We start from the raw sequence: 72,089 nt of genomic DNA, 5'->3' as shown, positions 1-72,089 counted from the left end.
GATCATCTCATGTCTTTTCAGATCTCCTGACTGAACGAATCTGTTGTCGCAGTGCGAACACTTGTACGGTTTCTCTCCAGTGTGAATTCTCTCATGCGCTTTCAGATGTCCCAACTGAACGAATCTCTGGTCGCAGTGTGAACACTTGTACGGTTTCTCTCCAGTGTGAATCCTCTGGTGCTGTTTCAAGTCTGCAATTCTAACAAAAGTCTTCTCACACTCAAAGCACACGAACTCTCTCACGCCGGTGTGGATCTTCTGATGTTTTCTTAAAAGGTTTTGATGTATAAAGCTCTTTCCACACACAGTACACGAATACGGCTTCTCGTTTGTATGAACGCTAAGATGGTTCTTCAGCTCTGAAGTCCTCAAAAATGTTTTGCCGCATTGTTCACACCTCTGTGTTTTCTCTCCAGTGTGGATCAGCATGTGTTGATTAAGGGATGATGACTGTCTGAAACTCTTCCCACACTCAGTGCATGCGAATGGTTTCTCTCCAGTGTGGATCCTCGTATGAACCTTGAGATTCCGCTTGGATGCAAATGTCTTTCCACACTCAGTGCAGGTCAAACATTTCTTGACATGATGAAGTTTCTCCTCGTTCTCCATTATCAGGTCTGAAAGCAAAATTAAATTTAATATAAGAAATTAGGGAGAAAGGTTTGAAGCTGGAAAATGATCTGAAGGATAACATGAAAAATCTGCTATTTGTCCGACTCCATTAAAATGGTTATCACTGACAAAGTTAAGGAATATTAAAGCCTTAAAGCATGCAAAGTAATTTAAGCTACTGGTTTAAAATACACAGATTAGGGATGAACACAATTAATTGAAGGTTGATTAATATCAGATAACCCTTGTAATTAATAAATCTTCTCAATGACATAATTTATGTTCTGCTAAGTTCTTTGTGACTCCCCTTATTATGCCTTCAAGCCAGGGGTGTCCACACTCGGTCCTGGAGGGCCGGTGTCCTAGAGAGTTTAGCTCCAACCCTAATCAAACACACCTGAACCAGCTAATCAAACTCTTAATACATATACGAGATACTTTCTGGCAGGCGTTGAAGCAAGTTGGAACTAAACTCACCAGGACACTGGCCCTCCAGGACCGAGCATAGACTCCCCTGCCTTAAGCCATAGGTCTCAAACTTAATTCCTGGAGGGCCGCAGCTCTGCACAGTTTTGCTCCAACCCTAATCAAACACAGCTGATCCACTTAATCGAGGTGTTCAAATAAGACTTGAACACCATGGCTGTTTCTCAATATGCGTTCTTCAGCGATCTTGCGCCCTCGTGTAACGCCATCATCATCCGCCAAAGTTCAGTTCCAATACTCAAGACTGCAAGTACCGAGGACACGTGAAAGATCACGACTGTGATCTTGATATCAAGGATGCACCGATGCAGCGAACTCGCTCTATAAGTCCCCAAATCATTGCGACAGGAGGTAATCACCGTCCTAAATGAAATTTAAATCCTAAATTAAAGGCATAAACACATTAAGGGTGTTTATTTGTTGAAATTCGTATTAAAATCTGTTTTATTTGTGATGTGCAACGTATATTTGTAAAGTCTTCTTTCTACCCAAGATGGACGTGGCACAGTGGCTCAGTAGTTAGCATTGTCGCCTCACAGCTAGAAGGTCACTGATTTGAGTCCCAGCTGGACCAGTTTGCATTTGTGTGTGAAGTTTGCATGTCGGCGTGGTTTCCACCACAGTCGAAACACATGTGGTATAGGTAAATTATATGAAGTAAATTGGCCGTAGTGTGTGTGTGAATGAGTAGGTATGGGTGTTGTGGCTGGAAGGGCACTGGTTCATTCCACTGTGGCGCCTGCTAATAAGGGACTAAGCCGAAAGAAATGGAATGAATGAATATGTGACACAATTAACAACCTTCTGTTAGGGTATAATGGCTGTGAATTGTTTTGACTGTAAGGCAGAGAACAGCCTACAAACTCTGTTGAAGCTGGCTTCTGCATATGAAACTGCAATGTATTGTCTGCAGTAATCTTTTCTTTATTTAAGTCTATCTCTGACTCTGGTTTTTGATCATCTTGCCGGGTTGTTGGACGTAATAGTACACTCCACTACAATACAAACTCCTAGCGTAACCACCACCAACCACTGTTGTTATTGTGCTTAGCAGAAAATACTTTGTTCTTTGGACCCTTACAGAAAACACAATTACAACTATTTAAAGCATAACATCTTTAATTTAACATTAAGGAAACATATTTTAATAGCCATCTGTCACATCCTCTTAGAGACTATAAAACGTAAGATCAAATTCTTAAACTTATTAGTAATGCAAAAGATTACACAGCAACTTTTCAACATTAAAACAAGTACAAATATATCATAATAACTGCAAGTAATCAAGATCAAGTGGCCAACAAAGTATATGCAAATTCACTCTAAGGGCTTGTTTTCCCCATGACAGGGATCTACGCAGGACTTTTATTCTGCACCTAACCGTTTTCGCTATATATAAATTTTGCTTCCACAATCTCACATTCACATTGTCACCAGTCAAAAATGTAGGTTGTCTAAAAAAGTATACATTTTTTATACTTCCCAAAAGACATTATAATTTGAACGGCATCCATGTCTGTTTTTCATTATCCAGAGGTCTCCATAATCCTGGACCAGGCCGTATCCTGAGCAGATGCTTTGGCAGTCATGAAGGAGTGGAGACTATGAGACTGATTCCTGAAAGACCCCAGTGACATACAAGTCTCTGCATTGATCCTGTGGGCCAGCCTGTACACCCGCCAGTGACCTACTCACACCTGCATTTCTCCACGATGGATAACCAGCGTTCTCTTGTCTTGGGTGTCCAGAGTGCAGCTCTTGCACAGGAAGTTTGGCCAGGGGAGGAACGGTCGTGCCCAATTCAGCCTGGTTTCTCTCAAGGTTTTTTTCCTTCTCTTTCGTCAACTGGTGAAGTTTGTTCCTCCACTGTCGCCACTGGCTTGCTTGCTTGGTTTGAGACTTGTGGTGCTGCGCATTGATGGATTTGCTCTTGAGTGTTTGGACTTTCAGCAGTGAACATTAAACCACACTGAACTGAACTAAACTGAACTTCAATTGTGAAATGGACTGACACAGTTTAATTTACTAGAACTTCTGTGTTAAGCTGCTTTGACACAATCTACATTGTAAAAGTGCTATAGACATGAAGATGAATTGAACTGAGTTACTTTTTACATTTCTTTGCCAACACAATAAGAAAAAAAATCAGAGAACTAAAAAAATTAATACGACATCGGTCATTTGAAATTCCAAGTTGAGCATCCTTCAAGGACTGCACATCCACGTTTTGCTCTGTAATTGTTCTGCTCGGTCACTCATCAATGACCTGTTCTGTCTGTTATGCAAATGCTGCACAAACAGACCATGAAATGCATAAAGCAGAAAACTCTGAACCATCCGTGCAGCATGTGTATACTACGGATGCACCAATACCATTGTTTTGCAACCGATCCCATCTCTAAACTAAAATTCTGAGTATCGACCGATACAGATCTGATCCTGATACTGATCCCCTTTTTTTTAAAACATAATAGAGTTTCTATAGTTCTGGTGATAAACTCAAATAATATATCTTCTGTGGTAAAACTAACAGACCAATAGGCCTTCTGTATACGACAGACAACACAATCTAACAAAAAATATGATGCTTGCTGTAAACTACATTATTTGAGCATTCATTATGACACTGATATGATCAGTTGTGGTCCATCTTATGTTTCCTTTTTTAAAATTAGGATTGTTCTTTGAAATCTGTAATAGGTTACCACTATTGACTCTAATTGTTGGTAAAATAACTAGCCTTTTAGCAAAGCCTGACATTTTCCTGCAGGTTTGATGCAGATTAAAGTGTCTGAGGCAACTTTTACTTAATAAACATTCCCTTGCATAAACTCGCCGTGAGGGAGATGGAGAAAATGAAAGCACATCAGCACTGAGGAAAAATCTGATGCTCAAGACAGAATCTTTAAAATAATGACTTATATTAAACATAATGCAAATATATGACAGGCATATATATATATATATATATATATATATATATATATATATATATATATATATATATATATATATATATATATGTTGAGGTACGTACAGTGTAGCATTGAGTCTTTTCAAATTTATAATTTTAGGTCGGCCTACTTTGTGTGTGAAGAGCAGGTAATAACCCTCTCTACTCTAGTGCGATCTACTGATCTTAAAGACACAGCGCAACATGATTAAGAAACAGCAATGAACTCCTTTTTGCATGTCAAAATGAAATGGAAAACACTAAATGCCTTTCTCCTCTGATTATTTAAACTAATACGAACAAATAGTCTTGGAGGAAGTTTCTCGTGTTGTCATGAACGCGACACACTGTTTGAATTGTGAATGAATGGAGAATGAGAGAACTGAACATGAATTTAAGCACTTCACATTCACATTAAACTATAGAGTGGCTTCAGGACATTTGGGATATAGTAGGTCTACATGACAACTTGCTAGGCTACCTAATAATATGCTACCTTCATGGCTTTTGTTGGCTTATAAATTACACCAAATATAGCGCGCGTGCAAGATCGGATTCTGATCGGTACCAGCTGGCCGATACCCAATCCAGCAAAAATATGCAGTACCGAACCGAAATCCAATCCAAGTATCGGGATCGGTGCATTCCTAGTGTATACAGTACTGAGTACAAGCTAACTGTGGTGGATATGCAAGTAATGAAAGCTTCCACAACTCACGGCTGTATGCTCTCAATCAGGCCAGGCTAGTATAGCCAGAAAGTATAAATCCAGTTTGTAGTGCAGATATGCTTTTGTGAAAGGATGTTGGTGATGGGATAGTCTACTGTTTGATCTTCCACTCCCATTTAAATTACACCAGAGTTCCACCCTTTAAGTAAAATGAATTCTGCATTACAAGAAACCTGCTCAGGTCCCTTGGTTCCCCCAGAAGAGCCTCTAGAATGCAGACTTCTACCCCACATCATAGACGTATGTGTCATTTAATGTGGGTGTTAACTGTAATGCCAACCAAGTACAGTTTCTCTCTAGTGCAGTTCCTCTCATGTCTATTCATTCCTAAGTGATTGAATCAGTTGTCTCAGTGTGAACACTTGTAACGTTCTTTCCAGTGTGAATTCTGTCGTGTCTTTTCAGGCTTCCTAAATGACGGAATCTTTTGTCGCAGTGTGAACACTTGTAGGGTTTCTCTCCAGTGTGAATCCTCTCATGCCTTTTAAGATCTGCTGATGAACTGAATCTGCTGTCGCAGCGCGAACACATGTACGGTTTCTCTCCAGTGTGAATCCTCTCGTGTCTTTTCAGATGTCCTACCTGGATGAATCTGTTGTCGCAGTGTGAACACTTGTACGGTTTCTCTCCGGTGTGAATCATCTCATGTGTTTTCAGATATCCTAACTGAATGAATCTTTGGTTGCAGTGTGAACACTTGAACGGTTTCTCGCCAGTGTGAATCCTTTGATGTGATTTCATGGATTCTGAACGATTGAATCTCTGGTCGCAGTGTGAACACTTGTACGGTTTCTCTCCACTGTGAATCCTCTGGTGCCGTTTCAAATCTGCAACTCTAAAAAAAGTCTTCTCACACTCAAAGCACACGAACTCTCTCACGCCACTGTGGATCTTCTGATGTTTTCTTAAAAGATTTTGATGTATAAAGCTCTTTCCACATACAGTACATAAATAAGGCCTCTCGTTTGTATGAAGACTAAGATGGTTCTTCAGCTTTGAAGCCATTAAAAATGCTTTGCCGCATTGATCACATTTGTGCGTTTTCTCTCCAATGTGGATCATGATGTGTTCATTAAGATGTGAAGATTTTCTGAAACTCTTCCCACACCGAGTACACGTGAACGGCTTTTCTCCAGTGTGGATCATCGTGTGAAACTTGAGATTGCGTTTGGATGTGAAACTCTTTCCACACTGAGTGCAGGTGAAAGATTTCCTGACATGAAGTTTCTCCTCATTCTCCATCATCAGTTCTGAAATCAAAATTAAATTTAATATAAGAAATCATTTTGAACCGCGAAGCTTATGTGTAGAATAACATGAAAACTCAATATGTTTCCTGACTCCATTATCACTGATAAAGTTATGGCCCGTTTCCACTGAGAGGTACAGTATGGGTCACCTTTATCAAGCTTGCATTTCCACTGCCAAAAAGGTACCCTTTTGATGGCAGTGGTGTACGACAGAAAGTTTCAGTCGACGTCATTTTTACTTGAGGAAATGTCACAGTCAAGCCGAACGGATTGTTCACATTTCCGGTGGAAGGAAGGAAGGATCGTACTGGAAATTCGATTGTAACGAGTGCTTATTTGAGTTACTGTTGCCTTTCTATCAGCTGGAACCAGTCTGGCCATTCTCCTCTGGCATCAACAAGGCATTTGTTCCCACAGAACTGCCGCTCACTGGATATTTCCTCTTTGTCGAACCATTCTCTGTAAACCCTAGAGATGGTTGTGCGTGAAAATCCCAGTAGATCAGCAGTTTCTGAAATACTCAGAGCAGCCCGTCTGGCACCAACAACCACGCCACGTTCAAAGTCACTTAAATCCCCTTTCTTCCCCATTCTGATGCTCGCTCTGAACTGCAGCAGATCGTCTTGACCATGTCTACATACCTCTACAGCATTGAGTTGCTGCCATTGCCTGATTAGATATTTGCATCAATGAACAGTTGGACAGGTGTACCTAATAAAGTGGCCAGTGAGTGTATATTAACTATTAAAAAAGTGAATTTACAGAAATAGTACCATGATATATTTCATTATTAGGATATAAAATGACTTATATGGTGATATAAAATGTTTGTCTTATTCCAGCATATCTGTCATAACCCTGTTCTGTTTTGATTTGTAATGAGATAGTAGCTGTAGCAGAGTGTAAATATCTCAGTCACCATTAAACAAAAGTTTAAGCAGCTGATGGAGTAGCCAGTCCCCTTCCACACATTAGACTGCTCTGTATTCTGCACTGTTACCTTTGACCAGCCTGTTTTAAAGTTTTATTATAACCTATATTTCTGGATGTTTGACATTTATGAAAATTCAGATTTGGACCATTGGTTTAAAACCTGATCTAAGATCTATTTAGTTTTTTGGGTTATTTATTGGTCTACCTATAGGGATTTTTTTTGAGCATTACTGAGGAATCATGAATAAACACCAACCTATGTGTTCTTCAGCCTCTTCCTCTTTTATTCTGCAGGGATCTGGATCACTCATCTTCTCACTGTCTTTCAGATTTCACTTCTTCCTGATGCTCTGATGCTCGTCTTCACTTGTAGACTGATGGGAATACTCCAGTATTTATAGCTGAACTGAAGGAGGAGGGGCTTCATTAAAAGAGGAGGAGCTTCAGTGTATGAGAAGGTGCAGATCTGTAAAAATGTCAAATGAAACTGTTACTGATTTTGCTTTTTATATTAGTGAACATGATATATTCTCCTATTTATTTATATTAAGCTATGTAGAAATGTTGCTTTTAAGTGCACTAATAAAAAAAAGTGTTGACAGGAAAAATTAAACAATTAAAAGTTCAAAAATAAAAATAGTAAAAAATAAACTTTGAACATAAATTGACAAATTTGCAAATAGTAAACAACTAACTACATTTAAAAATATATAATTGTCTGTTTGTTCAAACTACTTATTTAAATTGAGCTGAACCAACACGATTCTTAAGTTTTTTTAGGGGAGAAAACGTAATTTATATGAAGCTGTTTTGACACAATCTATATTGTAAAAGTGCTTTACAAATAAAGGTGAATTGAATTGAATAAATTTTTATGTTAAATCCACTTAAATTTGTAAAAACACTTATGCTAACTTAATCAACTTGTGTTGGGGCAACAAGAAGGAATTGAGTGGAACCCTTCATTTTTTACAGTGTAACTTAGTTTTCAACTTAGTTTATATATATATATATATATATATATATATATATATATATATATATATATATATATATATTATTATTATTTTTTTTTAAGGGTTTTCACCTTTATTTTGACAGGAAAGTAGAGATGATTGACAGGAAAGTGTGGGGAGCAGAGAGAGGGGAAGGATCGGCATAGGACCTTGAGGCGGGATTCGAACTCAGGTCGCCGTGAACACCGGAGTGCATGTGTCGGTGCACTTTCACTACGCCATAGGCACCAACAACTTAGTTTAGTAGGGTTTTTAAACCTTGTTTCATCAGACTTACAAATGCTGCATTGACAATAATATTTACATTTAGTCATGTAGCAGATGCTTTTGCTACCTACAACTGAGGAGGTTACTGCTGTTAGTGCTCAGAGAATTAGGTGCTAGAATTAGGAGAAGTGAATGTAATCTTTACAATCACAGTTTTTCATATAATAGTATTTTATGGTCCGTTTCCACTGAGTGGTGCGGTATGGGTCATCTTTATCAGGCTTGCGTTTCCACTGCCAAAGGATACTAATGGTACCCTTTTAATGGGTGTGGTGTACGACAAAGATTCAGTCGACATCATTCTCGCTCGAGGAAAAGTAAAGCCGTACGGGTCGTTCACATATCATGAGCAGCACTTCTCACAAAACAAGATGCTTTATACACATAAATACTTGTGTATAAATGTTCATGAACAACCATGATTTGATTATAACTGCAGATCAATGACCCTGAAGATGAAATAGCCCACTGTAACGTCTGCAAATATATAACATAAATAAATATATGAACACATACAGCCCCTTAATCATTGTGCTACCTGTGAAAATAATGACTCTAGAGTTCTGTCTGAGACTGAAAGCTAATGGAAATGGGTTGAAAACAAGACTACACTGATTTGACTGTCTGGCTTTTAGTCAAAAGAATGAATTAATTCGCTACTCAAAGAGTCTGGAGAGAAAAGGTAAACAAATCCATTACTCAATTAGTCTTGAAAGTTAAGCATTACTTAACAACAACATTGTAAATATAGTTAGTTACTGTAGTAGAATAACTAACTAAAACAGTTTTATGGTCGGTTAAAGCATATTTGGCTATTAAATTTTTCATTAGCAGGTTTGTAAACAGCTCGTTTAGGCCCTGGATTTACACAAGAGCAGTTTCAGCATTATAGATGTGACATTTCCAGTAAAAACTTCACAGAGAATGCATATGTAAACATTATAGAGTTAAACGTTCAGAAAAAATATCAATCTGTAAACGTGTTTCATAATTTAAACAAGATAAATCAACTTTATGGACGTGGATGTTATGGATGTGCATTAAAAGTATGTGAATTTACAGTAAACAACATAATTTGTAGAATATCTGTTAATTAAACTGCACAACCCACAAGAGATAATGCTAATCAAAAGGATAATAGAAACTCTATAGATATTCATTATGGATTTATGAGCAAGATTTAGCGATAACACTTATTGACATACTCTTAAGCCAAAATTAAAGGCTGGACATATTATTTTTAAAGATTTCCTCAAGTTAGGAGCTACAATTAGCCTTGAGATATGTCAATATGGGCTCTGCTTGGTTTATTCTGAGTGTGACAGATGACACTATTATTTATCAATGTCCTGCAACAATCACCAACTAACTACAATCATATAATCTCACTAAATATGGATTTTCAGAAATAACTACATTCCTAACAATATGGTATTAGCTCGCTAACGTTATGTGAAATGTGAAGAACGTTGAGAAACGGACAGAATTAAGCGCGGACGCTAAAACTTAGTAGATAAAAACATTCAGAAATGACTCTGTTAATGACTGCTTTAATAAAATGAGCTTAATATTATGGTAAATATGCGAAATAGCGTAAAATGTTCAACTCACCTCGACTCGCCTCAGATGACACGGGAGCGCGCGCTGCTAATGACGTCATCACCGCGAGGCGGAACATTAAAAAAACAAAACAATTTGAGCAAAAGCTTTGCGTATTCCCAAACATCATCAAGGTGAAGAATTGCTGAGTTCGAAAATAAACTATTGGATAAAATAATTGGTCTACATAGATGAATTTAGAGATTAAAGTCAGTTAATAAATTAAGGATGCATTTCACTTGACATCTTTAAATACAAATAAAAAAACTTTAAATACAGATTAAAAACCTAACGAATTTGAAGTTGTTATGCATGCAGCTTTATACTTAAGGGTTTTTCTTAATAAATAAGATACTTATCTGGCATCTACATATACAAGTACTAATAAGTATATAACAAATATATTTAATTACTAATATACAACCCCAAATCAGAAAAAGGTGGGACTGAATGGAATACACAATTAAAAAACAAAGAAGTGATTTCTAAATTTACTTTGACTTGTATTTCATTGCAGACAATGCAACATTATTCAGTGTGTGCTTATGTTTTTTATTTTAAACACATATTCTAATGTTGATTTTTGCAACGTATTTTAAAACATTTGGCACAGTAAAGCATTTACCACTTTGTAATTCTTTTCACATTTAAAATATGTTTAGGGACTGAAAACATCAAGAGATGAAGTGTAGCCACTCAAGTACCTGTATCCTCTTTCTGTAGGACTGTGTAATGTGTGCTGAATGTGGTTTTGCATTGTCTTGTTGAAATATGCATGGGTGTCCCTGGAAAAGAAGGCAGCACATTGTGCTCCAGAATCTCTCAGTGCTTTTCAGCAATAATGGTGCATCACAGAAGAGCAGGTTACCTTTGCCAAGGACACTTACACAACCCTATACCATGACAGACCCTTGCTTTTGGACTTGTTGCTGGTAACAGTCTGGATTATCCTTTTCTTCTTTGGTCCGGAGCACACAGTGTCCATTTCTCCCAAAAAATACATGAAATACTGAGTCCTCTGACCACAGAACACGTTTCCACTGTGTGATGGTCCATCCCAGATGCTTCTGAGCCCATAGAATTCGATGGTGATTCTGGACACTGTTAACATAGGGCTTCCTTTTGGGCTTCATAGGGCTCCCTGCTTAGCTTCAGTGGGCAACTTTGTGAGAGTTGCAGAGAGCTAGCTGCCGGCTAAAAGGTTTTGCATTAAGTATGAAGTAAACTTGCATATATAAAATGAAGAAATGGAAAAGTCACTGATTTCCCCAACTGTACTAAACGCAAACCTTTTCACAAGTGTCCTGCAAAATCATCCACAACTTAATCATTCATCCATTCATTTTCGGCTTAGTCCCTCTATTAATCTGGGGTCCCCACTGCAGAATGAACCGCCAACTTATCCAGCATATGTTTTACGCAGCGGATGCCCTTCCAACTGCATCCCATCACTGGGAAACACCCATGCACACTCATTCACACTACAAACAGTTCAGCTTATTCAATTCACCTGTACTGCTTTGGACTGTGGAGGAAACCAGAGCACCCAGAGGAAACCCACGCGAACTTGAGAACATGCAAACTCCACACAGAAATGGCAACTGACTCGGCCGGGACTCAAACTAGCGATCATCTTGCTGTGAGGTGATCGTGCTTCCCACTGCGCCACTTTGACCCACACAACTTAATAATTTTAAAGTTAAATTAACTCATTTAGCAACTCCAAGTCGCTGACTTCTTCTTTACTATAATTTCATCATGACAGTTACTCGAAGTCGCCCCCTGTTGTTACAATTAATAGTGCAACAGCAACCATGTCAAGTATAAACGCCTTCACAGTTCTCAGCTGTGCGTGCACAGTCAGTGGAGGCTCGTCCTGCAGACTCAGGCTAAAGTATAAATCAGAATTTAGTTGGCTAAAACGGTTTTTGGAAACCTCTCAGTGGAAAAAATAGTCAACATTCTTCAGTCACAGAAGAGATTTATTTGCAAAATGTATTTCTAGGACAAAAACATACAAATACTCTGCTACTCTTGAGTTGATTCATACAGAACTGCTGTATTCATTTGCAGTGTTCAAGTACTTTAAAAACATCAAGTAATTATGTTATCCCAAATTACACCCAACATTGATTCTGATATGAAAAACTCCTTCCTCAGATTAAAATGTTTTGCTGCACCAGTGTCATCAGTATAGTTGAGACACTGCTCGCTGCAGAGCCACTTGAGCTCCAGCGAGGGAGAGCTTGAGCTTGAGCTCCTCCTCCTATAGCTGTTTTAATGCGTACAAACCACACCCCTAATCCCAACCCCCAGTGACATCACTCGTAGAAGACCTGCAAGGAAGGAGGAGCTGGAGCTCAAGCTCCCCCTTGCTGGAGCTCAGCTCTGCCCAGGTGGCTCTGCAGTGAGCACCACTTGGTATAGTTTCTTTCCAGTGTGAATCCTCTCATGTGATTTTACATATTCCGACCGACTGAAGAGCTTGTCGCAGTGTGAACACTTGTACGGTTTCTCTCCAGTGTGAATCCTCTCATGGATTTTTTGACGCTCTGACCGACTGAATCTCTTGTCGCAGTGTGAACACTTGTACGGTTTCTCTCCAGTGTGAATCCTCTGGTGGCGATTCAGTTTTGGACCTGTGATGAAAGCCTTGTCACACTCCAAGCACACATGCTCTTTCACTCCAGTGTGGGTCTTCTGATGCATTATTAAACTTGACTGCACTGCAAAACTCTTTCCACACTCTGAACACGGATACGGTTTCTCCTTTGTGTGAACTCTAAAATGGATCTTCAGCTTTGAAGCCTTCATAAATGTTTTGCCGCATTGTTCACATTGGTGTGGTTTCTCTCCAGTGTGGATCCGCATGTGTTGATGATAGGATGAGGGATATCTGAAACTCTTCCCGCACAGAGTGCACGTGTATGGTTTCTCTCCAGTGTGGATCATCATGTGATAATGGAGACTCTTTTTGCATGCTAAACTCTTTCCACACCATGTGCAGGTGAAACCATTCCTGGCATGGCGTTTCTCCTGATTCTCCACCATCAGGTCTGAAATCAAAAATAAACGTCATATATTTTTAGAAATCAGAAAGAAATGTGTAAGGCTGGAAGACATCTTTGCTAAATCACATTTGAGATTTCATTTCAATTAATCACTTAGACCTAGTCTGAACACGTTTGCAGACCCTTACATTCCTTTGATTAAATGAGTACTGGCCTTTGTTCAGGGCAACAATTAGTAAATTAGAAATTCCCAGAGATCAGTCAAAGCATGGTGAATCCACCTCCAGTTACACCCACACCATTACACCACAACCACCAGCCTGAACCGTTGATACAATGCAGGATGGATCCATGCTTTCATGTTGTTGATGGCAAATTCTGAGCCGAGCATCTGAATGTGGCAGCAGAAATGGAGACTCATCAGACCAGGTAACGTTTCTCTAATATTCTATTGTCCAAGGTTCTGGAAAATTGCTCAGAGAAGTAGCCATCAGAAGATGGAGACACTGTGCTCATAAAGGGATGGACATGGTCAGCAGCAATACTCAACGCTGTGGCGTTGACACCATGCTCAATTGGTACTAATGGACCCAAAGAAAAATCTCCCCCACACCATTACACCACCAGCAGCAGCCTGAACCGTTGATACAAGGCAGGATGGATCCATGCTTTCAAGTTGTTGAGGCCTAATCCTGACCCGAGCATCCGAATGTGGCAGCAGAAATGGAGACTCATCAGACCAGGCAACGTTTCTCCAATCTTCTATTGTCCAGTTTTGGTGAGCCTGTGTGAATTGTAGCCTCAGTTTCCTGTTCTTAGCTGACAGGAGCGGCACCCGGTGTGGTCTTCTGCTGCTGTAGCCCATCCGCCTCAAGGTTGGACGTGTTGTGTGTTCAGAGATGCTCTTCTGCAGACCTCGGTTGTAACGAATGCTTAATTGAGTTACTGTTGCCTTTCTATCAGCTGGAACCAGTCTGGCCATTCTCATCTCACCTCTGGCATCAACAAGGCATTTGCGCCCACAGAACTGCCGCTCACTGGATATTTCCTCTTTGTCAGACCATTCTCTGTAAACCCTAGAGATGGTTGTGCGTGAAAATCCCAGTAGATCAGCAGTTTCTGAAATACTCAGAGCAGCCCGTCTGGCACCAACAACCACGCCACGTTCAAAGTCACTTAAATCCCCTTTCTTCCCCATTCTGATGCTTGCTTTGACCTGACGCAGATCGTCTTGACCATGCCTACACGCCTAAATACATTGAGTTGCAGCCATGTGGCTGATTAGAAAATTGTGTGTACCTCATAAAGTGTCCAGTGCGTGTATGTTGTGCACTTAGTCCCTCTTCAATTGTAGTAAGTTTTAGGATCTTTGACTCTGCTTTGTCTTTCTTTCTTCAGCCTGCCACCAACTTAATGGGGGAACATTAGCATTATTGAAAGGGATCCTTTTGTCTCTGCTGGCCTGAATCAAATAAATATTCATGGCCATTAACAGTCCTGCGCATACAGCAGAGCGGACACAAAAACTTACAACATTTTGATCATTGTGTTGTTGCTTGACAATCAAGGATTTCAGAATAATTTTTAGTTTGTTTCTGTGACACTTTCCCCCTAAAACTAACTAACAATGCATAAGATGTTTAATTTAAAAACAAATCTGCAAGCATGTCCATCCATCTTGCTTACATATTATTGCAGCACAGATTGTGCTAAACGCAACGTAACCTTTTCGCCAAGAGTTATTATAAATGGAAAATAATAAGCACAAATGTAAGGGCATGTCCATCCCAAGGGCCTCAAAATTATGAATCTCCAGCGTCAGGAGGTATTACTGATGCATTAAGTAGAAAAGAGTTGCACAAATGTGAAATAAAAGGGCATAAATAGGAAATCGTAAAGTGTATTTAGACATATTGACTGTACAGAATCCGAATAAGCTATAATACAAATCATATAAAGTGCTTAGATCATGTATAGTTTGGCCTTTAGATGTTGAATGCTTATCGAATCTAACTTTACTAACCGTTTCATCTAAACAAGACACATGGTTTATTCTGTTCTGTTCACTGTCTTATTTGTTGGTCTAATTTTAAGGAAAAAATTTGAGCATTATTAAAGAATCATGAATAAACACCAACCTATGTGCTCTTCAGTCTCTTCCTCTTTAATTCTGCAGGGTTCTGGATCACCCATCTTCTCACTGTCCTTCAATAAACTCTGTCTTTCAGATTTCACTTCTTCCTGATGGTCTGATGCTCGTCTTCACTTGCAGATTGATGGGAATGCTCCAGTATTTATAGCTGAACTGAAGGAGGAGGAGCTTCGTTTGAGGAGGAGGGGCCTCACTGCAGGAGGAGGAGCAGATCTTCAAAGATAAAAAAAAATAAGTTGATAATTTTGCTTTTTATATTACTGAACACATTTTATATTCTACTTTCTATTTACATTTAAAGAGGTCACTTATGTACATTAACTGTGCATTTGATAATGTGACAAGTTAAAACACCAAGCATAGAGATGATTATATCGATGAACCTCATAGACACTTATTAAACATGTCATAACCATCAACAAATCAGGGCCATGATCTGTTGCCAAAATGTGCTATTGGAAATTCACACTGGTATTAGTTACCAATTTGCTGAAATCATGACTAAAATTGTTATATGGTGTGACAGTTCTTGAAGTTTATTTCGGATACTCTCCCCAAGTAAACAGCTTCACCATAAATCTTTATCATAACTTTAAGATATATGTAGACTCATGATTTTTAACTAAAAAGGTAACTCTGACACACCTAATGATAGTGTCACACATTATCTAATTTGACAATTAGCTATCTTCATGCTCATAATGAAACTGCCATTCTTCTTTCCACACTCGCAACTCCCAGCTCAACACAGCTGGAAACATCCCTTTTCCAAACTCTGACGTACAAAAAAAACAAAACAAATCAAACTTGATGAAACGGGGGTCTCAGGACACTTTAGTATGTGCAAGCAGGATATGAACAATCTTTGTTCAGCGTGTAAAAAGTCCTGCATTTACTTCGATACGTATACATGAACTGTTATACTGCTAGTGGCGTGTCTCCACGTATAGAGCAAGGTAAAAGAAAATTGATCTGATTTGTATGTTTGGCCAATGACAAAAAAGGCAGTCTATAACTTTAAATAATAAAACTAAAAAAAAAAAAGGTATAAATTGATTTGCATTTTCATGAGTGAAATAAGTATTTGGTCCCTATCAAGCAGCAAGATTTCTGGTTCCCAATGTCTTATATACAGGTAACAATCGGAGCATTCTCTTAAAAGGAGTGTTCCAATTCTCCGTTTGTTACCTGTATAAAAGCACCTGTCCAAAGAAGCAATCAAACCATCAAATTCCAAACTCTTCAACATGGCCAGGACTAAAGTGCTGCACAAGGATATCAGGGACAAAATTGCCGACCATGTTGTTGGGGGCCTGGTTGGGTCTCCCAAAGCAAAGAGGTCCAAGATGACTGGATAGACTAAGGGTAATTCACAAACTCCTTAGACCATAGGTACACATACTCAGTGTAGCCTGGGAGGGCAGATGCCGCACAGAGTTTAGCTCCAATTTGCCTCAACACCCCTGCCTTGAAGCTTCTAGTTCGCCTTGTAAGAGCTTGATTAGCTGGTTTAGGTGGGTCTAATTGGGGTTGAAGCTAAACTCTGCAAGACATCAGCCCTCCAGTTTGGGCACCCCTGCCTTAAATTTTCAACTCCCACCTCCAGGAGAGCTGTCTAATGTGGCTGTTAGGGGCTGTGATTTTAAGTCCTCCATTCGTCTCATTGTGGGAACCCATTAACCTTGTGTTGTACACTGATAATAAGGGATACGATCAAGCTGAAGATGGAGTCCTACCAGGCCTGGTGTGCATGTAGAACTCCTGGGGTAGTTGATCGGTACCAATAAGACAAGCATGATGCAGCCTGGACAGTCACAGAACCAAGAAAAAGGATTGTTGGCCAGTCTTAAAGAGATTCTGGCAAACTGTCTAGCACCTCAGGAAAGGGAAGCAGTTCTTTACCAACACTGCTTATAGTGGAGATGGGGAAAAGTTGAACTCGACTGGGGATGTTGTTAAACAGTGGACGAAACACTTTGAAGAATAATTTTAGGATCTTGTAATTTTCACTGACATGCGTACAGTATATATCCGGAAGAGGGGCTAAGTCACAGAGTTACATTACCAGCTTTACAGTGGCAAAATATCAGACATGGATGTGAGGTATGCCCTGACTACCTTAAGTGTCTGGATGTGATGACCAGCTCTATATCCTCACTAAAGACCTCAAAGGTTTGTAGGAGTTCACCTGATTAGTCCACATGGGCTTAGTGGACCTGGAGAAGATATTTGTGTGCCTCGGTTGTATTCTTTTCAGGGCACTCAGTTAGCACGGGGTCTATGTGTCTGTTAAGGGCTGTCCGTTCTCTGTGTGACTGTAGGAGCTTGGTTCGCAATGACCAGCATTGATGCATGTTAGACTTTGTCACTGGTTCTGTTCAATATTTTTATGGACAGAATTTCTAGGTGCAGTTTGGGCTGGAGGGGGTCTGGATTGTGGACAACATGATTTTATATCTGGTATTTGCAGATGAACTTTTAGCACGAACTGAGACAGTTTGAGAGTGTTAAGTGGCAAGGATGACAATTAGTACCTCCAAGTAGAAGGGCATGCTGCTCGACCAGAAAATGGTTACATGTCTTTTCCATGTTGGAGAAGAGTTCTTGCCCCATTTGGAGGAATTTCAAGCATATTGGGTTTTCGTTCATGAGCAAGGGAATTATGGAACATGATAGAAAGACAGACTGGCAATACTTCAATACTGTCTGTGTAGGAGCTATGACTCAAAGTTATGGCCTAACTGGTCAATCAAATCCCTAGTCTCAACCTATGGTCTTGACCGAATAGACAAGATCTTGGATAGGAGTAGATGAAATGAGATTCCTTCGCAGTGTTCTGGACCTGTCCAACCAGAAGGAGGCCCTGGGGAAGACATATGACATACTGGAAGGACTGGGTCTTCTGGCTTGCTTGAGAACACCTTGTGATCCCCCTGGAGAAGCTGGAGGAAGAGTCTAGGGAGAAGGAAGTCTGGACAAGCAAGCCATTAAAGATGGATGTTTCTAAATAAATATAACTCATATCATGTGCAAAAATAGTTTTTGCTCATGTAAGAATGATTTCTAATAGGACTATGCAGTGATTTTGAAAATTGTTGAAATTGTTCTCTAATGTTTACCATTTATACACAAATATACACATCATGAGACTGGATAATTGCATTATTTGCATCGCTTTAGAGAGAAAAGCAATTCAAATGACAAAAAACAAGCAAGTACATATGTCAAAAAATAGACTCACCACACTCAATGAATCTGTTTCTCCCCAGTGTAACCATCTGCTTCAAACGTCTATCAAATATAACGAATATATCTCATGGACTTTGGGAGCCCTATGTAATTTTAGGTATGGGGATACAGCAGTCCTAATAATTTCTGGTATTTTTCAGCATTCAGTTTTTTTTTCTGAATTAATTAAGAGTATTCTCACAATTCCAAAGCCTTACAATCTCAATAAGCATTATCTATAGTAGCTTCACAATTGACATAGTTCCATCTTGCATAAAACATGCTATAATAAAGGTGGAACAAGGTTAAAAACTCAATGTAAAGAAAGAAGCCAGGAATCGGCAAAAGTTTAATTAAAATATTTAATTAAACTGAAAACAAAATGAAAATCAGGAGCCCCTAATGAAATGACTGCAACACAAACAGAAACTAATTTCAAAGTGTCCCATGCCTGGTCCTCTCTTCATCTACTGTCATAAGTCCTCTTTTTATCCCTCCAAAGCTTCCCTGTGAGACTCGAGTCCAGTTTGGCAAATAGTTTATGCTTGTAAGCTCCTGCATCCCCATGGCTAAGTCCTGCCCCACTCACTACATACCCTTTCTTTCAACCTGCCCTCAGGTAATGTGTCACTTTCCCACTTGTGATTGAATTGACAAAAACGCATTTTATTAGCAGGTATGAACTGTTACTGCAATTACCAGAAACTGCCACAGCCATATCACCCTGCAGCCCAAGAACGGTTACTCACTGAAGCTAAGCAGGGCTGAGCCTGGATGGGAGACCATATGGGAAAACTAGGTTGCTGCTGGAAGTGGTGTTGGTGAGGCCAGGAGGAGGCACTGAACCTGTGGTCTGTGTGAGTACTAATGCCCCAGTATCGTGAAGGGGACACTATACTGTCAGTCGACGCCGTCATTCGGGTGATACGTTAAACCGAGGTTCTGACTCTCTGTGGTCATTAAAAACCCCATGGCACTTCTTATAAAGAGTACGGGTGTAACCCCTGTGTCCTGGCCAAATTCTCTTCATTTGTCCTTACCCATCAAGGCCTCTCAATCATCTTCATGCACAGAACTGGCTCTATCACTGTCTGTCCACTCCACCTAGAGCATAGGTCTCAAACTCAACTCCTGGAGGGCCACAACTCTGAACAGTTTTCCTCCAACCCTAATCAAATACAGCTGATCTAGTAGCCTTGAACAGCTTGATCATTTGGATCAGCTGTGTTTAATAAGGATTGGAGCAAAACTGTACAGAGCTGTGGCCCTCCAGGAATCGAGTTTGAGACCTATGCTCTAGAGCTAGTGTGTTGTGATTGCACTGGCGCCATTGTCCTGTGGCTGCCGGAGCATCATTCAAGTGGAGCTGCACACTAGTGGTGGTGTGGAGAGACCTCCCTCATGATTGTGAAGCACTTTGGGTGTATGGCCTTACATGATAAATGCGCAATTTAAATACACACAATACATTACATTACCTAAAAGTAAACAGTAATTTTCTACTGTAACTACTTTAAATACAGTACCTAGTTGTGTAACTATTTACACTACTATTTACAAATATTTCCTGATATAAAAGTATTTACACACATTAAAATATTTTGCTGCACCAGTGTCATTAGTAGAGTTTCTCTCCAGTGTGAGTCCTCTTGTGTACTTTGAGGTTTCCTAACTGATTGAATCTCATGTCGCAGTGTGAACATTTATAGGGTTTCTCTCCAGTGTGAATCCTCTCATGTGCTCTAACGTTTCCTAACATATTAAATCTCTTGTTGCAGTATGAACACTTGTACGGTTTCTCTCCAGTGTGAGTCCTCTGATGTATTTTCAGGCATTCTGACCGACTGAATCTCTTGTCGCAGTGTGAACACTTGTAAGGTTTCTCTCCAGTGTGGATCCTCTCATGTGTTTTCAGGTTTCCTATCTGACTAAATGTCACGTCGCAGTGTGAACACTTGTAAGGTTTCTCTCCAGTGTGAATCCTCTCATGTATCTTCATGGAATCTGGCTGGCTAAATCTCATGTAACAGAGCGAACACTTGTAAGGTTTCTCTCCAGTGTGAACCCTCTCATGTGTTCTGAGGTTACCTAACCGGCTGAACCCCTTGTTGCAGTGTGAACACTTGTAAGGTTTCTCTCCCGTGTGAGTCCTCTGATGGAGTTTCAAATGTTCAGCTGTAGTAAAAGTCTTCTCACACTCAAAGCACACAAACTCTCTCACACCAGTGTGCACCTTCTCATGTGTTTTTAAATTGTTTTGATGTGCAAAACTCTTTCCACACAAGGAACATAAATACGGCTTCTCCTTCGTATGAACTCTAAGGTGCTCATTCAGTTCAGAAGCCCTTACAAATGTTTTGCCGCATTGATCACACTTGTGTCGTTTCTCTTCAGTGTGGATGTTCATGTGAGCCCAAAGGGTTGCTTTTTGCCTGAAACTCTTCCCACACTGAGTACATGTGAACGGTTTCTCTCCAGTGTGGATCCTCATGTGTTGATTAAGGAACGATGAGAGTCTGAAACTCTTCCCACACTGAGTACATGTGAATGGTTTCTCTCCAGAGTGGATCAGCATGTGCTGATTAAAAGATGATGACCGTCTGAAACTCTTCCCACACTGATCACATGTGAATGGTTTTTCTCCAGTGTGGATGCTCATATGAAGCTTTAGATTCCGTTTGGATGTTAAACTCTTTCCACACTCAGTGCAGGGCAGACATTTTCTGACATGACGATGTTTCTCCCCATTCTCCATCATAATGTCTGAAATCAAAATTAAATTTGATATGAGAGATCAAAGAGGAATGTGAAAGGCTGGGAGTTTATGTGTTGGATAATAGCATGAAAAAGTGCTTGTGTGCAATCAGGTGATTCTGATGATTCTGAGTAATCTAGTGATTAATATCCTAATTTAAGGTATAAACTATAATGTTTTTAACTATAATTGACTATATTTTGCATTGTCATTTAGCAGAGGAGTATTTCTACATGTGGTTTGTCAAACCCACTCACCCGTGTGACGCACACACTTTATAAATGCACAGTTTGTTTGTTTTTTACACAAAAAGCAGATAAAAGCATACAAAAGCATGGATGCAAATTGCAGGCAATTATTTTTGTGTATGAGTTAACATCTATACCAAGCTCCACAACATTAGATGTCTACTTTTGCCTATATGAGTAGCATTTATTTTGTGTCCTGCCCAATTACCATTCAACAAATATTCAGCCTTCAAATCTACAATGGACGCAACAAAAAAGCTACTTTTGTGTCACATTAAACTGATTTTAACTGTAATAATGCAAGCACAATAAGCTCCTGTATTGTATTTTGAATAACTTTTACCCTATGCAACATACACTCAACCGGCCACTTTATTAGCTGTCCAACTGCTCGTTAACACAAATTTCTAATCAGCCAATCACATGGCAGCAACTCACTGCATTTAGGCATGTAGACATGGTCAAGACGATCTGCTGCAGTTCAAACTGAGCATCAGAATGGAGAAGTAAGGGGATTTAAGTGACTTTGAATGTAGCATGGTTGTTGGTGCCAGACGGGTTGATCTGAGTATTTTAGAAACTGCTGATCTACTGGGATTTTCACACGCAACCTTGTTTAGGGTTCACAGAGAATGGTCCGATAAAGAGAAAATATCCAGTGAGCGGCAGTTCTGTGGGCGCAAATGTCTTGTTGATGCCAGAGGTCAGAGGAGAATGGCCAGACTGGTTCCAGCTGATAGAAAGGCAACAGTAACTCAAATACATTTACATTTAGCAGACGCTTTTTTCCAAAGCGACTTACAAATGAGGACAAGGAAGCAATTTACACAACTATAAGAGCAATAGTGAATAAGTGCTATAGACAAGTTTCAGGTGTGTAAAGTCGAAGAAGCAAAGCATTAGTAATGTTGTTTTTGTTTTTTTCTTGAGAGAGTACAGTTAGTGGTATAGCCAGAGAGGCAGTTACAGATTAGGAAGGAAAGTGGAGACTAAATAGTTGAGTTTTTAGTCGTTTCTTGAAGACCACAAGTGACTCTGCCGTTCTGATGCAGTTAGGGAGTTCATTACACCAACTGGGCAGATTGAATGCGAGAGTTCAGGAAAGTGATTTCTTCCCTCTTAGGGATGGAACCACTAGGCAACGTTCAAATAAGCACTCATTACAACAGAGGTCTGCAGAAGAGCATCTCTGAACACACAACACGTCCAACCTTGAGGCGGATGGGCTACAGCAGCAGAAGACCATACAGGGTGCCACTCCTGTCAGCTAAGAACAGGAAACTGAGGCTACAATGAACACAGGCTCTGCCACATTTTGATGGTCGGGTCATAATTTGGCGTCAACACCATGAAAGCATGGATCCATCCTGCTTTGAATCAATGGTTCAGGCTGTTGGTGGTGGTGTAATGGTGTGGGGGATATTTTCTTGGCACACCTTGGGCCCATTTGTGACAAATTGAGCATTGTGTTAATGCCACAGCATACCTGAGTATTGTTGCTTACCATGTCCATCCCCTTATGACCACAGTGTACCCACCTTCTGATGGCTACTTCCAGCAGGATAACTGGTTTCTTGACATGACAATGAGCTAACTGTACTCAATAGGCCTCCACAATCACCAGAGCTCAATCCAATAGAGCACCTTTGGGATGTGGTGGAATGGAAGATTGGCATCATGGATGTGCAGCTGACAAATCTGCAGTAACTGCGTGATGCTATCATGTCAATATGGAGCGAAATCTCTGAGGAATATTTCCAGTACCTTGGTGAATCTATGCCATGAAGGATTAAGGCAGTTCTAAAGGCAAAAGGGGATCAATCAAGTTAAAGGAGTTCTTTCTTATCATGATATGATTATTAGCTGATACTGATCTCTGCTTGATTAAGTATTTCTAGTGTTGCCCCTAACCTACACTCTCATGCAGTGCTGAAATAATGGAATATACAGATCCCAATGGACATACAAGGGTACATACATACAAGATCCCAGCTGAGGAATAACAGAACAACCTTCTGGACACAAACTAGCCTGGATTCAAAAGCAGGAACTCCACTGAGACTGCCCTGTTCTCAATTGTAAAAAGGCCTGAGAATCGGAAGAGCTTCATCCATAACCTCAGTGCTCATCTTCCTGGACTTGTTAGCTGCTTTTGATAAGGTTAGCCAGCAGATCCTCTTGGCAACCCTCAAGATCTCAAGGAACTGAACTCCAATGATTCAGCTCTTACTTCTTAAGTAGGTCAATCAGGGCCGTTTGGACAGGCAAAGTGTCAGAGCCGCAAAATCTTGCTAATGAAGTGACTCAGGGGCCTGTTCTAGGGCTGCTTCTCTTCTACATGTACATGACACCATTTAGGTCTGTCATTCTGAAACATGGCTTTTCAAACCATTGCTGGCTGGATGAAGAACCATCATCTTCAACTCAACCTTTGCAAAACTGAACTTATCCACAAATTAACCATAAAGATGGGCACCTCTACCATCACATCTAGCCAGTAACCTAGGAGTGGTTGTTGAATACTAGTTTCAGTTTACTGACTATGTTGTTGACTCTATCTGAACATGCTGCTCAACTGCTTCTCCAAGCTCTTGTCCTGTCAAGGCTAGACTACTGTATTGCACTCTTGGCTGGCCTCCCAAACAATACCATCAAGCTTCTGCAGCTGATCCAGAATGCATCAGCAAGAGTGGCCTTCAATGAACCAAAAACAGTGCATGTCACACCTTTATTCATCAATCTACGCTGGCTGCCAATCACTGCTCACATCAAATTCAAGGCACTGTCATTTGCCTACAAAACAGCCACCAGCTCTGCACCTCTTTACTTGAAGTATACCTCTAGTTCAGGATTATGTGCCCAACAGAGCTTTGGGGTCTTCTACCAACATTGCCTTGTGGTCCCATCCCATACAGTAACAAAATTGATTACTAGGACTTTCACCTTTAACATCCCATCATGGTGGAATAACTTGCCCATTTCTACATTAAGGATGGGCAACTTCGGTCCTGGAGGGCCAGTGTCCTAGAGAGTTTAGCTCCAACCGTAATCAAAGACACCTGCCTGTAACCTTTTAGTGATCCCAAAGACACTGATAAGCTTGTTTAGGTGGGTTTGATTAATGCTGAAGCAAAACTCTGCAGGATAAAATGGCCCTTCAGGCCCGAAGTTGCCCATGCCTGCTTTACATGCAGAGCATGGGCAAGGATGTCCTGCAGAGTTTAAATATCATTGCCCTCTGGTGACCTGCAGTGCTTCTATTATTCTCATTTGTACACCAGATTGGAAACGAGCATCAGCTAGTTGACTAAATGTAAACTGCAGTTTGGAATTCAACCATTCATCCATTTGCTCAAGTGGATGCATGCATGCAACAGCTGCCAGTTTGTAGAAACAAAGATTATTTTCCTTTTGTGCCCTGCTTTTTCACATATGTGTATGTCTGGGCTTGTACACAACAGTTATAAAGATGTGTGTACAACAGTTCATTACCTCAAGCATCTCCGTCTCACCTGGGCAGATAACAAATACTCAAACAGACATGACAAAATGTGAGGAAGGTTTGAACCTTGTCTACCGATTAAGATTCAGTCATGTTAAGTTGTGTGGCAGTCATTTAAAATCCTTCTTAAAACCCTTAAACTACTGTTTCGTGTAACAATCATCATATAGTGACAGTTCCCTCTGACCAATCAGAATCGTTTCACGTCATATTTTTGTAATGGTTCAGCTGACTTGAAACCTCACCTGAAATGGTTCAGAAAAAAAGATAGAATCTACTGTACCACAGTTAAAAAACACCGCAATGCGAACTGCACCATGCAGTGAAGAACTCCCAGAACCAGTTGACAAGAAACCAAAAGGCAATTGGGCAAATAAGTGGAAAATTAGTGATGATTAAGGGGAAAACATTAAGCAATAAAAAATAAATGGCACATTCATTCATTTTCCTTCGGCATAGTCCCTTATTTTTCAGGGGTCGGCACAGCGGAATAAACCGCCAACTACTCCAGCATATGTTTTACGCAGCAGATGCACTTCCAGCTGCAACCCAGCACTGGGGAAACCCATACACTCTCGCATTCACACAAACACAATCATGCACTACGATAAATTGTAGTTTTACCCAATTCCCCTATAGCGCATGTGTTTGGACTTTGAGGGAAACCGGAGCACATGGAGGAAACCCACGCCAACACGGGGAGAACATGCAAACTCCACACAGAAATGCCAACTGACCCAGCTGGGATCAGCGACTTTCTTCCTGTGGAGCCACAGTGGTACCCCTTTTTGCACTTAGACACTGGCATTTAGACAAGAAATTTTCAAAAGTATTACATCACTTTGTAAACGTTTATTATTACCATTAATTAAGTCTCGCCATGTAGTTTGATAGAGCACTTGAACCCGGAAGCCACTTCACATGTAGTCACACTTAACAAGTGGATGGATTTATAAACTGTTATTATATTATATTATATTATTATTGTTTTTTCACTCAGGAAATCATCCGGGTTTTCAACTGTGGTTGCTGATCAACTAGAATGACGACTCCACATTATATAATTTTATATTTCACGTGAGCACATTGCGATAATGATGCTGAAACAGTGTACTGTTCTGCCCTGTTTTATTCTGTATAGGGTTATGATAACTAAAAGGTAACTTTTAGCATTATTGAAGAATCAGGAATAAACACCAACCTATTTGTTCTTCAGACTCTTCATCTTTAATTCCACAGAGTTCTTCCTTTTTAATTCCGCTGGGTTCTGGATCACTCATCATCTCTCTGTGCAACAAACTCAAATCGTGCAGATTTCACTTCTTTATGGTCCAACACTCGTCTTCACTTGTATTTGTATGGGAATATTGCAATATTTATAGTTGACCTGACGGAGGACGAACAGATCTGCAAAAGTTAAAAATAATTTGGTTATTGATTTTGCTTTTTATATTATTAAGCATTTCATATTGTATCTATTCAGATTAGAAAGGACACTTTTAGGGCATGTGTCCATCAAAGTTTTTTTATTTATTTTTTGAGCTGCTGTGAGTGATTATCCAACTTCCGAAACTTTTTTTAAAAACACGTTGCTTAAAATTTTAAACATCAAAAACAAACATAAAACTCACATTTCTGCAGTGCAAAACAAAAAAAAAAACAAGCAAAGAATTAAATAATTCACAGATTTGCAAGAAACAAACAACCCAGTAACTTAGTGTAACAAATGTTTTATGCTTTTAGTTTAGATAAACAAAAGCTGGACTAACAGTTTTTCCTGTGGAGGTTAGGAAACGGTAGTTATTGTAAGTCTGTTGACCACAATAAAATGAGCATCCAGTTTTGACAACAAGAACAACTGACATGAAATACATGAGAATTTCAACAGCTCTGATTATGATGACAGATCAGAGCCCATATTGACATACTCCTTCATTGCAGAAAAGGATTATAATCACAAACCAATAGTGTATAGTTAAAATAATTAACAATATGCATTGTTAGATACTCTTTACTGTTTACACGCCTGTTTTTTAAAATATTTTCATGTAAACCGGTGTTGTGCCGAGAAATGCACCCCTGCCGTAAAATACACCCCTTCCATAGACTTTTATCAGTATTCCCAGTCTACATTTAAAAAGCAAAACAATCAAAGGCTATAATTGATTAAAACGTAATATGAGAAGTGAAACCCATCTTAAAACGCACTAGCTCTACAAATAAATGTAACATAAAAATATTGACTGCAGTGTAATGAGCCTGTTTCTAAAATTAGGCTTTTAGGTGTTTTAAACAAACATTTACATGGAAAACATTAAATTGTTGTTTTCAACTAAACCACACATTAAACAATCAATCTATATATATATATATATATATATATAGATTGGGGGGGTGTTGATTGGGGTATTGACCCCCCAAATTAATGCTTGATCCCCCCTGAAGGAGGTCAAAACAAGATGTACGGGGGGGTCAGCTGAGAAATACTGATAAATATTTCACTCTGATCTGTATTTTAAATAAAAAAGTTAATAATTCAAGTAATAGATCCTATGAACATACATTTGACCACCCCTATAACGGTTCAAACCATTGTTAATGCATAATCAGTCTATTCGAGAAAATTGTCTGAAAGCTGCAGATCAAGAGCACCAATAGACATCGTATTCACAAGACTTTGTTTTCTCATTTAATAGGTGTTTTTATCTTTATTTAGCCTGAAAATATATTCATAATAGATGCATAGTTTGTAGTTTAACCTACAGTAACATCTGAAATAGCTAATCTGAGAATACTGTAGGTCAGAATATACTAAATATCCCTCACAACGCTGAAAACTTGAATATGTTATGTTAATAAGCTAGATGTTATTAAAAATAAATACATAAATGATTGATAAACGAAACAGTTGATTCCCCTGTTCGTCAATGTTTAATTCGCACACTGTATATGTCTTTCTATCTATCTACTGTAAGGAAAGGGCTCCATTCATGAAACTCACATCATGTTAGGAGCCACTTTGAGCCTTAAAACGCTTTGTGAATACAGGCTTTTATGAATGTGAAGGGTAACACTATTATTTCACAAACTACACTAGAATGTCAAAATCTAACAGCAACCATCATGTCTTAATTGACCTAAATACATATTTTCTAAAACAACTACATTAATAACAGCACAGTATTACGTTAGCTCGCTGTCTTATTTTGTAATCACTGCGTAAAGTATGTTGAAAAACTTACAAAACAAACCTTAAGTGCGTCGAAGAAAACCCTTCAGAGATTTATCTGTAAACGGCTGCTGCTTAAAACTGTCCAAAATGTAACGTTATATTCCGGAAAACATGCGAAACAGCGTAAAACGCTCGGCTCGTCTGGCTTCGAAAGCCTTCAGGAGATAAAGGAACGCGCGCTGCTGATGACGTCATCACCGCGAGACGAACTCGGAAAAACTTTTAAAAACAAACAAGCCTCGTTTGTGTGTGTGTGTAATCCCAGAGATCAAATAAAGTACAGAAAATACGGAATGTTTATTTATAAAATATAAAGCCAGCATTTGGAATTAACTTCCAGGCAAATGAGCGTCTTTCAGTATTAATAATGTATTTATCTGTAATGTGAATCTCATACATAAAAAATAATTATTTGATTATGAATATAATGTTATTGTTTATCCTCTAGCGTATTTTTCCCTCTGTAAACTTTGCGAACAGCTGAAAAATGCTTGAAATATTAATAGTAAAGAGTCTTAAAGTAATTACACTAAATATACCACCTAAACATGCCGGGATACTTTAAATTAAACATATTAGTAATGCATGTAACTTCTGTAAAATTAAATTAATGTTTAATTGGGAAGAATATAAACATTTATACAAATAAATTTCTGGCAACAGTTATAAATGTTATTTTTCATTACTGTGCTTTAATGTACACGTTTCCTCTGTACTGTTCTTGTCACTGCTTGATGTTTAGGCTCTATTTGCCTCATAAACACTCATTAAGGATTCACCCAAAACAAAATTTGCTGTTCATTTACTAATCCCCAGGCAATCCAAGACGTTCAAGATCCTTTTCTCCAGTTGAACATCAAAGATTATTAGCTGAATACAAAGTTCTTGTTTATCCATATAATGCAAATCAGTAGTTGAGCTTAAAATAAACTCATTCAAAACTCAGTACCTGCCTGGTAAAAAAAAAAAAAATTCATAGGCCTACCATTGACCCACAGTTCATAATGAATCTAACAATGTGTCTCAAATATTTCAAACAGTAAAACAGAGTTCAGCTAATGTATGTTTCGTTTGATGGATACGCATTCTGGCTACCCAATACAAGTGTTGCAAAGTGAAAGTGAAAGTAACAAAGTGAAAATTGTGCCACAATTCTACCCATCCAAATGCACAAAACACAGTAGTGAGAACTGAACACACACACACGGTGCACAGACCTGGAGCAGTGGACTATAATATAATAAGTGCTGTGTGTCTGACCAGTCATTCACACTGTTATTGTTTTCCAGGTTTTGACAGAAATGCATATAGAAAATATTAGCATTCATAGTCCATAGTCCACCAAAATGTATTGATAAATTCTCATCAAATCTGACCAATCAAATAGTTTTTTTTAGTATTTGACATGTCCTGCAACTTTCAAGATGCAATTGTTTTAATAGAGAATAAATGTAAATGAATGTAAATTCAATGTTATATTTGATTATATTAGTCAGTTTATTTACCGGAAAACTGCCGTTAGATATTTGAATCTGAAAAGCACTGTTCGTTTTATTAATATCTTTGCTATACTACATTCATTTGTACTTTAGCCTGTAGATTGATTGTTTCTTTATTTTTATTTGACAGTATAATAGTTTTTTTGAACTGAACATATCATTTCTCAGCAGCTCTCACATGGTCGCAGTCTGTGTGGGACGTAATGCCCCAGTATAGTGATGGGGACTCTATGATGTCAGTGAGCACCATCTTTTTAACCGAGGTCCTGACTCTCTGTAGGTATTAAAAATCACAGATGTCCTTCAAAAAAAAGTAGGGTGCGTCCCTGGTATCCTAACCTCCTAACCAACCCCATATCATAATTGGCTTCATCACTCGATCTCCTCTCCACTGATAAGCTGGTAAAAACCTGTAAAGCGCTTTAAGTGTCCAGAAAAGCAATAGATAAATGTAAGTAATTATTACTATCATATACTGAAACCATAACCCTAAAGCTGGAAATCAAACCAATACACACGAGTCCAGTGTCATTAGTACAGTTTCTCACCAGTGTGAATCCTCTCATGTGTTTTGAGATGTCCAGACTGATTGAATCTCCTGCCACAGTGTGAACACTCATACGGCTTCTCTCCGGTGTGAATCCTCTGATGCAGTTTCAAATGTCCTGCTGTAAAAAAAGGCTTCTTACACTCTAAGCACACATACTCCTTCACACCAGTGTGAATTATCTGATGCTTTCTTAAATTCTGTAGATATGTAAAACTATTTCCACACAGAGAACACGAATACGGCTTCTCCTTTGTATGAACTCTGAAATGGACCCTCAGATCTGAACCCCTCAAAAATGTTTTGCCGCATTGATCACACTTGTGCGGTTTTTCACCCGTGTGGATCATCATGTGTCGTTTAAGGTGCGGCGACTGTCTGAAACTCTTCCCACACTGATCACAGACGAACGGTTTCTGTCCATTGTGAATCCTCATGTGTTGATAAAGAGATGATGATTGTCGGAAACTCTTCCCACACTGACCACATGTGTGCGGTTTCTCTCCGGTGTGGATGTTCATGTGAACCACAAGACTCCTTTTGCATGTGAAACTCTTTCCACACTCGGTGCAAGTCAGACAGTTCCTGTCATGGTGAAGCTTCTCCTCATTGTCCAACATCAGATCTGAAATCAAAATGAAACTTTATATAAGAAATTAGAGAGAAATGTGTATGTTTTTGTGATCACAATTGAGTCTTTCAACATTACGTAATGAGGAGCACATTTAACCCCAATGTGTGAAAAATTGTGCCAGTCCACCTGTACAAAGGCAAAGTTCTAGTTAGTAAACGCATATTGGTTCTCTTGCCCTGTCTCGCTCATTTACCCATTCAGCAGAACTTCTGGCATTATAGCCAGGAGGTCACCTCAGTCTCAAGCTCCAGCAACATCTTCCCCTCTGTAGTACGTGCATGCCCTAAAGCAGGTGTCACCAAACTTGTTCCTGGAGGGCCGGTGTCCTGCAGATTTTAGCTCCAACCCTAATCAAACACACCTGAACAAGCTAATTAAGGTCTTACTAGGTATGCTAGAAACATCAATGCAGGTGTGTTGAGGCAAGTTGGAGCTAAACCCTGCAGGGACACCGGCCCTCCTGGACCGAGATTAGTGACCCCTGCCAAAAAGTTTCAATACCCATCCCCACTATTATTAGTGTGTTACGGGTTACAAAATTCTAAGGGGGGATTTTTTTGAAAGAGAGACGAGTGTCTGTTAACGTATCAGAGATGAAAGAGTGTTTTCTACAGGTGGTTTGTCCAGACCACTCACCTGTGTGAGGCACACTCAGAATTAACAATGATTTAGGGTTGACGTGATGAGGTGGGGAAGAGAAGAGGGTTCCTGGTTTTGTTCAAAGGGGTTAAAGGTGAAGATTACCTCGGAAAAGATGGGTTTTTAGTTGTCTTTTCAATGATACTCGTGAATCCGCAGTCTGTGTGGTAATGGAAAGATTATTCCACCATAGTGAAACATTGAATGAAAAGGTTTCGGAAAATGACTAAGGCAGCACTCACAGACCGGAGGCTTCTGGAGGGAATGTGGACCTTCAGGAGCAGGTGGAGGTAAAAGGGTGCAGTGCCAGTAGTTGTTCTGTAAGCAAACATCAATGATTTGAACATGATACGAGTCCGACCGGTAACCAGTGCAGAGAGATAAAGTGAGGTGTTCCATGGGTTCACTGAAGACCAGATGAGCGCAGCATTCTGGATCATCTGTAGAGGTTTACTCTACAGATTGTGTCTACTCCCACACTCTTACCCAAACCCAATTGCAGGCTCAAACCACAGATTCAGTGCAGCTTCAAACAGTTCTACACAATGGCCAAGGTCAAAACAAGGCCAACAAATGTGAATAAAATCTACATTTTTAATGTAACCGATCGTTTTGCTACCTAAGACTGTTAATCCTCAGAATTCTGTAGAAATATTTGAAGCTGCACTAAAACTGCAGTTTGAACCTGCAACTTGGTTGTGGTACAAGAGTGTGAGTAGAGGCAGGGGCATGGGAAATGTGCATGTACATGGTCTAAATTGACCTGAAGGAACAGGAAACTTGAAACCGCTAACACAATTGTAGTAATAGGGGCAGGTATTGCAACCTTAGGGGTGGGTGGGGTGGATGAAACTGCCGAAGGGATGATGTTACTGGAGATTGAGGTGGCCTCTTGGCTTATAGAAGTATGCCAAGTTCTGCTGGATGGGTAAATGGAGATCTTGTAGAGAGTAGTAAGAGCAGAGCAAATGGTGGGTGGGAATGATCCAATGTGAAACCTGATGTACACAGCTGGGCTTTTGATTGTTTGCTTATTTTGACTTGCCTTGCAAACATATTTTGTGACTAGTTTGACATTTGTGAGACTTTGTTTCTTTACCAATTTTTGTTTGTTTGGTTGCTACTTTGTTGTCAGATGACATGCACTCTGCTCTTTGATGACCTTAATCTTTACTCAAGGAGGTAAGATGGATAGAGAAGATGTCATAAGACATAGGTCTCAAACTCAATTCTTGGAGGGTCACAGCTCTGTCCAGTTTTGCTCCGACTTTAATCAAACACAGCTGATCCAATAATTAAGTTGTTCAAGACTACTAGAGACTATTAAGCAGGTGTGGGTTGGAGGTGGTTGGAGCTAACCTCTGCAGAGCTACGGCCCTCCAGGAATTGAGTTTGAGACCACTGTCATGGGACTTCCACCTTTTCAACTCTTAAGTAACTTGATGTTTAGACACCCCAGGTAAGTAGTGAACTTCATGTTTTGTATTTGACAGCTGAGAATAGCCTCAGCCTTTCAACCTTATCCTTTCACTTTTACTTTCCTTTGAACTTTCTTAATTCTTAACTCTGACAGTAAATGAGAGAAACAGAGACAAGTGTTGCAGTCCTCTTTGTTGTCTTTATTAAAGATCTTTCATTTAGATACTTTGAATCACAGTAATAAAATGAACAGTTGCTTAAATCAACCCACAGTAAATAAATGGAGACAGAGACAAGAGTTACGCTGTGTGCGAAATCACATACTCCCCCACAATACAGTATTTGCAAAACAGTATGTGAGTCAATAAGCATGTCCGAAATCATAGTTTTTATGGAAAAAAACAGTAGGCAAGAAATTCCCTACTGCTTCAGGCAAGATTCTGCAAGTGTCCATTCAATCGATTTCTTAACTATCCCATGAGGCCACACAAGAAAACTTATGAAGTGGGAGTGAAACCACAGCAACTGACTCAGGTCATGTGATAATGATAGCTGGTGGATACAGTAAATGCAAATTCCATTCATACTACTCACATTCATAATATACCGAACATTAAAAAATTTAAATGTAGTACCTACATGAGTAGTAAGCGATTTAGCGATCCTCTTTGTTGTCAAAGGATGCACCACAACTGTTAAAGTAGCTCTACGTATACTACAGGGTATATGTTTGTATTTATTTAGCACTTTGTAAATTAAATCACTATAGTCGGCAGTTTGTTGCCTTGTTTTGTCTCTTGTCTCCAACAACACCTTGACTTGAACTCCTTCCCCAAGACTACCTTATTAAAGGGGTCATTCATTTTCTACCGCTTTTCCAGTGCCGGGTCGCGGGGGCAGCAGTCTTAGGAGAGAACCACAGACTTCCCTCTCCCCAGACACTTCCTCCAGCTCCTCCGGGAATAATGGAGATGTAATGATTCACCATGAGGTGGTTGAAAACAAATTCAAATATTTGATCATTTAAATCGGTTAGGATGTTAAATGAATCAAAATGCATGTGTAGCGGAGGCCAGGTAGTGACGTAAACCTCACTCTCGTGATCTCGAAAGGTGTCTCAGAAGGTCTTTAGCTTCCTTGTTAGAGCATCTGCCTCCCATGTAAAGAATCACCAGATCGATCAGAGCTCAGAGAAAGTGTGTGACCCAGACATGAGTGAGGTTTAGGAGGGTGAGTGTAATGAAGGCCAGCTAGTGAAGTGAACATCTCACCACTGATTACAAAAGGTGGTCTATCGATAGACGCAATTGCCTGTTGCCTTTAGCCTCCTTGTTAGAGCATCCACCTACCGTTCAAAGAATCGTCAGTTTAATCCCAGCTAAGAGCAAGCAGGTGGTGTCAGACAGGTGGGTTACACATGTTTCCTGAATTTGCCCTTACAGACAATTGACAGAATTAAGAAGTCTGAGGAGAGGTCTCTACTATCCACAATATTGACCTTATTTTGGCACAAGAGAAGCTGGGGGAGTGTCTCTGTAGCATCAGATATGTGTCAGTTTGTGATCACCGAGTCAGAACATAACCTGTCCAGGAGCAGGTAAGCCTTGTAGCATAAGATACCATGGCTATATAGAGCGATTAAAGCTGATCTACCTTCATGGTACCTTAAATGCAGAATTGGTCCAAACTAAACTGAAACTCAATTGGCTAGCCAGCTTATCTGGCTTCATTTATCAAAGCTAAGATAAACAAGATACAGAAAGACAATCACCGTACAGGGGTTATTCAGTATTTATTTTTTTATTAATTAATTTATTGTTCTGACTATAGGAAATAATCAAGAATGAACACCAACCTATTTCTTCTTCAGCCTCTTCCTCTTTAATTCTGCAGGCTTCTGGATCACTCATCTTCTCACTGTCCTTCAGATTTCACTTCTTCCTGATGGTCTGATGCTCATCTTCACTTGTAGACTGATGAGAATACTCCAGCATTTATAGCTGAACTGAAGGAGGAGGAGCTTCACTGATGGAGGAGGAGCTTCACTGAAGGAGGAGGAGCAGACCTGCAAAGATTGACACTAAATCAATTACTGATTTGGATTTTTATATTAACCTGACCACATTTAATATTCTCCTATCTATTTATATTTAGCCATTTAGAGAGGTTGCTTTCGAATATATATGTATACACACAAAGGATAGTGGTTTGGTCTCAGTGATTCAGCAGTCTCTTCACAACTCATGGCTTCATTGATTTATGAGCAAGAGTTCTGTTTCATCAATACTTAATCGTTTATTTGTCCAACAACAGCACTCCCTTTTAAACTGCACCAGACACGTCCCTATAAACAGTCCATGTTTCTGGGAAAACACTGTGCATTTCTGAGTTTGCAAGCTTGATAAACCACCTGTGGGAGATGCACTATTTCCTCTCCGTATGCACCAGACACTCTTCTACAAACATTCTATTACAAAAACTCAATAAAAAGAAGATGAAATCTGCTCAGCTAAATTAAACTCGTCATGGTAGGGATGAAAATATTCCCCATGAAGGCTGATTTATACTTCTGCATCGAGCCCATGCATATGGTTTGGTGCAGCCTTCGCACGGTCGCATAGCCCTGACTGTGACCTCTCGAACAAAACGTAACTACACGTTGCAATGATGGGTGACACAAGCTCTGTGATTGGTTGGCTTGGTAACAGTGATGAGTGTGGGGGGTGCTGAGAGCCGCGAGCCTGATGGAGAGAGTGTTTACAAGTGTGGAGTCCCGTAAAGTAGCTCTAGGTAGAAACTGTTGTTTTATGTTTACCTTATGATTTAAGTTGTTGCACGTCTGCCAGTTCCCACCTCTGAATGAGCAAGTTTGACGTACTTGTGCATTAAGAGAGCGTTCAGAAAAAAAACAAAACACCAGTGAAGAAACTCGAAACAGAGGAATATAAAAACCTACTGCCAGCTAGTGGTTTAGAAGTGGTATTGCAGAGCAACACAAACAGGGTGCAGAAGTATAAATGCACAGCTACACACAAGACAGGCGCCATAGGTTACGCAGATCACTCGACGCAGAATTATAAACCAGCCTTCAGAAATTGCACAGCACATGGCATCACCAGCTCATAAGCTCATGTTACATGAGATGTTGCCTGTAGTAGTCGTTCCAGTAGCGTTAAAACCATGTCTCAAACTCAATTCCTGGAGGGCCACAGCTCTGCAGTTTTGCTCCAATCCTAATCAAACTCACCTGAGCTACTTAATCAAGGTGTTCAAGACTCTTTTTAACAACTTGATTATTTGGATCAGCTGTGTTTGATTAAGGTTGGAGCAAAACTGCAGAGCTGTGGCCCTCCAGGTATTGAGTTTGTGACCTATGGTTTAAAAGATGATTTACTCCAAAATTGTTTTTTTTAAAGTCCAAATACAGCGAAAAACAGTGTTTCCTGGGACGTCCCCATTTCATGCAGAACATAGGACTGTTGGATCATGTTGCAATAAGCACAAAACTGTACTGTGTATTTACACAGCATTCAAAGCACTCGAAACATCTATAAAATTGTGGTTAACATCTTTTTCAGTTTTTCCAACCCTGGCCTAAACAGTTCACACTACATCTTGATATTATAAAGTACTTTGATAATATTCATTCATTCATTCATTTTTCTTAGGCTTAGTCCCTTTATTTATCTGGGGTCGCCACAGAGGAATGAACCGCCAACTTATCCAGCATGTTTTACACAGTGGATGCCCTTCCAGCTGCGACCCAGTACTGGGAAACACCCATACACACTCATTCACAACGGAAATTTTTGTTCACCCAATTCCCCTATAGCGCATGTGTTTGGACTGTGAGGGAAAACGGAGCACCTGAAGGAAACCCACGGCAACACTGGGAGAACATGCAAACTCCACACAGAAATGCCAACTGACCCAGCCGGGACTCAAACCAGCGACCTTTTTGCTGTGAGGCAGCAGTGCTAACCACTGAGCTGTGTTACCACTTTAATATGTCTTTGTTAACACTTGACAAAAAGGTTGCATTATTAATTCATTTTCTTTTCGGCTTAGTCCCTTTGATAATCAGGGGTCGCACAGCGAAATGAATCGCTAGCTGTTCCGGCATGTTTTACGCAGCGGATGTGCTTTCAGCCGCAACCCAATACTGGGAAACAACCACACAAACTCATTCACACACACACTAGTACACTACAGCCAATTGAGTTCATCAATTCCCCTACAGCGCATGTGTTTGGACTGTAGGGGAAACCAAAGAAACCCACGCCAACACAGGGAGAACATGTAAACTCCACACAGAACATGCAAACTATAAAAATGCCAACTGACCCAGCCGGGACTCGAACCACTGTGCCATCAGGCGACATCGCTACCCACTGCGCACATTGTGTGTACTCTCTGTACAGAATGTTTGTACACAGAAAGTTGTAGCTCTATATATTTTTGTATAAAGAAAGAAATGATGTGGTTGTATAAACAGAAATATTGTGGTGTGTTTAGTGAATTGTCAAATAGACATGCTAAATTAAGCATTAGCATTAAGTACTTTTGAAACTTTTACGAGTAGAAAACGTGTTAATGCAATATTGATTGGATTTAAGTTGATATTTTGTTGATCAAACAATCTTAAACCAACATTGTGTCAAAGTTAGGTAGACACCCCTATTAAGTTGAGTTTAGCGTTACAGTTTCTATCGACTGGAAATAAACATCCACTCAACGTAAACAAACTGCGTCAATTTGACGTTACTTCTGAATGACATCTCGGACGTTGATTCAACATTACTCCGGTGAGCAAAACGAGTTTGAAGCGACGTCAATATTAGCCTGAAATTGGGTCAGTTTGATATCTGGACAGTCTGTAAACCGCTGCGTGTAAGCTGTAAACTTACATTTGGGTAAATATGAGGAAATTAATGTAAACTGTTCAACTCACCTCGACTCGTCCCAGAAAATAGAGACGGGAACGCGCGCTGCTGATGACGTCATCATTGCAAGACGAAGTTTTGAGTAATCCCAAATAATGTGCTGAGAGACAGAGGACTGTGAACAAGAGAGGTCACCAATCTTACCGGAATGGATATTTGGGGAAAGAAATTCAGCTATATTTAAATAAGCAGTCAAATAATTTTAAATACTTTATTTCAAACTGCACCATAACCACAATGGCTTTGATTACACAAAGATAATTACAGTTAATAAATAGGGACCATCATATTGGTCTATTGAGTAAATAAGATATGTATCTGTAAACATTATTCAAGACTAAGTATCTAACAGAGTTTATTATGTTTGTTTGTTTCTATGAGCTTTCAGAGTAGTAGAGAATTTACATTGAGAGTGACATGGTGGCTCAGTGGTTAGCTCAGTCGCCTCACAGCAAGAAGGTCGCTGGTTCGAGCCTCGGCTGGGTCAGTTGGTGTTTCTGTGTGGAGTTTGCATGTTCTCCCCGTGTTGGCGTGGGTTTCCTCCGGGTGCTCCCCACAGTCCAAACACATGTGCTATAGGGGAATTGATTAATTAAATTGTCCTTAGTGTGTGTGTGTCTGTGTGTGTGTGTGTGTGTGTGTGTGTGTGTGTGTGTGTGTGTGTGTGTGTGTGTGTGTGTGTGAGAATGAATGTGTATGGATGTTTCCCAGTACTGGGTTGCAGCTGGAAGAGCATCCGCAGTGTAAAACATATATTGGATAAGTTGGCGGTTCATTCCGCTGTGGTGACTCCCCGACTAAGCCGAAGTAAAATGGATGAATGAAATTACACTGAAGCTAAACATTCTGTGATGCTTTAAGATTGAGAGCTGCTCGATGAAATAAACAAAATAAAAGAGAAACTCTTGAGCCTCAGACTGAGAAAAACTTTACTTATAAAAGGGAGAAAAACAATATGCATTATTACATTCATTCATGAAAATAATTTGAACCAAAATATCTTGAAAAGACGATAATAGAAGCTCTTAAACCAGCAGAAAAGCAACAGTATGTAGATGCAGAGAAAAGTCTTGATTATTAAATCACCACCACACACAGAACTGCAAAAAGGTATATATATAAAGCTTTCAGCATCAGAACAATGTTATACGCTGGACCTGGCCTTGTTGTCCTAACATGTTACCCATGCCAGCAGTGAATATGCACATGCTTAAAGTGTTATGTCTGCTTAAAGTACTTACTAATTAAATAAATGATAATAAACAAGCCAGAAATTGACAGCCTCACTCTACCAATGTGGCTCACTACCTTAGCATTAGGCCTATCATGATGAGGAATTTTTGTTGTGCGATATAATGTCATGGAAATTGTTGCGATACGTGATATTAGTCATTTTGAGATAATTTTATGCCACTGATTATACAATGAACAGCATAATAATGCAAATAGCCATAAACACTCTTTCAGAGACTAAGGCTTTTCATTCTTAAGGTTATTTTGATTCTGTAATCTCATGTCAAAAAACGATGTAAATGTCCTATTATATATCCTATTAAATATACTATTAAGTAAATGTCCAATTATTATCTTTGACATCGGTGAGGTAAGATGTAAATGTTCTTGTAAAATATCTTTAACGTTATTTGTGAATTTGTAAATATATAGTTGAAGTCAGAATTATTAGCCCCCCCCCCTCATTTATTTTTCCATTTTTCCTCCCAATTCCTGATTTTTTTTCAGCACATTTCTAATCATAATAGTTTTAATAACTCATCTCTAATAACTGATTTATTTTCTCTTTGTCATGATGACAGTAAATAATATTAGACTAGATATTCTTCAAGACACTTCTATACAGCTTAAAGTGACATTTAAAGGCTTCACTAGGTTAATTAGGTTAACTAGGCAGGTTAGGGTAATTAGGCAAGTTATTGTAAAGCATTGGTTTCTGTAGACTATAAAAAATTGCTTTAAAGGGGCTAATAATATTATCCTTAAAATGGCTTTAAAAAATTTTAAACAGCTTTTATTCTAGCTGAAATAAAGCAAATAAGACTTTCTACAGAAGAAAAAATATTATCAGGCATACTGTGAAAATTTCCTTGCTCTGCTAAACATAATTTAGGAAATATAAAAAAATAATAAATAAATAAAAAAACAAAACAAAGGGGGGGGGGGGCTAATAATTCAACTTTAACTGTATATTTCAACACCAAAAATGATTGAGGTCATGTAGAAATATTGCAGTATAAATTGGTTTATTGATTATTGTGACAGGCCTACTTAGCATTTCCTGGTTTAATGCTAAAAAGTGTTAGAAACACACTATGTGCTATTTATGCATCTGTGAATTTATTTAAATAATGCTAAATTTATTTACAGTCTAGTAACTAGGGCTGCACGATAGATGGTTTCAGCATGTGTACGCAGTGTGTGCATCTGCAATAGTCACATTGCAAGATTTGCAATGGTCAGTCCGAAATATAGTTGACCAGGAGCTACAGAATTGTATTTAATCAAACACAATTTATATGATTTATCCAAAAAAAAAAACTTACATAAAATTTGTCTTGTTTCTAGTCCAAATATCCACATTTCAATGCTAAAACAAGATTATTTAGCTTGTTTTAAGGAAAAACTCTTCATGTTGACTTGATACAAAACTAAATGTTTACTTGCTCTAAGAAGTTTCGGATATTTGAATGAGACGAAGCAATTTTTGCGTTGTGATTATTCAATTTCTGTACCTGATTACCAGTGTTGGGCCCGTTCCTGAGTAATTAGTTATAGCAAAGACTATAGAATACACAAGACATGTCACTCGTATCGTTCGTAACGGTCATTATGGCGAATGAAGCCCTGCCTACTAGTACAGGAGCCAATCATCGATCGCTATATGGTGAACAAAGCCCACCTTCTAGGAACCAATCACCGATCGCTATAGACTGATGATACTCTGGGGGAGGGGCTCAGACCAGATTTTGCGTGATTTGGACGTTCAAAAATTAAACTAAAGAGTCAGATGTTGTTTAATTTTATTGATTATTCCTAATATGAAATTCAATCATAATCTTGGCAAGTATTTTCGAGAATTTGATTTCAAACAGAATGCCGAGAAGCGTTTCAAAGATGGCCTCCGAGTGAATTGACAAACTCAGCTTCCAGGCAGCACCAATAGCCTAGTGGTTAGTGTGTCGACACATAGCACTCAGGTGCTCGCGGCGACCCGAGTTCGATTCCTGGCTCAAGGTCCTTTGCCGATCCTTCCCATATCTCTGCTCCCCACACTTTCCTGTCTGTAAATCTCCACTGTCCTGTCAATAAAGGTAAAAACCCCTAAATAAAAAAAAAACTCAGTTCCTGAAGGGCCGCAGCCCTGCACAGTTTAGTTCCAGCCCTGCTTCAACACACTTGCCTGTATGTTTCAAACAAGCCTGAAGGACTCAATTAGTATGATCAGGTGTGTTTAATTAGGGTTGGAACTAAACTGTGCAGAGCTGCGGCCCTCCAGGAACGGAGTTAGACACCCTTGCCTTACACAGAGTTACATAATTATAAAAGTAACTAATGACCAGGGAAAGTAACTATTGCGTTACTCTAAAAAAAACCTAATTTGTCAAATGATTATAAAATAAATCTAAAACATTGTCCACTAATCTACACTATTTTAATGTTGTTGTGTGACAATGCGAGAGACAACGGCAGCATTTCCTGGAATATTTATATACATATTATTTAGTTTAATTCTGAGTAATGAGTGCTTGCAGTGGAGAAAAATTAAGGGTATTTGTTTTGACATCGTGGCTTTGTCTCCTCCTTTGGTAGCAGGATGTTAGATGTTGTGGCGGCATGTGTCGACGTGAGGAGATTAGATTAGAATTACTCGTCACTGACATTCCTTGGGGATGTTGTACGATTGCGCGACACATAAACATTCTTGCCTTTCACCTCAACTAGGGAGAAGTAGTGTTTATATTTCCAGTTTGCAAATGCTACCTTTGAACTTGTTGATTTGCCATTGTTCTGACTCCTGGTCGTTGGTGTATGTGAGAACTGGAAATGGAAATGTACTCTATGGGTGTACTCACACTATGTACAGTTGCCTTGAACCGGGCCGAAGCATGCTTGTTCCCCTCCCGTGTCCCTCGACGGCCCAAACTCACATTGCATTTGCGCCTGAGCACGCTTACGTCATCGATGATGCGCTGTTCAGTAAGAAGCGCTCTCGCTCAGCACAGTGGACATTTCTTTAGTTATATTGTTTTAGTCATTTGGGATGCGGTGACCCACAGTCAAATATTTCGCAGAACAGATCAGCCACCTTTGACGATCATAAACAAGTCCTCGTGCTGCAGGAATTACCGTACGTTCACACCAAAAGCCGCGAGAGCGTGAAAGTAGCCGGAAATCATTCATTTTTAATGAGAGTCGGCGGCGATAAATGGCGAGGAGCAGCGTGGCGCGTCTTCGCCAGTGTGGGCGTCGAGGAGAGTTGAAATCAAGTCAACTTTATGGCAATGAGCTATGACGCGGTTCGGTGGCAAGCAATCAGAATGAAGAAGCCCACAGCTTGAGAGGAGTTCAGAGAACACAAACCTGTGGACTTTGCTTCCGACCATAGTTGTTCCCAAGGGTTGGATTATTGCAGTCGCCGGATTTCCAATTATTTCCAATGTTTTCATAAAGGAACATGCATTAAATAAGTAACTGGCGAGTTACTAATGTGCATTAATGTTGTATATCTCATGCTACAGTACAAAACAGTATTGCTGCTTCAGGATATTTTAAACATATGGACATATTGTATAATCAAGTGGAGCAAAGCAACACCACATGCAACTTGATCTTCCATTGTTAAATGAATTTGATAAGAAGTGTGCATGTTTTCATGCTAGAGAGCATGTTTTATGCAGGAATGTAACTGATATGGTGCAACGGCCCCTTTAAATACGAGATCAATGTAGCGAATTTTGACGTTCTCGCCGCCGGAGCTGAAGGCAGACAGCGTTGTCGCCAGAGCGGCCAGAGCGACCTGTGACGCTCTCACCGCCTTCGGTGTGAACGCACAGTTAGGAGGTCTGCTGAAGGTGCAGCTGTCGTGCAGCGAGGGGTTTGCGTTTTAATAATCTTCGACAGATCGTTTTCATTGAACAGTAAGAATGATTAATAACTCGTTTCGTTTTAAGTTTCAAGCTCAGGAGCCTAAGTGAACCGCGCTCTCGCACACCTCTTCCAACCAGGCAAGAACTGGCCAACTGAACCGCGCCTGAGCCCAACTCAGAGCACCTACACTTCTAAAACGAACCGGGAAACAGGCCTAGGCACGGTTCGGACAGCATAGTGTGAGTGCACTCTAAGCCAATCATCACGTTCTCAGACAAACCATCATTGTTTGGTTATGAGTCCAGCCCCGAACACACACACACACACCTCAGATCTTGTCAAACTGTATTCATATCACAGTGTTAGTATATCAGATTGTTCCAATATGGTGCAGCCCTAATAGTAACCGTAATTAAATAAAATGAAGACTTTACTTTTTCAGCGGTTGGTTTAATTATAGTAACTAGGTGTGTAATAACTAATCACAGCGAACATGATTCTGATTTGAGAAACTCTTTTCACACATTAACATATATCATGCTGCACCAGTGTCATCAGTAGGGTTTCTCTCAAATGTGAACCCTCTCGTGTGCTTTCAGATGTCCTGACCGACTGAACCTCTTGTAGCAGTGTGAACACTCGTACGGCTTCTCTCCGGTGTGAATCCTCTGGTGCAGTTTCAAATGTTCAGCTGAAATAAAAGTCTTCTCACACTCGAAGCACACAAACTCTCTCACGCCGGTGTGCACTATCTGATGCTTCATTAAATTCTGTTTGTGTGTAAAACTCTTTACACACAGAGAACACGAATACGGCTTCTCCTTTGTATGAACTCTGAAATGGACCTTCAGCCCTGAAGCCCTCAAAAAAGTCTTACAGCATTGATCACACTTGTGCGTCTTCTCTCCTGTGTGGATCATCATGTGTCGTTTAAGGTGCGGTGACTGTCTGAAACTCATCCCACACTGATCGCAGATGAATTTTTTCTGTCCCGTGTGGATCCTCATGTGCTGATAAAGAGACGATGATTGTCGGAAACTCTTCCCACACTCAGTACACGTGTGCGGTTTCTCTCCGGTGTGGATGTTCATGTGAACCACCAGACTCCGCTTGCATGTGAAACTCTTCCCACACTCAGTGCAGGTCCAACAGCTCCTGACGGGATCGAATTTCTCCTCGTTCTCCATCGTCAGATCTGAAATCAAAATAAAGATCAACTCAATTACACAGGTGTCCGGGGACAGGCTTTCTGATAGTTTAAGTCAGACTAAACTGACTGCTAACGGTTGGTAAATATAAATGAACAACAGTCAAAAGTCAGGCCAGGAAAGTATGGAGTGCCTCAAGGATCGGTTTTAGGCCCTTTGCTATTCACAATACACATGCTGCTCCTGTCCAAATGAACACAGGTATTTTCAAAACTCAGTTTTTTCTACACGGTTTCACTGTTTGTCAACATGAAAATGGCATATCTGGTCAATGCCAATAGTGTAGTGGTTAGTGCGTCAATACATGGCACTCCAATGTTCACGGCGACCCAAGTTCGAGTCCCACTTCGAGGTCCTATGCCGATCCTTCCCCCAATTAAAGGAGAAAACCCCCCTAAAAAATAATACAAAAAAAGAAAATGGAGTATCTGTTGACTGAAACTTTTTACAAACTCCGGCTAGGGCAGGCATGGGCAAACTCGATCCTGGAGGGCCGGTGTCCCTGCAGAGTTTTGCTCCAACACTAATCAAACACACCTGAGCACCCTAATTAGTGTCTTCAAGATCACTAGAAAGCTACAAGCAGGTGTGTTTGATTAGGGTTGGAGCAAAACTATGCAGGGACACCGGCCCTCCAGGATCGAGTTTGCCCATCCCTGGACTAGCGCTGCGCGATATTGGAAATACCTGACAATATACATTTTCTCCAGATGTTTTGAATGGCTCTATTTGGACAGATTTCATTAATTTAGATTGACCAGGATGCAGTGCATCTGCATAAAATATAATTAATAGCAAGCTTACAAAAATACAACTTTAAATAAGCAGTGGAGTCTAACAGTATTCAAGTTCAGAAAATGAACCATCAGATGTGAAATAACACAGTCATCATTGTATTAATAATAATATCTTTATCTTTTAATCTTTAATAAATAATATAATCCTGCAATGTGACTATTGTCGATAAGCAACAGAGTTTTTGCCTCATGATGTCAGAGTGTGCGCCGTTTTCTCCTTTCTCATTGCCCAACATGGCTGGGTTTGCACCAAACACAGAAACACAACTGATTCCACATCTTTGCAGCAAACATGTTGTGTATTCCGCATCACAAGACAGTAGTTCGCCTCTGTTCTCATGTTTGCTTTGACTTGTATGCAGTTTACTGGCGAAAATACTTAATTCCCCATTTGGTGTGAACCCAGCATCAAAGTGTCATTATCGACACCTGATGGTTCGGCGTGCCCTTAACAAGCATATCAGCGTTTTAATGAAGATGGAGATTTTTTTTTGTTTTTTTTTTATGAAAGCGGGGTAGACTGTTTATAAAAATACCTGCGTACATGGCCTTAGAAGGCATGAGATTACCTGACATAAGTCTTGTGGCCTCTCCAAGTTTAAAGAACAACAAATACTAACTTGACTTCTAGTTGATGATTTGGTGTCAGAAGTGTCTATATGAAAGGTAAAGGCCTCTAGATGACTCTTATTTGAGCACAATAAAATCTGATCATGTCTTGATGTTGACTGATTTGATTAGGACAGTAAGGTCTGACTCTGCTTAGACTAAAGTCTGCTCACTGAACCTTCAATAATGTCCAGTATAGAATATGTGCTCATGCTGCAGTGGAAACAGAATGAATATTGTGTCTGACTCCATCATGAGCTTGGAGGACTGCATCCATACATCTCTGACATGACTCAAATCACTGATTAATAAAGTCATCTGGAATGGTGAAGAAAGCCTTCTTGCAGGACTCCCAGAGTTCATCAAGAGTCTTTGTGTTCATCTTCAACACCTCCTCCTTCATCTTACCCCAGACGTGCTCAATAACATTCATGTCTGGTGACTGGGCTGGCCAATCCTGGAGCAGCTTGACCTTCTTTGCTTTCAGGAACTCTGATGTGGAGGCTGAAGTATGAGAAGGAGCGCTATCCTGCTGGAGAATTGTCCCTCTCCTGTGGTTTGTAATGTAATGGGCAGCACAAATGTCTTGATACCTCAGGCTGTTGATGTTGATCATCCACTCTGCAGATCTCTCGCACGCCCCCATACTGAATATAACCCCAAACCATGATTTTTCCTTCACCAAACTTGACTGATTTTTATGAGAATCTTGGTCCATTCGGGTTCCAGTAGGTCTTCAGCAGTATTGGTGATGATTTGGATGCAGATCAACAGATGATTCTGCAGAAAAATCCACCTTCTGACACTTTTCCAAATGATTGATCAACTTAAAAGTCAAGTTATTACTTCTCTTACAACTGGGATTGATGACAAGACTTCTGTCAGGTAGTGTGTATATATATATATATATATATATATATATATATATATATATATATATATATATATATATATATATATATATATATATGTATGTATGAAGATTGGCCACCAGCCTGGTCAAATCTAGCAATGAAACTCTAACGCTAAATTGGACAGTGTTTCAGTTTTATATTTATATTTATATATATCTAAATATAAACATTTATTTTCTTGAATATATACATGTATGTATATGTATATATATATATATATATATATATATATATATATATATATACATAGAACACACATAAATATTATGACAAAACTAACTTTTATTTTGAATGCCTGAAACATCAAAGTAATCAATTTAATCGATGACCAAAAATAATATATTACATTTTTAGTAATCGACAGTTAATTTAATAAAAGAAAGCTATTTATTAATATATATATATATTCTGTCAGTTCAGACAATGGTTTTCATATGGATGCTTAAATACTGTGTAATTTGTAACTAGACTAATAGGATCTGTGCTCATGTCTGCGTGCACATACTCATGTTCAATAATCACAGAAGCAAGACATTTTGTTTAATTATGTATGGATAAGCTTAATCTGGACTCTGGGGGATCTTTACCTATTTGTCAAAATGTCTGCAGCTGTGTAGATTTCCCCAATAAAAAAAAACAAGTAAATTGTTCATCAACATTTATCTAGCAAAACACCAAATCTTACACAGATTTTATAACAATTAGATAGCTGACAAGACTGCAAAAACAGCTATTATTAAGTCCTAAAGCCCAGACTTCTTTAGACAATACTAGATTTCATTATATTTGACATGTTAATTTAATATGACAATGTTAAATGCACGCGCGCACACGCACGCGCGCGCACACAGACAGACAGACAGAAACATACAGAGAACACTCAAAATGGTGACTAAGCTGAAAACTCTTATACCGTAACATAACACAAGCTGTAGCTTTAATATTTCAGCCTGGTGATACTCTTCTATAATACCAGCTAACATAAATCAAGCTTTAAACAAAGCGAAACGCACTCTTCGTCTATGTTTACAACCCTTAGAAACCAAAACACTTAATAGATTATATATACACTTCCAAACTCAAGCAAACGCGTCTGAATAATGCTTTGATTACCACATGTGCAACGAAATAGAGATTTTAATGAAACACAATCTTACCTGTGAAAAACAGACAAACAATTTGCGTCTTTCCACAGCAGCAGTCCGTTTAGTCCGCCGAACAGGAAGTGGATTTCTCGAGACGTTCACATCAACTCAGCGCCATCTATTGATGTGGCGGTGTAATACCATACGAAAATAATTTTTTTTTATTGAGAAATTATAGTTACAAAGCTAAACAATTAACCTTGTCTTTGATGGAAACGTACAAATTACAGGAAAACCCTAAGCCCCTTTCCTTTTTTATTATACATATCTGCTTATTATTTTACCTACTTTTATGTTAGTATTTGTAATTTGTTCCTTATTTGCACCTTTATTTTGTTTTTCTAATGTGAAGATGTACTGATAATGCCAACTTGATGTTAATTACTGTATGTTCGATTTAAAAAAATAGATAAATAAATAAAAATTACGAAGCAAAGACAAAAACGAAAGTTTAGTGTACAAAACTGAACAGAGGCTTACAAATATAAAAATAAAAACAGGAAAATAAATGTTCAGAGCTCAATTACATGTATAATTACCCCCAAAAAATAAATAAATAAAGTCACCAATTATTAATATTATAATTTTCAAATAGATTAAAGGTTTTTATAGCTTTACAATTTTTGAGATTTTTAATTTACTTTACTAAAACAGGTAACAATGGCTTATTGCGGATATAATTAAATATATGAATAATAAACAACACATATAATAAATAACCGTAATATCCCTGAAATGTGTTCATTAATAAATTCTATACAAAGACTTTACACCACCATCTTATTTTTGTAACACTGAACCTGAAAGTCTTCGACATTTATTTTGTATTTGTAAATTGCTCAAACTACTTGCCCTATAAACATGTGTGTTCATGACCATAGATAAAAAGTAGAATACTGTCAAAAGAAAATAAGTTTAAAATCAACATAAGTGAATGAGAGTGGAAGTCTAAAAGATTCCGATGGCTGCGCCTGCTCCGATGTCAAGAATAAGGTTAACAGGATGGTGGACAGGCTGAAGAAAGAGGAGGATAATTGGCAGGTGAGGTAGGCATCACTCTTGGCTCTGTGCTTGATGAAGGGAAAAATTAGGAAGATGGAAAAAGAGGCAAAGAAGTAATCAAAGCAGATCCCGATTGTTGAGACAGCCTCACGCTAGGGGTAGCTGAGAAAGAGTAAGGAAGAAAATCAGAAGAGAGATACACAACTCTGAAGATGGTAAGAGGTGGTGCTGGGTTGCAGAAATGAGTGTGTAGGAAAAGCGCCTAATTGGTGGCCAAAATTGGCCTGTATGGAAACTTGGAATCGCTGATAAACTAGTATAAGTGGAGGTGGGTGTTTCAACGATACTGAGGTGGCCTCCAGAGGTATGCCAAGCTCTTGTAAGGATGGCTGGAGGCTTCTTGGTGAGGAGCAGAAGCTGAGGGAGTTTTGGAATCTGAGGTAATGCTTACACAGCAGTTGCTTGCAGTGGCAAGTGCATGTCAAAGTCCAGTAACTATCCATTTGGTTGGAGTTGTTTGGAGTCATGGCCTAATGTTTAGAGAGTTGGAATTGGGATCATAAGGTTCAAGTCCGGCAGGGATTGTCGGTGGTAAAAGTGTGCACTTGGATGGGTTAAGTGCAGAGCACAAATTCAGAGTATTGGTCACCATACTTAGCTATGTCATGACTTTCACCTTCTTGACAGCTTTATGACAGGAGTGCAGACTCTGCAGGATATCAGCCCTCCAGAACAGAGTTTGGGCACCACTGGTCTACAGCTCAATGATTGGCTCTTTTACTAGAAGATTCCTTCTCTAAAGCAACTATACTGATAGTTGCATTTTTCCTGATTCAAACCAATACAAGTAACACGTCTTGGGTACTCTATAATCAGTGTTCATAAGGAAAAGTAGCTGTCATGGCTGACAGCTGCCAAACTCCCTAGCAACAAAACTGAATATGTTAGAAATCAATCTGTACTATATTTTATCACTGCAACATGACTTTTTTTTACCCTGGCTAGCAAACAGGATTTCCAACATGCAGTAGCCACATGCTAACAGGGATTGGTGAAGTGTTAGAACTAGCTAAAAATCCAAACTAATTAAAACAAGTCACACATCTCACACTACAATCATCACCCTGGTTAGCATTGTCGGGTTTAATACCAAAACTTATACATTTTAGAAATGCAACTACTCTGCTTCTCTGAATTTATTCATGCATTAAATATTATTTACAATATTTAAGGTATTAAGTACATCAATATGAAAAACATTCCCCACATTAAACGGTTTTGCTACATCATTAGGGGGGTTTCTCTACAGTGTGAATCCTCTTATGCCATTTCAGGCTTCCTAAGTGACTGAATCTCATGTCGCAGTGTGAACACTTGTACGGTTTCTCTCCGGTGTGGATCCTCTCATGTGTTGTCAGATTTCCAGCGCAACTGAATCTCTTGTCGCAGTGTGAACACTTGTAAGGTTTCTCCCCAGTGTGAACCCTCAGATGTTTGATCAAATACCCTGACCGACTGAATTTCTTGTCACAGTGTGAACAACTGTACGGTTTCTCTCCAGTGTGAATCCTCTGATGTTTTTTCAGATGTCCTGACCGACTGAAGCTCTTGTCGCAGTGTGAACACTTGTACGGTTTCTCTCCGGTGTGAGTCATCTCATGTGTTTTCAGGTTTCCTAATTGACAGAATCTCTTGTCGCAGTGCGAACAACTGTACGGTTTCTCTTCACTGTGAATCCTCTCATGTGTTTTCAGGTTTCCTGAGCAAATGAATCTCTTGTCACAGTGTGAACACTTGTACGGTTTCTCTCCAGTGTGTATCATCCGGTGTGCTTTCATATGTCCTAAGTAACTGAATGTTTTGTCGCAGTGGGAACACTTGTAGGGTTTCTCTCCTGTGTGAATCCTCTCGTGTGCTTTCAGATGTCCTGAGTGACTGAAGCTCTTGTTGCAGTGTAGACACTTAAAAGGTTTCTCTCCAGTGTGAATCCTCTGGTGTTGCTCCAAATGTTTAGCTGTAATAAAAGTCTTCCCACACTCAAAGCACACATACTCTCTCACACCAGTGTGGATCTTCTGATGTTTTATCAAACTTGACTGCACTGTAAAACACTTCCCACACTCAGAACATGAGTAAGGCTTCTCCTTCGTATGAACTCTAAGATGCTCCTTCATGTTTGAAAGCTTCAAAAATGTTTTGCCGCATTGATCACATGTGTGCGGTTTCTCTCCGGTGTGGATCAGCATGTGTTGATTAAGGGAGGATGATCGTCTGAAACTCTTCCCACACTGATTACATGTGAAGGGCTTTTCTCCAGTGTGGATCATCATGTGAACTTTGAGATTCTGTTTGGATGCGAAACTCTTTCCACACTCAGCGCAGGTCAAACATTTCTTGACATGAAGATGTTTCTCCTCATTCTTCATCTTAATGTCTGAAATCAAAGAGACAATTTAAGGCTGGGGTCTTACATGGAAAATCTTTTTAAAATATTATAGTTCATAAAGTTAAATGATATTAAATGTCTTAAAGCGGGCTGCTATTTCAGTTATTAGTTTGGATACACAGACTGCAAAAGTATTAATCACCGATTGTCTATAGAGGGCATGGGCTTTATAAAGGATTAGTTCTTCTATGGGCTGTGCAATACATGTCCACGACTTCATGCATCAAGCCTGGTTTCTTCTCTTTCCGCTACTCCAGGGGTCACCAATCTCAGTTCTGGAGGTCCGGTGTCCCTGCAGGTTTTTGCTCGAACTTGCCTTAACACACCTGCCTGGATGTTTCAAGTACACCTAGTAAGACCTTGATAATCTTGTTCAGGTGTGTTTGATTAGGGTTGGAGCTAAAATCTGCAGGACACCGGCCCTCCAGGAACAAGTTTGGGGTACCTTGCACTACTCCATTAGTTTCTCAACATTACTTATGCAGGATACAAAATCCCACTCTGTGAAAAACCATGTGATTCCCAGCTTGAACAGAGTTGAAACTGTAGCAAGTGAAAGCATATTGGCTCATTCACCTCCTGCCTCCCTTACATCAGGACCTTTGATCTAGGGTTCAGACGGTGTCCTGACATTCTATCCTACCCATCAGATTACGTTACCAACACTGTATTTGAATGGTTCTGAGGTTGGGGTTAGGGATTAGGTAGGTTAGGGCGATATTACAGCTTCGTATCACACTACTCCACATTAAAATTTACACTGGTGGCAAAATCTAATGGGGTAGCATATTGCGTCATTAAAATGTGCTACCTGCTTTTTTGAATGGAAGATATGACAATCTGACAAGGTAGCACAAATCGACAGAACACCGGCATTGTGATTCCCATATATCGATTCTCAACAGGAGACCATTATTCACACTCTGACCTGTAAGTCACTTTTTATTATGGATGTATGGACTTTTATTAAGGTTTGTTTTTTGACGTTTTGCCTATGTTGAGATAGGACAGTATGTAGACAGCAAGCAAAGCTGCAAAGAGAGAAAAAGGGGGATGGAATTGTCAAAGATCCCCTAAGATTGTTAACATCACAATTAGACTAAGGCCTATCATAGGGACAATTTCTATCAATATATAGCAAACAATAAGATATCAGCGATTTCTAATATATGAATCCCATTCCATCTTGCAATTCTGCGCCACACAGGTGAGTGACCTTGTCAAACCCTCTCCTCTCCATATGCACCAGACACTTTCTTATAAACTGTCCATGTCTATGGAAAACATTTTGCAATCCAGAGCTGCATTCCAGTCCACTTTTAGCCATGCACTTGCAATCTTTTTTATTTCCTAGGGGAATCCCTAAAGTCATTTTAAAGTACATTCCACTTTGTTAAGCGAACGAGGGCAGTATACAAGGACAGAGCCTTGATCCATCAATTTTGACCGAGCATTCCAGCACCATATGTCCCAGAATGCAATGCGATTGACGTCACAACACTGTAACTCCCAAATGCTCAAGGGTTTAGGGCAGGGGTCACCAAACTTGTTCCTGGAGGGCCGGTGTCCTGCAGATTTTAGCTCCAACCCTAATCAAACACACCTGAATGAGCTAATCAAGGTCTTACTAGGTATACTTGAAACACCCAGCCAGGTTTGTTAAGGCAAGTTGGAGCTAAACGCTGCAGGGACACCGGCCCTTGAGGACCGAGATTGGTGACCCCTGGTTTAGGGCATTCCTTTTAAACCATTAAGAGTAGTGGATGCCTTTGGTGCCTAGACTGCAGCTCTGCACAAGTTGTATGGCCTGAGGAGAAATGGACGTGCTCAACTGAGCCTGGTTTCTCTCAAGGTTTTTTCCCTCTCTTTGGTCAACTAGTGAAGTTTGTTCCTCCACTGTCGCCCCTGGCTTGCTTGGTTTGGGACTTGTGTAGCTGTCCATAGATGGATTTGCTCTTCAGTGTTTGGACTTTCAGCAGTGAATAACTACAATGAACTGAACTTTAACTCAGAAAACTGGACTGAAACTGTTTCAATTTACAGCACAGTCGCCTCACAGCAAGAAGGTCACTGGTTAGAGCCTTAGCTGGGTCAGTTGGCATTTCTGTGTGGTGTTTGCATGTTCTCCCCGTGTTGGCGTGGGCTTCCTTCGGGTGCTCCGGTTTCGCCAGTCCAAACACATGTGCTATAGGGGAATTGGGTGAACTAAATTGTTCGCAGTCTATGAGTTTGTGTGTGAATGAGTATGTATGGGTGTTTTCCAGTACTGGGTTGCAGCTGGAAGGGCTGTGTAAAACATATGCTGGATAAGTTGCCGGTTCATTCCGCTGTAGCGACCCCTGATGAATAATGGGACTAAGCCGAAGGAAAATGAATGAGTGATTCTAGCCATCTACTTTGTTTGTGATTTCTTCCCCACTAAAATGACCGAACCATGCATAATCCATATTTTCTGAAACTAAAACGCAAGCATAAACATCCATCTTGTTCACTTATCATTGTAGTACAGTTTGTGCTGCATATAACATGTTAGCCATGGGTTTGTTATAAATAGAATAAGCAGAAATCTAAGAGCATGTGCAAACATCAGAAGGCATTATTGATGTATTAAAGCAGGAACGAGCTGCATAAATACTTGAATAAACACCAACCTGTTTGCTCTTCAGTCTCTTCCTCTTTAATTCTGCAGAGTTCTGGATCACTCATCTTCTCACCGTCTTTCAGACTTCACTTCTTCCTGATGGTCTGATGCTCGTCTTCACTTGTAGACTGATGGGAATGCTCCAGTATTTATAGCTGAACTGAAGGAGGAGCTTTAATGGAGGAGGAGCAGATCTGCAGAGAATAAAAACACTTTCTGATTTTGCTTTTCATTTTAAAATTGACATTTTATATTGTACTATCTACTTATATTTAGCCATTTAGAAGGTTGCTTTTAAGTACATTTAAAAAAAAAAAAAAAAGATTGAAAAAAAACCCAAAATAAATTCACACATTTACAAGCAAAATTTCACTGATCAAAGTCAATATCGAGTGTTGTAATTGCATTCTCAGTCGTGGTCCTTGATTTTAACGTTTTGTAACAAAAAGATGATCTCTCAATATGTTAATGTACATTAACATTGAAAGCAATTAGGCCAACATATTTTTGAATAGGCGGCATGGTGGCTCAGTGGTTAGCACTGTCGCCTCACAGCAAGAAGGTCTCTGGTTCGAGTCCCAGCTGGATCAGTTGGCATTTCTGTGTGGAGTTTGCATGTTATTCCCATGTTGGCGTGGGTTTCCTCCACAGTCCAAACACATGCGCTATAGGGGATTTGACGACCTAAATTGGCTGTAGTGTATGAGTGTGTGAATGAGTGGGTGTTTCCCAGTACTGGGTTGCATCCGCTGTGTAAAATATGTTGGAATAGTTGGTGGTTTATTCTGCTGTGGCAACCTCTGAAATAGAGACTAAGCCAAAGAAAAATTAATACCTTTGAATGCTTTTAATTGTTTTAATAACATGTTCAAAGACATATTTACCAAAAAGGGCCACAGAAGTATCTGCAGAACATTTATTAAATTTATATATAAATATTATAAATTTATATATATTTTTTTACATCTATCTATCTATCTCTCTCTCTCTCTCTCTCTCTCTATATATATATATATATATAAATATATATATAAAAAAAAAAAAAAAAAAAAAAAAATATATATATATATATATATATATATATATATATATATATATATATATATATATATATATATAAAATATTATATTATAATTATTATTTTAACCAAATGAGAACATTCCTCAACTTGTTAAAAGCTTATTGTTGTCAAATTATATTTTTTTTCAAGCTAAAAGTACAGGATAGTTTGTGGTTTGGTCTTTAGTCTTAATATGTTTTCTGAATATGGAGTGTGAAGGATAACTATAATAAAACCACAAACTAAAGACAGGATGAAACGTCTAAATATACATGCATAACAATAAAGCATAAACATTTACCAACAAATCAGTCTCTGCCAACAGTTACAGTTGTTCTTTTGTCTGATCTCCACTCTGTGCTTTAAAGTCTGCATGAGCCAGAATGGCCTACTGATTCTTCTTCATTAAGACCTACTTTTCTTCTCATCTTTCACTTGCACAAACTAAGATTTGGAGGGGCGTGGCTAAGCATATTTCACCCAATCAGAATGATCAGATTTTGATTAAAGACAACTTTCAGTGGATTAACTTGCATTAAGACCCACAATGTGCGCTAACAAAATAAACACAGCAAATTTAGAGTTCATGCAGAGTCTAACGTGCGTGTTTTCTTTGTATCGTTTTCATTAAAGCTTCAATAAAACTGATCAGGGCTTTTTTTTTCATATCGTTTCAGCAGATACCGCAATGCGTGCATTCGCAAGTCACATTGCATAAACTTGTAATGTTAAGTTTGACTTTGCAATGTCATTTGTACATTTACATGTATAAAACCTTAAAGCATGCACTGTTTCACTTTCATCTTTGCTTTATTGCATTTTATGCATGATTCACTCCAATCAACAATTAAAATCAACACATTTGATACCAATTCTCATTAACTAGTTACCTGCATGATCTTATTCAACATGTCTAAGCCTACCCAATACCTAAACTACCTTAATAAAAGGAGCAAATTCAATGGTTTAAAAAAAAAGTCAAAATTAATGTTTGCTAATAGTAAAAATTTAACCATAAAATAAAATGTGACCTAAAACTGATGTATAGATGCTGAGTCTGATTGTGGATTAAACTCTTTTTAGCAGCAAGAACCAGTCTAATAATAATGCACATGTACAGTTTAAAACAATACTTTAATGATGTGAAGGTTTATATGTTTATATGAGTCAAGTCTGCGTTCTTCCAAGAGCCGCTCAATCAAATAAATGCACAAGAAACTGGAGAACCTCAGAAAACTTTACTGATAAAAGAAAGAAAATAATACAATATGATAACTGAGAATACAATGATACTTGTAAGTTCTAACATGGGAGTATAATAAGCAAACAAGTCTATCAGATTAAACAGTAAAAGCAAAATATACCTTACATTTTATTCATCTGACAGATGCTCTTGTCCAAAGCTTCTCACAAAAGAGGATAATAGCACTTCAAATCAGCAGAACAGCAATAATATGTAGATGCAGAGCCAGATCTGGGTTAGTTTAGTATTGTGCACTTACAAACAAGCAGAAGCAAAGATGAAAATAAAGATAGGTGAATTAGGAAGGTTGGAGGGATCAAGTGTTGACAAATAGAGTTGTAATGTAATGTGCTCCAAAAGCGAAACTAAACATGCACGACGGTAACAAATGACTGTTTGCTGTAATGCTGTAGTAAAGGCATAATTGCTTATTAACTTTTAGTAATATTCAACTCGGCACATGCTCAGTAACGCTTGCATTATTACAACACACTCTGCCTGAAATGTAATCAATTAAAATAAATAAAAAGAAATAGCAAGAGCAAAAGATAGAGGGTGCACTTTCAAAACAAACAAAGGCATGGTTTAATGATACTGCAACTTAACGTGGAATCATGGGAGTCGTCTTCAAACAGATCTAATGGGTTCATGTTGGCTGGCTGGATGAGCTTGTGTTTTCAAGATTTAATAATATCGGAGCTATTATTACACCACAACAGACCGTTTCTGCTTCATAGAAAATTCATTTAAACATTAGTTTTCCCCAAACTGCTACACTAACAAAGTGTCATTTTACACTTACATCACAAATGTCCAGAAATTAAAAGCATACGCTAATGAAAAGTTTTGATTAATACTTGAATGCTTTGTTTTGTATTAGTTTTCAATGATGATTAATATCTGATATTTTTAATCTTGTTTCTTGCTCTGGTAAAGCACTTTGACAATTTAAACTGAAACTTTTCTCTCTCTCTGAATAGTTTTGACTGTCTAGCAGAATAATTACTCGCGTAGCAAATGTTTTAAAAAAGAGATTGAACGGAAAAGACCGAAATTGCATTTAATTTACACCTGAATCGGTCAAAATGTTTGCAGTTGAATATCGAGTAACAGGTCAAAATGAGCATTCGTAACTTGAAATAGCTTCAATCAATACGAGTGATTGATTATAAAAAGCGCTATATAAATAAATAAACATGTGTAAGAGGATGCAAGGATAAACAACTCTAGCAATCAAGGTGGCAAATCCCGAATGGAATGCCACTTTTACACACGGAGGCACAAACCAATAGGAATCAACCAGATGACCGGCCGGTTACCAGACAGGCTTTATCATACCAAAAAAATATTAGCCCAAATCCGGTCAATCAGTGCATTTCTAATGAATAAGGCAGCAAAAAATACATACAATTATAATAATGTGCTAAAGCAGACTGCATGAGCTACTACCACATATCATACCTGCTCGTTTGAAAAAATTGTGTAGCAAAGCAAAAGCCAAGATGAAAATAAAGATGGGTGAATCAGGAAGGTTGGAGGGATCAAGTGTTGACAAATAGAGTTGTAATGAAATGTGCTCCAAAAGCGAAACTAAACATGCACAACGGTCACAAATGACTGTTTGCTGTAATGCTGTAGTAAGGCATTATTGCTCTTCAACTTTTAGTAATAGGTTTCATTATTACAACATACTTTGCCTAAAATATAGTCAATAAAAAAAAATAGCAACAGTAAAAGATAAAGGGCGCACTTTCAAAACAAACAAAGGCATGGTTTAATGATACCGCAACCTAACGTGGAATCATGAGAGTCATCTTCAAACAGATCTAACGGGTTCATGTTGGCTGGCTGGATGAGCTTGTGTTGTCAAGATTTAATAATATCGGAGCTATTATTACACCACATTCGACCGTTTCTGCTTCATACAAAATTCATTTAAACATTAGTTTTCCTCAAACTGCTACACTAACAAAATCTGTCATTTTACACCTTTTTCACAAAAGTCCAGAAATTAAAAGCATACGCTAAATGAAATGTTTTGATTAATATTTGAATGCTTTGTTTGGTATTAGTTTTCAATGATGATTCATTTCTGATATTTTTAATCTTGTATCTTGCTCTGGTAAAGCACTTTAACAATTCAAACATCAACTTTTCTCCCTCTCTGAAAGCAGCTCTAAGTATGTTTCAGAATAATTACTCGTGTAGCAAATGTTTTAAAAACAGATTGAATGAAAAAAATAAAGAGAGCAAAATTCCATTTTTAATATACACCTGAATTAGTCAAAATGTTTTTAACGTATGAGGGTGATTAACGTCCTTTTTAACGAAGTAACTGTTCAAAAGGAGCATTCGTAACCTGGAACAGCTTCAATCAAGAGTGATTAAGGGGATGTAAGAGTAAACAACTCTGGCAATCAAGGCGACAAATCCCGAAAGGAGTGCCGCTTTTATAAACTATGAAACACAAACCAATAGGAATCAACCAGACGATCGGTCGTTTAACAGTCAGGTTAATCATGCAAACTAATAAAAAGAATAACAACAAAAAAGTAAAAACGGTCCGATTCTGGTCCTCAACAGGTTGATCGGTGCATCTCTAATAAGGCAGCAAAAAATAAATACAATAATAATAATATTAATTTACTACTACGACATATCATACCTGCTCTAATGCTTGATTCACACGGGGCTTCAGCATCAACGCTTGAAAGAGGGCATGTCTGAAGTTGGGGCTGATGCGATCAATGAAATTAGTCTGCTATCGGCTACTGTCTGAGCTGAAAAGTTGGTAAACTCCCAAATTCTACAGCAAACAACGCCACTGAATTCGTGCTGATGAAGCCAAAGTGAATAGGAAGCGTTGACGCTGATGACCCGCGTGAATGGGGCGTAAATTGGTAAAATTATTCCTTCAAACAGTTTCATTCTGCCACACTACAAATTAGATAAAATATGCTAGCTAGTTTTAATAGTTGGACTACTAAACAACAACAACAACCCTTTATTCAATTGAGGAACCCTATATATCGTAACATCACTGACATAGATTATAATATATGCATAGATATTTTAAGTCATTACAGTTCAAAAGACTTGTAATAAGCCCTTGTAACTCTCCTTGGATTTTCCCATGAAGTTTAAAGGGTCTTGAATTCGGCGATTGGCAGCCAGAGTAAATAGAGGAATAAATGTGAGACATGTGCTCTAGTTCATTAAAGACCACTGTCACTGCTGATTCGGGATCAGCTGCAGGGGCTTTATGGTGTTGGTTTGCAAGACCAAGAGCGTACTGCAATAGTCCAGTATAGAAGTTGAGTTGTAGGACACTATGCACTGTCATTTGTGTGCTGATCTCCACGTGAATCTTAATACTCTTTAAGATTTCCACAGGTGAAATATTTCTAGGCTCTTTTTCTGTAAAAAAAAAAAAAAAAAAAAAAAAGTTTGGTTTGTTCCCCGGTTTTCCCATTCTTCATTCTCCACCATCAGGTCTGCAATAAAAGAAAAGAGAAAAGATTTTTGATTTACCCTAACAACCCACAGAAAAATGTTAAGCAAAAAAAGGAAATAATTCATGTACAAGTAGTCAGCAGCTGCAAAAATAAACAATATTTAAGCACCTTTTAACAACTTTCATAAAACTGTTGTGTAACAGCAGGGGTGCTCAACCCGGTTCTTGGAAGGTTCCGGCAGAGTTCAGCTCCAACCCTAATCAAACTCACCTGGACAGCACTTGATAATTAAAACGCAGGTGTGTATGATATGGGTTGCAACTGAAATCTGCAGTAAGGTAGATCTCCAAGAACAGGGTTAGTCACTCATGCATTACAGCCTTACTCCAATATCAATTGAACTCATTTTCCCTAAAACTCTACAGATACCCCTTAAAATCACAACATGAAAGTTTGTTTGAAATCTTTGCAAAAAAAAAAAGCATTCACATTTCCCTGACACTCTAAACCAGTGTTTCCCAACCCTGTTCCCGAAGGCACACCAACAGTACACATTTTCAACCTCTCCCTAATCCAACACACCTGAATCAACTTATCATAACATCAGAAGAGACTCCAACACCTGAAGTTAATGGGTCAGAAAAGGGAGACATCCAAAATATGTACTGTTGGTGTGCCTCCAGGAACAGTTTTGGGAAACACTGCTCTAAACCACAGGTGTCAAACTCAATTCCTGGAGGTCGAAGCTCTGCACGGTTTAGTTCAAAACCTAATTACACCTAAACCTAATCACACCTGATAAAACTAATTGAGTCCCTCAGGTTTGTTTGAAATCTAGAGGCAAGCGTGTTGGAGCAGGATTGGAATTAAACTGTGCAAGGCTGCAGCCCTCCAGGAACTGAGTTTGACACCCCTGCTCTAAACTGTGCTCAGGTGCATCTTGTGATGTTCCTACAACGTGACTGGAGTACACCAACTTGGGAGCACAAACTGAGCCATAACGAACAGGGAATTATCTGTAGATCTCTGAGTCAAGATTGTATCAGGCACAGAAACTTGTGTAGAATGGAAGCCTGAATAAATTTAAAGTTGCACCAATAGCACTCTCCTAAAGTGGCCGCCGGCACAAACTGAACAATCAGAGAGAAGGGCCTTCTTAAGATCTTAAGGAATACTCCAAACTAAATTAAAACGACGTCAATTTGAAGAAATACCAGCCAAAAGTTAGTTCTGGCAGTTTAAATCTGCTCACCATAACAAATGTTTGGAGGAGTTTATCTTGGCTGATTACGCTATAAATTGCTGTGTTCAGGAATTCTTTTGGAGTCTTCAATGATTTGCATCTCATATCCACAGAGGTCAGACAGTTAAACAACATCCAAAACAAAACCACCAATTAGGAAGACGAATAAACACTGTAGGGTCGAGTAGTCGAGCTGGTACAGATTATCCACACCTGTATGATTGCTCGCAGAGAGGTTTTAAAGACTCTGGTGGGATCACACAGGACATGAAGTTCCACTGCATTGCACAACATCTTTGAAGTATTTCTAATAAGTTCCATTGGTTGTCAAATAGAAACCAATGAGGAATATAGTGTCCCACAGTGGCACTTCTCACCTGATGTGAAAGCATATTTGACAAAAGGCATTTGCGGAACTTTCATGCCATGAGAAACAATTCTCTGGTCTGATGAAACAGATTGATCCCTTTGTCTGAAGAAAAGCAGACAGCTCTAGTCAACTGACCAATACCATCTCTTCAGTGATCATGGCGGAGCAGCATCAGCTGTGGGGATGGTTTTCATAGCAGGTTCTTTGAGACTAGTCAGAGTCAAGGGAAAGATTGCTGTGTTCAGTGAACAGAGACCTTCTTGATTAAAACCTTATCCAAAGCACTCAGCCTCAAATTGGGGAGATGATTCATCTATCAATAGGAAAACAACCCTAAGCCCACAGCCAATACAACAAAGGAGTGGCTATGTAAAAACTGTGAATGTCCTTGAGTGGCCCAGCCAGTGCCCAGACCTAAACATCTCTGGAGAGATCTAAAAATGGCTGTGAACTAATACTAGTGGACTCTTGCTTTAAAACTTGCAAAGATTTTAAACTGAACATTTTCGCATTGTCGTTAAAAGATATTGAATATTCCATCACATGTAAAAAGTGAGGCGCTGTGACTTCTTCTGATTCGAATACCTCCCGAAAGTTTAAAATGTTAACAACGGAGATTAATGGAGATGAAGTCCTATTTGCAAGCATAAGTAAAAATAGCCAACCACCATGTCTATGACATTCTGAAATATACTTTTGCTAAACGGGTGGTAGGGTAATCGGTTGTGTATATAGGAAGTGGCTTGGCTGCTGCCAGTGAAGATTTACCAATAGCTAGTTGTCATTAAGATTTTTTTATGAGCAATCTTTGTGATATAATTATTGTTGATTTCTATCCACCACATTATTTCAGTGAGAAAATATACAAAAAAAACAAATAGACTTACCACACTCAATGAATTTGTTGCAAGCAGTCATCATCATCTGCTTTGATGTCCTTCGATGAAACTTCAGCAGTGTGTAATTTCTGATGTTCTTTTAATTCGTCCATCAGAGTAAAACTCTGTCCACATTCAGAACATGAACGCGGCTTCTCCCTTGTATGAACTCTAAGGTGGGCCTTTAGCTTTGAAGCACACGAATATGCTTCATCACACTGATCACACTTGTGCGCATTCTCTCTAGTGTGGACTATCATGTGTTGTTTAAGGTTTGATAATTGCGAAAAACTCTTCAGACACTGATCACACGTGAACGGTTTTTCTCCAGTGTGAGTCCTCTCGTGTATTTTCAGATCTCTTGACAGACTGAAAGTGCTTTCGCAGTATGAACATCCATAAGGCTTCTCTCCGATGTGAATCCTCATGTGTGCTTTCAGGGATTCTGACCTGGTGAATTGCTTCTCACAGAATGCACACTTGAAAGGTTTCTCTCCAGTGTGACTCATCTCATGCGTTTTCAGGTTTTGCAGCTGACTGAATCTCTTGTCGCAGTATGAACACTGGTAAGGTTTCTCTCCGGTGTGGATCCTCTCATGTATTTTCAGATCTTTAGACAGATTGAATCTGCTTTCGCAGTATGAACACCCATAAGGCTTCTCTCCAGTGTGAATCCTTTCATGCGTTTTCAGGGATTCTGATCTGCTGAATGTCATGATGCAGAACGAACACTTGAAAGGTTTCTCTCCTGTGTGAATTCTTTCATGCATTTTCAGAGATTCCGACCGACTGAATCCCATGTCGCAGTGTGAACACTTGAAAGGTTTCTCTCCAGTGTGAATCCTCTCATGTGCTTTCATGGATTCTGTCCGGGTGAATCTCATTTCGCAGTGTGAACACTTGTAAGGCTTCTCGCCAGTGTGAATCATCAGGTGCCGTTTCAAATGTCCAGCTGTAAGAAAAGCCTTATCACATGCAAAGCACATAAATTCTTTCACACCAGTGTGAATCACCTCATGTCTTCTTAAAATCTGTAGATGTGTAAAACACTTCCCACACACGGAACAGGAGTAAGGCTTCTCGTTTGTATGAACTCTACGATGGTCCTTCAGCTCTGATGCCTTTATAAACATTTTGCTGCATTGATCACATTTGTGTGGCTTCTCTCCGGTGTGGATCATCATGTGTTGATTAAGGTATGCCGACTGTCTGAAACTCTTCCCACACACAGTACATGTGTATGGTTTCTCTCCCGTGTGAATCGTCAAGTGAAACTCGAGACTCCGTTTGCATTTGAAACTCTTTCCACACACATCGCAGGTCACACCTTTACTGACATGAAGTGTCTCGTCTTTCTTCACCATCAGGTCTGAAATCAAAATTAAATTTAATATATTACATTACAGGGAAATGTGTAAGACCGGAAGCTTAATTGAAAAATAAACTATCTGACTCCATAAAACAATTTTATTGATGAAGCTTTAGAAGTCTTAAAGCAGGCAAAGTTATTGCTATACATTTTTAAAGTGTACTGACAGCAGAATGGAACAACAGTGCATAAAAGAACTCAACCCGCTCTTCCCTGCTATTTGGTACCGCTTCAGTGTGGGAGGGATTACAGTTATGTGCATTGCCTCCACTATCCTCTACATCAGGGATCACCAAACTTGTTCCAGGAGGTCCAGTGTCCTGCAAATTTTAGGTCCAACCCTAAATCAAACACACCTGAACAAGCTAATTGAGGTCTTACTAGGTATAGTTGAAACACCCAGGGAGGTGTGTTGAGGTAAGTTGGAGCTAAACCGTGCAGGGCACCGGACCTCCAGGAACGAGATTGATGACCCCTGATGTAGAGCATATGCCTCAAACTCAATTCCTGGAGGGCCACAGCTCTGCAGTATTGCTCCAACAATATCAAACACAACTGATACAAATAATTGAGGTGTTTAAAAGAGTCATGAACCCCTTCATGTGTTTGATCAGGGTTGGAGCAAAACAGTGCAGAGCTGTGGCCCTCCAGGAATTGAGTTTGAAGCCCATGCTCTACATCAGGGGTCATCGATCTCGTTCCTGGAGGTCCGGTGCCCTGCAGGGTTTAGCTCCAACTTGCCTCAACACAACTGCCTGGGTGTTGCCAAGCATACCTATTAAGATCTTGATTGGCTTGTACAGGCGAGTTTGATTAGGGTTGGAGCTAAAATCTGCAGGACACTGGACCTCTAGGAACAAGTTTGGCGATCCCTGCTCTACATCATTCTGTATCACCTTCTCCACACATTTTATGACAACACAAGATGATTGCCAAGTTCCATCCATCAATCATCAACTGTTTAACTAGGAGCAGCAGTCTCCACAAGGAATACCAAATCCCTACTGCCATCACTTCATCCAGCTTTTAAGAGGGACCCCAAGGTATTCCCAGGCAAGCTGTTAGAAAGTTCCTTTAACATGTCCTGGTTCTTCCCTGAGGACTCCTCCATGTGGGACAAGCCCAGAACACCTCCCCAGGTAGGCGTACAGGAGGCATCAGAAACCCAAGCCACCTTAACTGACCCCTCTCGATGTGGAGGAGCAGTGGCTCTACTCCACTGACAGTGCTCCTCACTATACGTGTATGGGTCCACAATGGTAACCCGTGAAGGAAACTCATTTTGCCATGTGTATCTGCGATCTTGTCCTTTCAGCATGACTCGAAAGGTAAAGACCATGGATGAGAGTAGGAACTTAAATTGACCAGTAAATCTAGAGATTTGCCTTTGGCTCAGCTATTTCTTCACAACAGATTAGTACATTGAATTCATTGCTGCTGCACCAATCCCTCAGTCAATCTCACATTCTATCTTTCCCTCATTTTTGAAAAAGACCCAAAGATACTTGGGCAACAACTCTCCTCAAACCTGGAAGGGGGTAAGGAATCTGCTCAAGCCTGGAGATGGCAAGACACTATTTTATGGTTGAGCATTGTTGCCTCAGCTTGTAGGTGCTGATTATCATCCCCACTGCATCAGTCAACTGCAAACCATCCCAGAAGCTTCAGGTTCAATGAAAGCAACAGGAAAACATCTGCAAAAAGCAGAGATGTAATCTTGCGGTCCCTGAACAGGCCCCAGGTTGCGCCTAGAAATTTGGTGCGTTACAATTATGAACAGAACCAATCAGAGCCGCTCTGTTAAGGGTTGTCTGGTCTCTCTACTTGCAGAGCAGTATGTTTGTATGCATTGCTGGCAGTAAATCAAATTTGGTTCAAGACTTTTAGGTTGTATGCCATTCCCGTGTGGTCACTTGCAGTTCATTTTGTCTGTGTGTTTGTGTGTGTGAATCTGGAGCTTGGTTCACATTGCTGGGAGCAAGTCAAACTTTCAGATTTTATGCCATTATTGTAGGGTCGCATGCGGGGAGAGAGAGAAAGAGAGAGAGACAGAAAGAGCTTTAGCAGAAGATAACTGCATTTCTGTTTAATTGGTTACAGTCTATAAGAGGTACAAATGAGTGTTCTAAAAGAGTTTTATTCCCTTTTGTGCCCTGCTTTTTCACATGCATGTGCATTCTTGGGCTTGTTTGAACCAGCTGTGTGTGGACTACTGTTTAGTGTCCTCAAATTTTTCCATCTTACTTGGGCAATATTATAAACACTCAGATGTTACAAAATAAAATAAATGTTTAAACCTCATCTACCCCAGAGAGTCTACAGTCTTTGTTCTTTCAATTTTTTTGGTTTGTTTTATAAAAGCTAATATTTATGTTGTTATTGGGAGTATCCACAAATAAAAAGACAAACTGTTCTCTTATCTATTTGACCAAAATGACAGAATTTTGAAGTTTTTTGCTGCCATTTGAAAAGGGAGTATAAGTATACCAGCATATTTGTTGACAACACAAGTTGGATCTTTTATACAGTGAATAATGCATACTTTTAATAATCCACCATTGAAGTCATCGTCATCTGTGTCGTGGACGAAGAGGGTTGGGGAGTCAAAAACGAAAAGGGTTTGGAAATCGCGAAAGTAGAGGGATCGGTAAAAAGGCGCCGGATCAGATTTCAGAGGTTTCGGCTTGTTCCGACACAAATTAGATTTCTAGAACTCCTAGAATAGCCGTAGTCAGTTCCTCCAGGATTTAGCGATCGCTGAATTTATCACAAAATGAAGAAAACTTTGCTGATCTCACATTTTTTCTGAAGTGCCACAGATTTCCTGCAAATTCAGAGTCTAGAAGCCTTCTATTACATCAGGGGTGTCCAAACTCTGTCCTGGCGGACCGGTGTCCTGCAGATTTTAGCTCCAACTTGCCTCAACACACCTGCAAGGACGTTTCTAGAAAGCCTAGTAAGAGCTTGATTAGGTACTCTAGGTATGTCTGACTGGGGTTGGAACTAAACTTTGCAAAACACAGGCCCCTCCAGGACCAAGTTTGGACATGCCTGTATTACATCATAACAACACTGATTCACCCAAAACAAAGGCCATGTGGATGCAAACAAGCCTCGCCAAAGCATGATTTTACACACATCCTGATCGTAGGGAGCAGTATATACCTTTACACTGGTCTGTAACTTGGCATTTAACTAGAAGAATAAGACAATATTACTTGCATATGATTAATGCATTTGGTTGCATTTTTTTTTCAAGATGTACTGTTGACATGCTGTTAATAAAATGCATTGTTTACATTCTTATGTTTATGGCTTCATACATTGTTGGCACGCTCTAAATATGACAAATAGCTACAAGCTATGAAAAAAGAAAAGATTCTTGTAAAAGAAACTTGTTGGCACTTTAAAATGTACTTTATTATTATTACTATTATTATTATTATGTTAATGAGTTTAATTGTTGCTTGTTTACATATGAAATACTCAAATAAAGTGTTATTTTATTTTACAGAACTCAATGTTCGGGTCTTCATTAACATGCAGATGCACCAGATCAGAAATGCAAGCTTGTGTGAAAATTTCCACATTTCAAAGGATACAAAGTTCAAAACTGATGAACTCTGACCTGCGAAGTCATGCCATTTAAAGGCATGAGACAAATAGAAAAATCAAAACAATGGCGTTCATATAATTCACTATTTTAATATATGGCAAGAAGCTGCAGCTTATGCGAAAGATGATGTACAAACCTGACTCTTTAAATGAACACCTCTCAAAAACACACAAACAGCAAAAGACATGGGCATCAGCCTTCGGCCAAGAGGAGTTTATGAATACAAATAAATCCAAATGAGTTCAATTAAGTAAAGGGAAAAAAAGTAATAAATGAGGTTTAATTTCTTAACTATTCAAGGCTATTAAATAAATTAAGTCCTTTTTGTTGATATTTTCCAGAATAAGTACCTATAATAAATAACTATTTTCTTAATTTAAAATAAAACTACTCGTATCGTAAAGTTGAATTTTATACTTTTATACATGTCAGGTCATATTTATATTTGTAGCTCTGTGTCCGGCAGACAGGACAGGCCTTTTCCATCAAAAAAATAAAATAAAATTATTTCTGAAAGTCTAAATGTTAACCAAGCAGAATATTTAATAGATAAATTGTCAATTTTATGAATGAATCCATTTCTTAATGTATTAAATAAAATAAAACCACCCCACCCAAAACGCTGCCTTTTAACTCGTGCAAGCCAGTGGAGTTTTTCGGAAACAATCCTGTACAGTTAACAACTGAATCAAAATGCATCATGGATCGATTATGATAGATTCTATACATTTAAATAACAATAGGACACTAAATTAAATTAAAAACTCTAATGGATGCAATATTTTTCATGTTCACAAACAACACAACCAGCTACTGTAGCTAATTACAGAAACATTCAAAAATAAATCAATATTCTGCTCGTTTCAATTGATGAACCAGATACAAATATAAATGCAAAATAAAACACTTTAAATCATATTTATTTTGGACATTTGATGTCGATCAACCCTAATTTCACTGACTATTGCATAGAAAGCATTTACAGAAAGACAAATAAGAGACAGGGTTTACTGTAGACTATAACTATAGAAGAAACGTTTATGCATTATTGAAGATTCAGGAATAAACACCAACCTGTTTGTTTTTCAGTCTCTTCCTCTTTGATTGCGGAGGGTTCTGGATCACTCATCTTCTCACTGTCCTTCAATAAACTCATGATATTACGTCAGATTTAACTGTGGATTTAACCTGAAATGCTCGTCTTCACTTGTAGACTGATGAGAATAATCCAGTATTTACAGCTGAACTGAAGGAGGAGGAGCAGACCTGCAAAGTTAATAAATAAATCAGTTACTGGCTTAGCTTTTTATATAAATGAACGATTTGTATTCTACCATGTATTTACATTTAGCCATTTAGAAAGATCCCATAAAAAAGGAGAAAATGAGTTTAAACGTTAAACATATTGATTATAAACAATATTTAAAATCAGACAACAAATTACATTTCAATTTCCACATGATATAGCTGCACATACAATACTGTCAATAGTAATATCCAGGCCTGTAGCCAGGGTGGGGTTTGGGTGTTGGGCTGGGCGATTAATCGAAATCGACATTGACAACCTATAATTGATCAAATTTTTCCAGGACAATACTTTCCCTACCATGTGTGGAGTCACATGACCCCGCTCTGTTTAGGCTAATTTATATTTATTATATCATTTATAATTGTATTATTCTGATATTACACTTCTGCCAAGCGCAGTCTGGCGCAAACTTCGCTTACCCACGCACCTCTCAAAAAAGTAACCACACGTCACAACGACGCATAGCGCAAACTTTGTGATTGGTCGGTTTGGAGGTGCCATCCACCCTCAGAGAGCTGCGTTTTAGGCAGTGCGTTTTTTCATTTCAGTTGTTCAGCGTTGATGTTTAATAAATAAACATAGATCGATGGTGTGCGTTCACTTCAATTATATTAAAATCAAGTAAAGCACCCTACATTCATTCACCCTTAATACTTGTAAAATGTGAACATATTTACTGTACAAAATTTGTTGGTGGACTATAAGGCCAAAAAATAAATAAATAAACAACCATTCATTAATTGTAATTACGGTAAAATGTTCAATTAATCGAGATTTTGATTTTAGGCCAAATCACCCAGAACTATTCAGGTGGTTTAAAAGACCCACTCCTCACTGACAAAGGTGCTGAACTTGTCCCATACATAAGCTCCTTTGCCCTATTTTGACTGCTATGTCATAATAAATTGTGAAAATAACCCATCAAAAACGGCTTTAACCCTTTGATTTAACCCTCTACCCAACGGTTGACCAAGTTTTGACCGTTTAAAATAATGACTGTCAAAGTAATTTAAGGAATGATGGTTTTAAATAATGGCTTACACACGCAGCATTGTTGATTTACAAAACAAAATACAACAAACATCCTGTTGCACTACTACACTTGATTTGGGTTTTATTGTAAAAACAAAAACAAGAAAGCATGTTAAAAGGAGAATCTGAAATATTATGGCACAAAAAAAAAGATTTAGTATTGGAAAATGTTTTGTTTTGAATATTTTTGTTTTAGATAAATTGGTCTTACACTTCTTATTTTTCATAGTATATGTATTAAGCCCAGTACTTTTACCATAAACCAACATAATCAACCATTTTGTGGAGGCTGATATTTATTAATTAGGGGATGTGTTGGAAAAAATAACGCACCGAGTGTGTTAACTAGCGACATTAGGAGTTAAGAAATGTAATCCAAACATTGTTTTCTTGGTGGGGTAGCTAAAGGGTTAAGACCAATCAGAATCCTGTGTCGGCTCTCGGTACAGAATTTGGGACACCAAATTGAGCACGCTGTGTCTTCCCATTCTAAAGTCTCGTCGTGCCAAATTCGGCATCCCAAATTCTGACAGAGGCCCCGTTTATACTAATGTTTTGATTTTAAAATAGAATGAACATGGTCCACACTGGCGTTTCACCTAGCATTAGTGAACAACTCTGTCCACACTACACCGCTGAAAACGCACATCATGTGACGACACACACTCTGGCATGCACTGCAGCATATGTGCGCATCTGAGCTCCAGGAGGTCAGCGGTGCTTTGAGCACTAAGGAATCTACCGCTGGATCTAATCTCACTACATTAGTTAAACATGATATTTAAATTCATAACGTTGTCTATATCTAATGGCATATTCCCAGACTTTGGTCTTTTGAATCTATTATTGTTCTCAGGTAATGTGTTTCGGCTGAGCGCTAAGATAAGTTAATAATGTAACCGCGTACACTGATATTGTGTAGATTAAAGCAAATTAGTTGATTAGCCATTTCTAATGTTGTACAAATATTTTACAGCCATTCTAGATGTCATTTTGATCTCTCAGAGTATAAAGTTTATCTGAGTCGTTTATTAAATGATCGTTTGACGTTTCTCTCACGGCTGTGCGCGTGCACAGTCAGCTGCGAAATGATAATGCAAAAACTCATACGAATAGCAGCAACTTTAGTACGTGAAAGTAAAACCTGAATCCTGGACATTTTAGAAGATTTAGAAACTGCAGTCGGATGCATTTTGGCAGAAAAGGTGCATCTCTGTGGGTCTGCAGAGCACGCGAGAGTTCCTGTGTGAGTGACAGATCATGCACACAGAACCAGCAGTAGGAAACGTGCAGAGCAAGAGAAGATTTTCCACTGGATAATCAATCACCGAATATATCTCCTCATATCTGTTTGCTATTACCCAGTGCACACAATTGGAATAGCAGTATATTTTATTGAAAAATTGCAGATCACAGAATTCTCGCAGGCCGCATTAAACTCGTTTGCAGGCCTGATCCGGCCCGCACGTTTGACACCCCTGATTCTAAACATAAATACATTTTTAAAAATAAATTAAAATATTAAAAATAAATATTAAAAATAATTAAACCTATGGTGCTATCTGTACCTATATTTGTCAATTTGTGTTCTCTATCAACTTAGTTTTTATTCCCTTTATTAGGCTGGGTTTTTTTGGTCTGTCATTTTGTTACACTGTGGATGCTTCTGTCATAAAAAAATTATTTATCTTATGTGTAAACATACCTGACAATAAAATCTATTTCTATTTCCAGGGTTTATGTAGGTTTTACTAAGATAAATTTAAGACATTTTAAGACCATCATCAGTGACATTTTAGACTTATACAGGACTAAATGCTAAGGATTTTAATTTAAATATATCCCAGTTGGAAAAGATTTTCACTTGCCCCATCAAAAAATTATTAGAATGTAATAGACTTTATAACATAGTAATCTCTCTCTCTCTCTCTCTCTCTCTCTCTCTCTCTCTCTCTCTCTCTCTCTATATATATATATATATATATATATATATATATATATATATATATATATATATATATATATATATAGGTCAGGATGGTATCCTCAGCAAATAAATGGAGAACTACTGTAAGCAAAGTAATTAAATGTTATTTGTAAATAATAAGTTAAGTTTTCTTGTGATGGATTGTTGGTGATTGTATTGGTGTTAATGGCCAGATTGGGCAGCTATACATGAAGAACAGAAAACTAAGAACTGTTAATAAAAGATTTAAGACCGACAACACAATATTTCAGTAGATTTAAGACTTTAAGGCCTAAAAACCAGCTTTTGACATGAAATAAAGAGGATTTCAGCAGCTCTGGTTATATTGATGAGCCTCAAAAACCCTTAAAATCTTCAACAGATTAGCTCACTTTATCACGAGTGTGAAAGAAAACATTAGCCTATTCCCCACACCGCTATATTTAAAATACAACAAATCATATGAGTTTCCTAAAATAACTAACGTTTCAAAGAACAACAATGAAATGCTAAGCTAGCTCGCTATCTTTGCATGTGCCACGTAAAATATGTGAAAAGCGGAAACATCCGACCGTAGTAATGGAAACATCGTCGGTGAAACGCGTTACAACACCTCTCTACAAGCAGCTGCTTAAAACTGGCAAATGCTTCACATCTGGGTAAAGAACAAATGTTAAAACACCAAATACTGCTCACCTCGGCTTCCTTGGATCCGAAAATACGGCTAGCTTATTTTACAACATGGCGATCGAGACCGGAGAGTGGTAGTTCTTCTTCTGGTTGTTTTGTGGGCGGTCCGCATACTTAAACAGAGCATTACCGCCATCTACTGTGGGGGTTGGGTCTCCGGGCCTGCAGCTTCATAATGTTTTCCAGACTGAGCTTTCGATATTGCTGCGTGTTGCTTATTGATCTACAAGCTCATGTCCTTCACAGCCGAGAGAGAAAGATAGCCCGTTCCCTCCACTGAATTAAAAATAAATAAATAAATAATAATAATAATAAACATATGTCACAATTTTGAGGT

General features: G+C 39.0%; 5 protein-coding genes across 8 annotated transcripts in view; all 5 read right to left on the bottom strand.

The window, feature by feature from the left end:
• The window catches only part of LOC130215934 (gastrula zinc finger protein XlCGF7.1-like), an 11,465-nt gene extending 1,573 nt beyond the window's left edge, over positions 1-9,892 (bottom strand). The window contains exons 1-3 of one of the 2 annotated variants that reach the window (XM_056447802.1): positions 9,859-9,892; positions 7,221-7,430; positions 1-617 (exon numbers count right to left, since the gene is read on the bottom strand). The exon at positions 1-617 is cut by the window's left edge and continues 1,573 nt beyond it. In XM_056447802.1, the coding sequence (XP_056303777.1) occupies positions 1-617; positions 7,221-7,275 (672 nt within the window). In that variant the 5' untranslated portion in view covers positions 7,276-7,430; positions 9,859-9,892. Of the gene's footprint in view, positions 618-4,133; positions 6,032-7,220; positions 7,431-9,858 lie in introns of those variants that run through there. The other variant, XM_056447801.1, reaches the window with a different exon arrangement.
• A 1,930-nt stretch (positions 9,893-11,822) lies between these two features.
• On the bottom strand, positions 11,823-28,130 carry LOC130215931 (gastrula zinc finger protein xLCGF3.1-like). 2 transcript variants are annotated; one of them, XM_056447799.1, is made up of 3 exons: positions 25,944-26,030; positions 14,996-15,222; positions 11,823-12,902 (listed from the first exon to the last, which is right to left on the bottom strand). In XM_056447799.1, exons 2-3 carry the CDS (start codon positions 15,048-15,050, stop codon positions 12,229-12,231), a joined length of 729 nt encoding a protein of 242 aa, XP_056303774.1. In that variant the 5' UTR covers positions 15,051-15,222; positions 25,944-26,030; the 3' UTR covers positions 11,823-12,228. The 2 variants fall into 2 exon arrangements, with proteins under 2 accessions (XP_056303774.1, XP_056303773.1); XM_056447798.1 differs by lacking the exons at positions 11,823-12,902; positions 14,996-15,222 and adding exons at positions 18,537-21,000; positions 27,994-28,130 and having other exon boundaries at positions 25,944-26,149.
• A 491-nt stretch (positions 28,131-28,621) lies between these two features.
• On the bottom strand, positions 28,622-37,713 carry LOC130215940 (zinc finger protein 239-like). Its single transcript, XM_056447808.1, has 3 exons — positions 37,664-37,713; positions 34,568-34,777; positions 28,622-30,645 (listed from the first exon to the last, which is right to left on the bottom strand). Exons 2-3 carry the CDS (start codon positions 34,620-34,622, stop codon positions 30,005-30,007), a joined length of 696 nt encoding a protein of 231 aa, XP_056303783.1. The 5' UTR covers positions 34,623-34,777; positions 37,664-37,713; the 3' UTR covers positions 28,622-30,004.
• Positions 37,714-43,187: 5,474 nt separating this feature from the next.
• On the bottom strand, positions 43,188-47,518 carry LOC130215943 (gastrula zinc finger protein XlCGF49.1-like). The gene is made up of 2 exons (XM_056447813.1): positions 47,444-47,518; positions 43,188-43,953 (listed from the first exon to the last, which is right to left on the bottom strand). The coding sequence occupies exon 2, from the start codon at positions 43,943-43,945 to the stop codon at positions 43,328-43,330; it is 618 nt and encodes a 205-aa protein (XP_056303788.1). The 5' UTR covers positions 43,946-43,953; positions 47,444-47,518; the 3' UTR covers positions 43,188-43,327.
• Positions 47,519-49,472: 1,954 nt separating this feature from the next.
• LOC130215928 (zinc finger protein 501-like) lies at positions 49,473-71,850 on the bottom strand. 2 transcript variants are annotated; one of them, XM_056447794.1, is made up of 4 exons: positions 71,759-71,850; positions 67,830-68,021; positions 61,780-63,139; positions 59,252-59,318 (listed from the first exon to the last, which is right to left on the bottom strand). In XM_056447794.1, the coding sequence occupies exons 2-3, from the start codon at positions 67,909-67,911 to the stop codon at positions 61,785-61,787; spliced, it is 1,437 nt and encodes a 478-aa protein (XP_056303769.1). In that variant the 5' UTR covers positions 67,912-68,021; positions 71,759-71,850; the 3' UTR covers positions 59,252-59,318; positions 61,780-61,784. The 2 variants fall into 2 exon arrangements, with proteins under 2 accessions (XP_056303770.1, XP_056303769.1); XM_056447795.1 differs by lacking the exons at positions 59,252-59,318; positions 61,780-63,139; positions 71,759-71,850 and adding exons at positions 49,473-50,867; positions 53,531-53,714 and having other exon boundaries at positions 67,830-67,912.
• Between the last annotated feature and the right edge of the window lie 239 nt (positions 71,851-72,089).

The sequence above is a fragment of the Danio aesculapii genome, chromosome 22 (assembly GCF_903798145.1).
Source record: "Danio aesculapii chromosome 22, fDanAes4.1, whole genome shotgun sequence".
In the NCBI taxonomy this organism is placed as follows: Eukaryota; Metazoa; Chordata; class Actinopteri; order Cypriniformes; family Danionidae; genus Danio; species Danio aesculapii.
Note: the sequence above shows the minus strand (reverse complement) of the source record. Positions and strands in the feature narration are given on the sequence as shown.

Excerpts from the sequence above, each read along its gene's own strand:
- LOC130215931 (XM_056447798.1), bottom strand. The coding sequence starts at position 26,025 with ATGATGAGTGATCCAGAACCCAGCGGAATTAAAAAGGAAGAACTCTGT. Across the intron at positions 21,001-25,943 it reads AGAGTCTGAAGAACAAATAG|ACATTATGATGGAGAATGGG; the intron begins GTTGGTGTTTAT and ends TTTTGATTTCAG.
- LOC130215940 (XM_056447808.1), bottom strand. The coding sequence starts at position 34,622 with ATGAGTGATCCAGAAGCCTGCAGAATTAAAGAGGAAGAGGCTGAAGAA. Across the intron at positions 30,646-34,567 it reads AGAGGCTGAAGAAGAAATAG|ATCTGATGTTGGACAATGAG; the intron begins GTTGGTGTTCAT and ends TTTTGATTTCAG.
- LOC130215943 (XM_056447813.1), bottom strand. The coding sequence starts at position 43,945 with ATGGAGAACGAGGAGAAATTCGATCCCGTCAGGAGCTGTTGGACCTGC.
- LOC130215928 (XM_056447794.1), bottom strand. The coding sequence starts at position 67,911 with ATGAGTTTATTGAAGGACAGTGAGAAGATGAGTGATCCAGAACCCTCC. Across the intron at positions 63,140-67,829 it reads AGAGACTGAAAAACAAACAG|ACCTGATGGTGAAGAAAGAC; the intron begins GTTGGTGTTTAT and ends TTTTGATTTCAG.